At 42.9% G+C, this 72,089-nt stretch overlaps 1 protein-coding gene across 2 annotated transcripts; it reads right to left on the reverse strand.

Moving 5' to 3' along the window:
* Positions 1-2,846: 2,846 nt before the first annotated feature.
* Positions 2,847-35,461, reverse strand: SRSF12 (serine and arginine rich splicing factor 12). 2 transcript variants are annotated; one of them, XM_063443562.1, is made up of 5 exons: positions 35,114-35,461; positions 27,122-27,216; positions 22,268-22,381; positions 14,219-14,360; positions 2,847-3,659 (listed from the first exon to the last, which is right to left on the reverse strand). In XM_063443562.1, the coding sequence occupies exons 1-5, from the start codon at positions 35,179-35,181 to the stop codon at positions 3,317-3,319; spliced, it is 762 nt and encodes a 253-aa protein (XP_063299632.1). In that variant the 5' UTR covers positions 35,182-35,461; the 3' UTR covers positions 2,847-3,316. The 2 variants fall into 2 exon arrangements, with proteins under 2 accessions (XP_063299632.1, XP_063299633.1); XM_063443563.1 differs by having other exon boundaries at positions 35,287-35,460.
* Between the last annotated feature and the right edge of the window lie 36,628 nt (positions 35,462-72,089).

Consider the following 72,089-nt stretch of genomic DNA (forward strand, 5'->3'; position numbering starts at 1 on the left):
AAATGTAGTTCATGACTATACTGTTAAGTACATGTTTGTATTCCTAACACTATAGTAGTGTTCCTTTAAATCACATTGCAGGTCAACAGACTCCCTCCTTTCTCACTGTATAAAAAGTGCAGATTTCAAAAGGAAATCAACACTTTAATAATGTTATAAAGCTTTTGCCTTTTACCGTCTCTTGCTGTTAGACCGTAAGGAGGGTGCTCTTTCTCACTCACTTTGTGCCCTAGCACATAACAAATGTTTCTCATAATTAGATATGTAGATAATGGATGGCCCTTTGCAAGACCTGCATCCCAGTTCTTATTTATGTATTTTTTTTTAAAAGGCATCTTGAACCAAAAACAATCCTTTTTCATTGTGTCCTGACTGCAAAATGTATCAGTACTCATTAACGATTATGACAAAACATCAAAGCAGCTCAGTCACATTTAAAGGGGGAATATGTCCCCTGAGGTGGCTCATGGGTACAAAAGAGGATAGATACTATATATGTACCTGAAGCTGGTTCCCACCAATTTTGTACTTTCATGCATACACATGAGTAGGGTATTGATGTACAGCAAGCATGTCAAACCCATGGCCCGCAATGGACATCTTTGTGGCCCCGCAAGCCACGAGTACATGCTTGCTGTTCCAAGCAGAGTAGGAGCCTACTCTACTATCATTTACTCTGCCAGGGAGGAGAGGAAGGTGGATGCAGCGAGGGAGCTCAGCCTTCCTGCTCCTCACTACTCCCTCGCGTGCGCAGTCTGTAGTGATGCCGTGCCCCGGAATATGACGTTATATAGATAGAAGATCCCCATTGGACCCCAGGGATAAATACAATGATATGAGTGTGTGCAAGAATGTGTAAATATGTGTGTCGGTCAGTGTTGCAATGGCCGCGGCTTGACAGTGGAGGACCTGGAGGTGCACGGAGGCACCCAACTCCACGTCACATTCCAACGTGACGTCGACGTGCTCCACCTTCATAGGCTTTCATGAAGTAACAGGAGGATCCGCTTTGGCACAGGGTGCGGACGGCGCTATTTGGGGTATACCAGAGGTCGGACTCCAGAGTCGTATACTGGCAGCGGCAATGTGAGTAGAGTCTGCTTGTTGGCTAGAGGGGGTTGGACTGGGATTTAGTAGAGGTGGGTGCTGTGGTTTAGAAGAGGGGGATGCTGTTTTTTTTTTTATATACTGTACTTTTCAAAATAAACCTACCGTATAAGACAAGTTTTTCAGCACATTTTTTGTGCTGAAAAACCCCCACTCGCTTCTACTCGAGTGAGTGTCTGTATTATGGCAACTTACATTGCCATAATACAGACAAGGGGTTGTTGGGGGCTGGCAGAGAGCGTTTACTTACCTTTCCTGCAGCTCCTGTCAGCTCCCTTCTCTCACCTCCTGTCCGGTCAGCTCCCTCTGCAAGTCTCGCGGGGTCAGAGCTCCGCGCGGCACTGACCTCGCGGCTCTCGCGAGACTTGCAGAGGGAGCTGACCGGACCGGAGGTGAGAGAAGGGAGCTGACAGGAGCTGCAGGAAAGGTAAGTAAACGCTCTCTGCCAGCCCCCCTCCCCTGACCTGCCAATGCCACTGGACCACCAGGAAATGAGAGACCCCCTCCCTGGCCAGCTAACAAGCAGGGAGGGGGGACAAAAAATATATAAATACAAATTTAAATATTAAAATAATAATAATAAAATAATATTAAAAAAATAATAATGCTATGGACAAAAAATTAAATAAAAATGCCCACCCCCCACCAAGGCTCTGCATCACACACACACACACACACTGCACTCATACACACACACACACACACACACACACTGCATTCATTATATACACACATTGTAAATAAATATTCAATTAATATAATTTTTTGGGGATCTAATTTTATTTAGAAATTTACCAGTAGCTGCTGCATTTCCCACCCTAGTCTTATACTCGAGTCAATAAGTTTTCCCAGTTTTTTGGGGGTAAAATTAGGGGTCTCAACTTATACTCTAGTATATACGGTACGTTTTTATGAACATGTAAAAACATTTTTTTTTAGTTTTTGCCCCACATAAACTTAAACCTTGTTTATTTAGCCCTTGCGCTAGACTGAGTTTGACATGCATGATGTACAGTATATGGAGGGTTCTTACGCCCGAAAGAATGTCTCGCAATGTATGAGCAGCCTGAATCCCACAGCTTGACAAAATGTGAAGGCATAGAGAATGTAATTTTTATTTATTTTTCTTCTTAAAGTTGTCAACTTCAGGCTTTGTCATGAGATAGAGTAAGCCTTTGACAGTACTGGAATTTCTATGAATTAGTCTGCTGTCAGAGGAATTTGTTAGCAGATCCTTTTTGAATAGACAGAATATAAACTTTAGAACAATTGCTTTGAAGGAGGGGGAGAGGGAAGTAGTGAGTGTTTTAAATGCATATATTTGCTGCCCATTTATACACTCATGAGAGTGATGTGATTTTTGGTTTTTTTGTGTGCAAGTTTATTATAGTAATATACAGGAGGGAAAACAAAAAGTTTGTTATTAAATGTTATGCATAAGTTTCCTCTGTCTTGAAATTAAACACTTTCAGCTTTATTTAAAGTTTATTAAAATGGTTAAGACAAAATATGTAACTATGTTGAACACTGTTTTCCAAAACCAATACTAGGATATATAAATAGCAATAATAATAATAGGATATAAAGTCTAAAGCACACTTTAGACATTATACTGCTGCATCTAAAACATACAGAACTATGTAGTGATTTGCTAAACACAGCAAACTAAAGTAATACAAATTACTTCATGCATTTAATCTTCCTTTGGAGAAAAAAAAAAGACGAAAAAAAAAGGGGGGTCGGGGGAGGGACGACACCCTGCCCAATTTATGACAGAATTTTGATTTAAAAATATTTACAGACATTTTTATTTGGGCATCAAATTGCTTTTTAATAGGATATAAGCGCCATATCCTCTTTGACTGTACAAAACAAAATTCTGACTTTAATGTTCAATAGCTTAAACGCAGTATCAAAAGATTATACATTTTCCTCAGAGGGAATTGAAAAATAAATTAAAAAAAAACAACCTAATCTAGAGGCCTAAGGAATACTGATTGGTGATTTCACAAATTAGCACAACTGTGGTAAAGTATTACCCCCTTTAAAACCTTCAAAATATTTGACTTGACATTCTATTCATTGTATTCAGATTTTGTTTTAGGAAATCTAGCATATATGAATAACCGGACAAATTAAATATATGCAAATATTGTTTCAATTCTATGCGTTGCCCTACAAATTGTGTTTTAAATGTGGATACTAGAGATTAGTCTTCATCGGAGCCAGAATGTCGACTGTTTTTGCCTCTACACCGTGATCTAGATCTCGAGCGTGAACGAGAATGCCGAAATATCTCCTTTTGAGACACAGAGTTGGAGGGTCGGTGGCGGGGAGATTTTGAATGTGATCTTGTAGAACTAGATCGCCGCCGTCCATATCGAGACTTTGAACCAGAGCTGGAATGCTTTGGTGGTGAACCGGATGGTGACTTCTCAAGTGACCTGGAGCGACCCCTAGAGAAGGAATGTCTCTGTGGGGTTCTTGACCCTCTCAGTGGAGATTTTGATCGTGACTTGGAATGACTGTAGGAATGTCTTCGGTGTCGTGACCTGTAATAAAAAAAAAATTTCAAAAAATTTACAAATATAAGCTATCCGATAGGATATATATTATCAGCACAGGTAGGCAAATATTGTAGAACCAAGAAAATTAAGAGAAAACATACAGCTTTATGAGCTATAAATGGTTGTATTAAAGGCTTAAAAAAAAATAAAAAAAATCTACTTAAAATACATCCCAGGCTGGGAAAGTAAGATGTAAAGAAAAAAAATAAATAAATAGTAAGAGATGAAGAAATTAAATTCTGCAGACAAAAGTACATACGGGTATGTTTTAATCAATTTAAAGGATTACTCCAACTTTTTTTTTTATTCTATATGTTTAAGGCCGTAAGGCCTGTATTTGTGGGAGGAGTTAAGCGTTCCATATAAACGCTACTCCCCCCCCTTCCTACCTGCCGTACGCACGCTGTTCACCTCGCCTTCGTGACAGCCGAACTTCCGGGTTCACTGGTCCTCCTCGATGACCCCGCACTTCCGGTTTCCGGCCACACGTCCCGCCGGTTCAGAGTTCCCCCCTCCGTTCGGGGAAACTCTGCCGAAACGCTTCCAGCTGAAGTCCAGGTACCGGCGGGTATAGCCACGTTCGGGCTACTCCCGCCGTTCGCATTTTCAAAATTACCATACTTGCCAACGTACTATATCATTGCGTTTAAAGTGATAAAGTGATCATTATTGTGTAATTCTTAATAAATCAGTTTATCACCAGCTACCTTTAATAATTACTTAAATCCCAATGGTGGTAGGTGAAATTTACTTTGTCAACCATAATTATTACTTTATTTAGGTTTGCATTTTATTAATAATCAATTGTATAAATCTGACAGGCTGTTAGAGGAATGTATAATTGTGAAATACCCTTACATGACACTGAAGCTCCATCTATACACTCAATAAACAAACTGTTTACAAACCCATCAGGATTTTAGGAGAGTGTGGGCTCAGGATGCTCACAGAGCACCTTTCATGCAAATTCAATTTGGGGGTTACTGCCTAAACAGTGACTTTATCAGACTTAAAAAATTCAGGCTAAAATAGTCAATCTCTGGCTACAGCTGAGATTTCTATCAGATCGGCAATATCTGTAACAAGATCTAACCAGGTCATTTGTTACCATTAGACGGTCACTATTATCGCCTATTTCTATCAGGTGCAATTTTGTTTCGTCCACACTTCAAACAACTGCCTCGACAAGGCCACGTTGTTACACGATGGGGTATCGAACCGACAATCACAATTACTATTAGTTTCATTTTGTCATCTGCTTGCAGTAGACAATTACTGGTTCGCTATTGCCGCCTGTTTCTATCTGGTATAAATGTGTTTTCGTTCACATTTCCTACAATTGTTACACAATTGTCCTTTGTTAAACGATTATCACCTGTTTCTATCAGGTTTGGTTTCGTTGTGTTTCCAAACAACTGCCTCTACTAGGCCACGTTGTTACATGTTTGGGGTACGGGGGCTTGATTCCTGCCTTGCCTCGTCAGGCCACGGCTCCACTCCACAACTCTTCATTCGTACTCACTACCCGTAACAATCGTTTTGTTACTCACTACCTTGCTAATTTCACCCTCCTCTCTCCGTCGGCTGCTACGGCGTTTTCTTGGCACAACGCCTTCATTCATCTCCTTTCAGGTTTATATAGTAACCATCACGAGAATCTTCAGCACCCTCAGGGTCTATCGATACTGCACTATCAGCTATATCTCCATAGTACTTCGCTATACTGCACATTATTTTCCTTCCCTCGACTTCAGTTCCTTCTTCTTTCTTCCTCCTTTCTCTCCCTTCTTTTCCTCTGTCTCTATCTGGGAATATCCGAGGTACCTATCATTTACTACAACTTGGGTTTCCAAGCACGTTACGTTACCCCCTTATCAAGCCCCCGTCTAGGGTCAGAGAACTGGCTATCTAGGGTTAGGAGCTGGCCTTAGCTGTACAACGTAGCTGGTCCCGCGAGGCCAACTCCCCAATCTCAACACGGAGATTTTCGCCCCTCGGCCCACATCATAGTTAGTGCCTCACATTCACCCACCTATCGGGTTTATAGTTAGGGCCTCACCTGACATGGCCACACGTTTTTGGATCTTTACTGTCACCGAGAGGCCACCACCCCGCCACCACGCTAGTGGCTCGAGCCCCACGCCCAAATCATAGGTAGAGCCTCTCACCAGCCGCTTGGCTACTAGCAGGGCCTCACTTGTCACGGGGTAGTGAGCTTTTCGCTTCGGCACTAGTTAGCCAGCCAGTTCTATTTTGCTTAACCGTATTGTTGTTGTTTGAGTTCATTGTTGTGGTCATGTTCTTTTTCAGGATGTCCTACGAACGCAACGTCAGACGAGGGATTGCAGCATTTTCGTGTCTATTAGGGCCGACTATCCATGAGTCGCTCAGTCTCGTACCTCACCCAACTCACATCTCTCAGGCATAATCCGCATTTTGGCATCCCCTTCCGGTCACTCGGCTGTTGGGGCTCAACACAAGTTTTCATCTAGTACATTATTCGCTTGCTCTAAGATACATATAACAGAATCGTGACATTCTTCCAAGAATCAGTGGAGCATGACTTCCACTGGCATTCTGATCACCCTGTAGTCTTTTCTACATTTTTGCCACCTTTTATTCAAACCTTCATACGTACATGATCGCACTATTCCGAACTGACGTACACGTTTCTGACAAGCCTTTCAAACCATACCCCATTTTTACACAAGATATCAAAGATAATTGGTTTATCGCTCCAACAGTAACGTACGTACACAGGTGGGAATACCGGGCAGTATCAGACTCCCAAAAACAGCATTCGCGCCACACAACCAGGTCTTAAATCTATGTGCCTGCAACCATACAAGGGTTCGTGAACCCTACAACTCCACGATCACAACTAATCAGACAGGTAAGTCATGTCTCCCCAAAGAAATTTAAGAAGGTACAAACACTACTCCGCGTCACGTCAACGTTCGAACCAGACAATCGAGACACTTAACCTACTAATCATTCCCTAACTACTTCTAAATACGATTCTACATTCACACTCCTGTCATTAGAGTAAGTAGGACCACTGGCTCCTATATTTCACATCCATTCTACAAGCACGACATCCAGTACGCCGGAACAACAATTAGAGGCACTAGGAATCGGCTATATTATACAGGAACATTCCCAACGCATGAGTAGTAAGACAACGGATTTTATATAGTGCTATAAGTGTGTTTTTTCTGGCATTTCCTTTTGCCCTCTTTTTCAGGCCTACCCTCTACGTCGGTTCCGGCACACCACACCGACTTAATTCCAATCACAAGGTATTTCACTATACGATATTAACCGACCACAAATATATATATATATATATATATATATATATATACATACACACACATATACACACACATACATATATACACACACATCATTCTGCAGGCTGAAAAAAGTCGGTAAATATGTTTTGGATCCCCCCCTTCTCCTTTCACTAGGAATGCTGGAAAAGTGCATTGGGAAATATCTTCATCTTGCAACATCCTGACCGATGGATAAGTCGGAAGTCTGATCAATCCTAACCCTTAACCAATGGGAACAGTCCACATATCAATAACCACCCATGTGACCTTAACTCTCCCTCTTGCTTTGCTGCTGCCTCAGCTAAGCATTACCCAGTTTTAGCTCTCTCTACTTTCAGGGGAGCTTCTGTTTGAATTTACTGTATTTATGTATATTTATTTATGTATATTTATTTTATACTGGTTTGTCTATGTGTTTTGCTTTAAATGGTGATCATGTGTGTTTAACATTTTCTTCCCGTTGTTTCCCGCCCTACCCAGCGGCAAACCCCTCCCTCACCTCTTCGGGTAGTTTATTACCCGCTCACCTCCCTGCAACCCGGTCCCCCTTCCCTGGGACACCCCGCTGGGGCTGTTTGCCCCGGCGCGGGTATTCTACATACGAGTACCGCTCGTGCATACGCAGTTGCGGCTGCATAGCGCGGCGGCCATTACCATTGCCTGCGCTGACAGGAATTTTGCCGCGCATTTCCCTGCGCCCCGAGGGGCAGGCGCGACCAGATTGGTTGCAGGTTGTGACTTGCAGCTTACCAGTGTTCCCTTGCGGCCATTCCGGAGGGAACACTCGGTAAGCTGACAGCCATTTTGCTTGAGGACGATACCACCATTCTAGACCCGCAAGGTAAACCCCTATTTAACCCGGACGACCTACAACACCCTAGGTCTACCGAATGGTTCCCGGCTGACCATGTGGCCCAATACATAGCGGCCAGGATTAGAAAACCCCTGGATAAAACCACCAGGAATAAACTTAGGGCAGAATGCCCACGCCCGGCTGTCCCCCACCGGAGGTAGACCCAAAAATTGCCCAGTTCCTCAGAAAAGCTTTCTGGAAAGCCAAGAAAGGGCTAGATTACTCCCTGCGCCACTGCCACGACAAGGTGCTTGACTTCTTGGGCCCTAGCGCAAACATTTTCGACATGGTCAAAGCTGCACTCTCCGATGGCACACCAGTGGACCTCTTGGCGATCCGTGAGTGGGCCCAGCGCTCTATTTGCCTCATCGGTAACTCTAACGCTGCGTTAAGTACAGAGAGGCGTAAATCGATCCTCATACAGATCAACCCAAAACTGGTCAATATGGCCATATCTGAGCCTGGGCCACAGGCAAAAGGCCTCCTTTTCGGAGACAATTTCGTAAAGGAGTTGGGCACATATGTGAGCACATTTACAGCTCTGGACAAGGCGCAAACAAATTTAAAGTGTTCTCTCCTAAGGTTTTTTTGGGGGGCTGGCAGACACCGGGGCAGCCGTCCATCACGGGGCTCCAACTGGGGCTACCGAGGCCCCACTACATCGAGGTTCCCACAGACTGAGACCAGAAACCCCTCACCCTTCTTTCCAGTCAGGGGCAGATCATGGCAACCCAGAGGACACAGGGGCGCCACGTACGTCTGACGGCCTTATGGTAAGTGCTCTTCCTTTTCCCTCTTCATGTACATCATAGGTGGGGGGCAGACTATCCCAATTTATCAGGGCATGGCACAGGCTCACATCCGATGCCTGTATTCTCAACACAGCTTTAGGGTACCACATAGAGTTTGTGCAAACCCCAATTCAATCCGCAGTGCCACGGCGGATGGTGTTTACCCCACAGGACAGGGAACTCGTGTAGAGGGAAATAAGAGCATTAATGGAGAAAGGCGCAATCTACCAAGTCGCACCTCACTCCCCTGGTTTCCTGAGCAACCTTTTCCTGGTTCCCAAAAAGGGCGGGGGAGTAAGGCCGGTGATCAACCTACGCCCACTCAATGCATATATGCGATATCACCACTTCAAAATGGAAGGGATTCATTGCCTTCAAGACCTTCTCAGGCTGGGGGATTGGTGGTCAAACTAGACCTACAAGACGCCTATCTCACCATCCCCATCGTGAAGGAGTGTCATCACCTTCTCCAATTTCAATGGAACACAAGGACGTGGAGGTTTCAGTGTCTGCCATTTGGCCTATCAGCAGCACCATGGTGCTTTACAAAACTGTTGAAACCAGTGGTGGCACTTATGTGCAGCAGGGGGGTTCGCATGATCATATATTTGGACGATATGTTGATCATGGCACAAGATGCCCTCTTACTTCAACAACACCTATCTTGGGCGATATCTCTCCTACACAACCTGGGATTCCTAATCAACTGGGAGAAGTCGGTGCTAACCCCCTCCCAGTCCATAGAATTCTTAGGATTCAATATAGAGGCAGTCCAAGGGACCCTAAGGTTACCGCTCACAAAGATCAAAACCATCAAGAAGGAGATTCGCAGAACGTTGGCTCGCCCAACGCTCACCTTGAGACAACTGGCCAGGATAATTGGACTCCTCTCGGCCCCCATACAAGCGATCTTCCCGGGACCTCTGCATTACAGGGCCCTACAGAGACTAAAAGCCGCTCAGCTACACTCGGGTCACTCCTACTCAGACTCTGTTCCACTCGATCATACAGCCAAGGAAGAACTCAGTTGGTGGCTGCACCACATGGAAGCGTGAAACGGCAGAGCAATCTTCGGCACCGCCCCAGATTGCATAATAGAATCCGATGCCAGCACACAAGGTTGGGGAGCGCGTTGTGGTCCTACCTCCACAGGCGGAAGATGGTCCCAATCAGAAAGGGAACTACACATCAACAGCCTGGAACTCATTGCGGGATCATTCGCTCTGAAAGGCCTCTTAGGTCCCACGACACATTGCTCCATCATCTTGAGGATGGACAACATATCGGCGGTACGCTACATCAACTGCCTCGGCGGCACCAGATCCAAAATATTGGCAGATTTAGCAACAGAATTCTGGCAATTTTGCTTGGAGCGCAACATATCAGTATGAGCCGAATACATCCCGGGGCTCTCGAATACCGTAGCGTATTGGAGCTCCAGACACCTGCGGGATGCCAGCGACTCGCGAGGCGTTCCTACGGCTACAAACGCTTTGGGGCCCGACGTACATAGACCTGTTTGCGTCTCGATTGAATACGCAACTCCCAGAGTTCTTCAGCTGGAGACCAGATCCGGAGGCTTTAGCTATGGACGCATTTCTACAACAATGGCCACTACTGTACAACCATAGCAAGACTACTGTATGCATTCCTCCCTTTCGCTCTGCTGGCCCGGACCTTGGTACACCTCAACCGTTCGTGGACATCCCTGGTTCTCATAACGCCATTCTGGACAGCGCAGCCTTAGTTCCCTTTTACTCATGGAGATGTCTATAGAGTTTTGGTCGATCCAGGGGTGAACCGGGATCACCCCCGCCGGTCCAGAGAGGGGGGGGGGGGGGGGGTCGTGTGGGGTCATGTGTTGCTGTTTGTTGTGATTTAGAGGTGCCATTTTAGCCGTTTTTACAAGGGTTTGTGTGGAGCTTCAGTTAGGCACCTCTTCCCTCCATGACAGTCAGGCCCCGCCCCCTCAATGTATTTGATTTAAGTATTTTAAAGCGATACCTACATTTTTATTGCATTATAGAATACAGTTCCATATACTGTATTTCTATCTCATAAAGTACTACAAAGTACAACATCTGGTATATACTCCACTTTCTCTGTCTAACAGATTTAAAAAGACATATACACCATATAATTGTGATACCATATACCATCTATTTCACTATGCTATAGAAAACAGTTCCTTGTACTGTCTTTCTATACCGTTTATGTGGGTTATATCTTTTTGCACAAAGTATAGCATTTGGCGTGTATTAAATTGACTCGGTCTCTAGCAGATTTAAAGACATACACCCCATATATATAAGTGCTGCAATTTATCCTGGATTACTTGATTTATCTTCATCTGAATATATAAATAGCCTTTCCTAGTGAACCAGCTCCTGGATCCATTGCACTTGACTCAAGGTGTTAATTAAACTACTTTATCTTTTTAGACAGATTTTTGGTGAAATTTCTGCCTGTATCCAGTTTTGAGCTATTCACTGTAAGTCAGACTCCCTCATTCCTGTGTGTTGCAGTAGGCATACCAGATAAACTTAGTTGTACTAAATCAACGATCTCATCAGTCTCATACCCAGCATTCCCTCACAATGCAAACCTATGTCCAGTGGCCTGTCTCAAAGAATACGAGAAACGTACACAGGCATTTCAAAACCCTAGGCATCATGAATTGTTTCTGGCCATTAACACGCCACACCAGTCAGTATCTACGGTAACAATAGCCCGATGGGTGAGATGGATAATGACCTCTGCGAATATAGATACCTCCATATATGGAGGCACACTCATCTAGAGTAGCCATGGTGTCTAAGGCTTTTACTTTGGGATACAGACTAGAAGACCTTTTGAGGACGGCAGACTGGTCCCGCGAATCCACCTTCAAGGAATTTTATTTTCATCCTACAGACCATGTATCAGAGACGGTTATTGCACAGCTTTAAACTAACATAATATGCCTCCGTGTCCTTTAATAAAATTACCAGATTTAACTAATTACATGATTTTATAAAGGACACGGAGGCGAATATTAGCCCACCCGGTAAGCATCTAATTTATTACCAATTTAAAAAAAAAGAATTTAATTCCCACCCTGGTAAGTCTTAGAATTGAGAGTCATCGTTGGGTTTTGTCTAGATTCAATTCGGTTATGTAGGACGTAAATATATTGCATACAGTAGCAACTACAGCACGTAATTTAGTCTGTAGACAGTAACATGTATAGTACGAATTATTCAGTATCACCTTGACAAATAGTCGCTAGACCACATTTTACCATTTCCTTTCTCTATCCCATTTCAGCTTGATGGGCACTAGTCGACGTCTTGGATGACCAGTTATCCTCACAGTTTCAGATAAGTTCACCAGATCCGTTCATATGGAGGAGTTCGACACAACGACGACCGGATATGTTGTTCCAGTTTTGTTCTACTCAAGTTTAATAGTTGATTAAGCTTCGGCATGACCAAAGAAAGAGGGAGAGTTAAGGTCACATGGGTGGTTATTGATATGTGGACTGTTCCCATTGGTTAAGGGTTAGGATGCTTTGTTAACCCTTTGAGTACTTGTTTCTAGTTATTTTCTATGAATGTGTTATACCTTCTCTTTGCTGCTGAGGTATAATGAAGGAGATAAGCATAATATTCGCCTCCATGTCCTTTATAAAATCATGACTTTACGTCATGTAATTAGTAAAATCTGGTAATTGTCAGCCAACTTAAAAAGGCCAAAAATCCAGTTCGACCTTGAAATGTAGAAGATTTTGTTACCACTATATATAAATATCTTATTTCTCTTGAACATAATGTGCATTCATTGAACCAACTCACAAAAATCAGGAAATAAGATGAAGCTGGTATTATATGGAGACTCTTAGTGCTGAATGCTCAGATATATGCATTTCTTAATGGAGGATTGGCAAACTATTCAGATGATGCGCTAAATTATATTTTAACACACTCTCCAGTGTGGAAAAACTGTATGAATTCATGAATTGTATGCAATGCTAGATGTTTACTACAGAATTATGGGTTAACGTGCATTTTAAGGCATTGGTATGAGCAAAAATAAAGCTTACGTCACAATAGCCATGTATGTAAATGATTTAGTGGATTTAGTTGTCGTTCTCCAGCCTCTGATATTTGAGCAAGGCATACTCCATTAGTCTTTACCAACTGTTTTGCAACATCCTTCTGTAAGACAGAGTTCTTTGTTTTCAAACACTACTGGACCCTTCTTATGGAATAAAGTTATTTTTTCAATGCATAGAAAAAAATATTGCAAAACTCCTTAAGTTCATTCTGAAAACTGGATTATTAAATATACTGCTTAAATATAAAAAAAAAAAAAAAAATATATATATATATATATATATATATATATATATATATACTTAAGCAGTATATTTAATAATACACACACACACACTGCCCAGCAGCACCCCATTTATGCATGTTCAGGTGAGTGCAGCCCCCTGGTTACACACACACACACACACGTGTTCAGGTGAGTGCACTGATCTTCAGAAAGATATTTACGACCCTCTGCAAGAATGTTGTCTATTTTCTATCAAACCTGTGTCTTATCTGCACTCATGATGCTTTACAGCCTGTATCACAACTCAACTTTGAATTCTATGTGTCGTCTTGCTCAGAAATGCTTCAGACTTGAGAAAGGGAGATTCTCCTGAAAGCTCGTCATTAAAAAATTATTTTAGTCCAATAAAAAAGGTATTACAAGATACAATTGTTATCTGTTTTTACACACACACACACACACACACAAATAAATAAAACAAGGGGCTGCACTCACCTGAACATATATGTATGTATTTATTTTATCACATGCTGATAGCCTATAGTACACTAACTTTTGTATAAGAACTGCCAAACTCAGGCCTCCAAGACTAGAAACAAACCAGGTTTTCAGAAAAAATATTTGGTACATTAGTAGATCCACTCAGTTAAAAAGGGCACTCTAAACACCATAACAACTACAGATCAGTGGTGCCAGTAGCCTATGACCGCAATCCTATTATTTGTTGCAAAACTGTTTTGGAGCAGTTTGGCAAAAATAATGACTCCAGCATAACTACAGGGGCAGGAACACAAACATTTATTCCTGACCCTATAGTGCTAAACCCACCATTTAGATGGCTTGCCCCCCATAAGTCCCCTATAAAAGTACACTAACTTTTGTAACTAGGTTTCCCATGATGCCCAGAAGGAACCAAGCAAAGAATATTCATCAAAGCTCTATTATATTCTTGCACATACTGTATTTCACACTCATTTGCACCATGGCTGTTTTTAGGATGCTAACCCATTAACCCAACATGATTAATTATTAAACTATTTTATAGCCTTACATACAAAGTAGCCAGAAACCATTTTTGAAAACATTGAGATCATACAAAAATGTTCTCATGTCTCACAAAAGGTACACTCTGCAGAAGACTCTGGCACCTGCAACTCCTGCAAAAAGATCTTTTTAAAGGGCAATCCACTGACAAGGCACAGAAAACAAACAAACAGAAAAAAATTAAAAATAAACCACACTTACGCTTTCAAACTGCCTGACCTTCTCCTACCATGATCCCAAGAGGTACTTCGGCTGCGTGTTCTTCTCCTGCTGTGGCTCCTGGACCTCCGACGATCAACTGGCGAGCAGGCACGCCGTTCCTTGGTTTTCATTTGCCCAGGAGCTACAATACAAGATGATCACAATACAGGCGTTAATAATTTACTTCTGTTACAGCTCTCTATTTACTATAGGAGGTTTACATTTTGCAATGTCATTAACCCCTTAACACCGTTACGGCATTCTACCCCTGAAGGTCCGCAGTACTTACCTCCGCCGCGATCCTCTTCGGGAGGACTGCCTGACAGCCCTCCCACGGCAAATCAGGCCCCCTATAGCTGGCTGTGGATCTGTCAGCAGGGAGACTGTCTAGGCTGTCAGTCCCCCTACTGGTGGGAAGTATAAAAAAAAAATAAATTATAATAATATTATTATTATTATTATTAATATTATTAATATATATACACACATATATACACACACACACACACTATATATATATGTAACGTCATACGCAACATATATTAATGTTAATATAAGTACATATATTAGTATTAAAATACACTTAGAATTAAGTTACATCTATAAAAGATATATTATATAGATATATATGTATAATTACAAAGAAAATTCTAATAAATTATATATACATATGTAATTTTATTCATTCATTAACAAAATACACTTAGAATGAAACATATATATATAAAAAACATGGGGGATGGTTGCACTCACCTGAACATGCTTAAAGGGGGTGCTGCTGGGGGCCATATTATACAATAAACAATACACAAGATCCAGCGCACTCTCCTATATAGGAGAGTGCGCTGGATCTTGTGTATTGTTTAATATAAATATATATATACCGTATATACTCGAGTATAAGCCGACCCGAATATAAGCCGAGGCCCCTAATTTTACCCCAAAAAACTGGGAAAACTTATTGACTCGAGTATAAGACTAGGGTGGAAAATGCAGCAGCTACTGGTAAATTTCTAAATAAAATTAGATCCTAAAAAATTATATTAATTTAATATTTATTTACAGTGTGTGTATATAATGAATGCAGTGTGTGTGTGTATGAATGCAATGTGTATATGAATGCTGTGTGTGTATGAATGCAGTGTGTATATAATGAATGGAGTGCAGTGTGTGTATGTGTGTATGTATGAATGCAGTGTGTATGCAGTGTGTGTATATAATGAATGCAGTGCAGTGTGTGTATGAGTGCAGTGTGTGTATGTATGAATGCAGTGTGTATGCAGTGTGTGTATGAATGCAGTGCAGTGTGTGTGAGTGCAGTGTGTGTGTGTGTGAGTGCAGAGCATTGGTGGGGGTGGGCATTTTATTATTATTATTTAATTATTATTGTAATATATATTTTTTTTAATGTTGTTATTATTTTTTTTATTATTATTATTATTATTTTTTATTATTATTTTTAAAAAAAAAAAATTCGTCCCCCCTCCCTGCTTGTTAGCTGGCCAGGGAGGGGGGCTCTCACTCCCTGGTGGTCCAGTGGATGGGCTGTAGGAGGGGGGCTGTCAGGAAGCTGTAACTTCCCTTCACCGCAGCTCCTGTCAGCTCCCTTCTCTCTCCTCCGTCCGTGCAGCTCCCAGGTCAGCTTCCTCTGCAACTCTCGCGGCCGCGCGGAGCGTTGCCACGGGCTCTGACCCCGCGGCTCTCGAGAATGCTTTCCTATGGACTGGCTGAATTGCGCGCGTGGCTCTTACCGCGCATGCGCATTCAGCCGATGACGACCGAAGGAGGAGGTGAGACCCCAGTGCCGAGGGAGCCCGGCGCTGGCGAAAGGTGAGTGTTTAACCCCCTTCCTCCCCCTTCAGCCCGGCGGGTTTGTTTTCCTGGCACTATAGTGGTCCTTTAATATTAAAGAGGTGAATTACGGTTGAACAGACATATAGCGCAAATTCCAGTTTTTGTTTAGATCAGAACGTGTACTATTGACTCCGTCCTGAAGTGGTTTAACCCCTTAAGGACACATGACGTGTGTGACACGTCATGATTCCCTTTTATTCCAGAAGTTTGGTCCTTAAGGGGTTAAAGAAAAAGAAAAAATAATTCCACTGAGCATTTTTTTTTTATAGTGCTGACAATATGGCAGAAAATGAATACAAGTGTGATTTACTTTTTATGTACTATTCACACCCCCCAAATTCTGATGACGTTTTAGGTAACATGGAACTAAATAGTACTCATTGGTTTGATAGGATATGATAGGATAAGTGGTGTGTTACACAATTTTATAACAGGACAGGAGGCTTCATATTTTGCATAATCTTTCTTTACTAAAACTCCAGCAGCACAGGTTTAACAATAAAGTTTAGTGAAAAAAACATTGCCATAGGGTATAAAAGGCCCTTCCTCTTGCATCATTTCCTCTTTCTTTGCTGCTCCAGTCAGACAGGTCAGAGTATTTTATTCTCTGCTATTGAATTTACATTTACTCTGTCAGAGTGTCCTTTCTCTGCTCATACTTACTATGGAATTTACATTTACACTGTCAGAGCTTCTTTTCTCTGCTCATACATACTACTGAATTTACATTTACACTGTCAGAGCTTCCTTTCTCTGCTCATACATACTACTGAATTTACATTTACACTGTCAGAGCTTCCATTCTCTGCTCATTCTTACTATGGAATTTACATTTACTCTGTCAGAGCTTCCTTTCTCTGCTTATTCTTACTATGGAATTTACATTTACTGTCAGAATCTTGTATTCTCTGCCCATTCTTACTATGGTTTTACATTCACACTGGGTTTGATGGATTGTCTCTATATTTGATTATCACTATTTATTTTCTTAAACTTTTCCCTTTCTCCCCCTATATCCCCACCTGTACTACCTTTGCTTCCCTCTCACTTTCTCCCTGTCATTCATTTTGCGATCGCTGCAAATTACCACGATCGCGCTTATCAAACCAGGGACTGGGGCATTGGTTAGGGTCAGCGGGAGGGGGGAGTGTGGGAATCCGCGTTACCGGCATTAAGATTTGCACGCGAACGGCGGCCATTTTGGGTATCGCAGACCGCGAGATCCAGGGCGGCCAGCCACCTTCCCAGACCGTGATTCACACGGTCTGGAATGCTCTCATTTCTCCTACAGGAGAAATGAAGTAGATAAAATCGGAATCACCTATTCGGGTAACCAGTGAATGTGTTCACAATCTTATATCTTGTGATCTATTAATTTCTGTGTATTTTTCGTATCCACGCCGGCGGGCCGCAACTGCTAGCCGCGCTGTCATTTTAGCGCGAACAGCGGCCATCTTAGATCTCGCACCTGCGAGACCCACGACTGCCATTTGCGCCCCTAGCGGTTATGACTCACACGTTGAATATGTATAGTTAAGTATTTCCATTAAACAATAATTTACTGTGGAACATTGCTGATAACAAACTGCACTGTACATTAACCACTACATTGCTGCAGAGTGTCTATACAGAGGTGACCCCTCTCAGTTGGGGGTGAACCCCACTCACGCTCCTGCCAATACCATAACAGGAGTGACCCCCTATGCTGGGTGACCCCCAAGCGGAGCCATACAGCACTCGGTGCAGGATTTATTCAGGGGTGACCCCCTTTCAGATGGGGTGACCCCCCACTGGCTCAAAGAGACACAGTGCACGCAGGTTCAACATCCTGCCATACACTAACAAGATGACTCTATGCAGTGAATATCGGACACCCACACTACAACTGGGGTGATCCACGCACCTCCTTACCAAGGAGTGAGGAAATTGCAAATGTACAGGCTCCACAATTCATATATTGTTGGGTGAACCCCAAACCAAACAGGCCCTCCACCCTTGACGGGTGCGGCCCACTTATACGACCGCTCATCCCGGTCGCACAGAGGGTGACCCCCTCTTCAGGCCACTCAACCCCTCGCGACCTGAGGGTCTCGGGTCAGATAACACTGGGTGACCCCCAGTCATTAGTGGAAGCCGACTGTACTACTACTCACGTACTTCCGTACCTGACATTCTCCTGTCTTTCACAGAGGGGAATACTCCACTACTTCATGTTGAGTGACTCACCACAATCACCACCATCTGACTTCCAGTCAATGATAAATTCGGCGGTGGCTGCCTCAGTGGAGAAGGCTATTGCCACTGGTGCAGATCCCGAAAACAGATACCGACACCGCAACGGCCACTGAAACGGAAGACACTGACTTCCTTAGAGAAGTCCCCAGAATAAAACTATCCAAACGTTATTTTCTGTGCACTTTATTATTGGGGCGACCCCCCTTACTACTGGGGTGACCCCCACACTCAAAGATGTGCATTCACCAATGGATTACTGTGCACTTTTTTATTGGGGTGATCCCTTTATAGGAGGCGACCCCCACGGGCTCAAGTGTCACAGTGCAAGCAGGCTTATCCCCTTCTATACAATTAAGAGTCACAGTACAAGCAGGCTCATCCCCTGCTATATCATTAAGAGTCACAGTGCAAGCAGGCTCATCCCCTGCTACATCATTAAGAGTCACAGTGCAAGCAGGCTCATCCCCTGCTATACAATTAAGAGTCACTGTACAAGCAGGCTCATCCCCTGCTATATCATTAAGAGTCACAGTGCAAGCAGGCTCATCCCCTACTATATCATTAAGAGTCACAGTGCAAGCAGGCTCATCCCCTGCTATATCATTAAGAGTCGCAGTGCACGCAGGCTCACCCCCTGCTATATCATATGTATATATGACTCTATGCATGGTACCCACAATACGACTAGGGTGATCCACATACTCCTCACTGAGGAAGGGGAAACATTTTGCAGTAATCAGGCTCCAACACTCGACTGCGGACTTCTGTGCACTTTATTATTGGGATGAACCCCTTTACTACTGGGGTTATTCCCCCACTCGCAGATGCGCATTCCACATGGAACTATGGCCGGAGGTGCTCTAGGTGTCCTAACACATGTACCTAGTCCATATATATATAGATATATATACTCAACAGACGGAAAGGTCAACAGACGACCTCTCACTCAAGACTTTCAGCCTAGGTTAATTGCAGTGGCAACCTCAATGCAGACAACAATCCCCAATAGGCTGGGTCAGGGTCTTGCAGAGACTGTGAACCATGGTACCCCATCTGCCTATGAATTCATGAGCTACTAGGCCCGGGGCCAAGCCCCCATATACAAAGGACAAGTGCAAGTATTCCATCACGGACCCTCCAAATAATTACATCAAGCCTGGGAACAGAACCTCGATGTGCTGGGAAGTTATCCAAACAACATATTAAGGAAATCTCCGGAGACTCCACGGATTTGACCGCTGCACGGTCAGTCAACACACAGAGATCGATGAAATGGGGGTTGCCAGGCCTTCATCCACGATCCATACAATTGTAGCCACAAAACCAAGGACAAGGAGACTGTGTGTTCAACTCCGGGTCGCACGCCCTCACTCACTTCACCCCAACAACGGAATATTACTGAGAAACAGCTATACTCTTACATTTCTCCGGTTTCAACGCTCTCATGGTGTAACCATGGGCAGCGGTCTACCTTGCTATGAAATAAGGAAGCTACCTTTACTCGAGTAGGGAGGCTAGATTACTCCGGATGGCCGAAGGATAGGACATAGGATTCCTCTATACTCCTGGGCTGAACGACCCAGTAGGGTAACTTAGCTCCATGAACTAATGCTTTATCTGGATACCTGGTCGACCATTGGGGGTCGAAGTCCACATCTTCCAGTACCACCCCTCTACGGGTACTGGAGGACCACAAATCTCACATATGAGGAAACCTACTTATTTCCAAGAAGCGCTGGGCATTCGCTCCAGACGTCACTGATTAACTCGGGGATAATTTTATGCTCACAGTAGTTGGGAGACTACCATTCTGGCACCATCCTACAGCTTCCCCACACCTAGGTGGGTTCAATCATTAGGATTGGACGGACACATACCCGTCCAGGATAGTCACACCAGCGACCCATTTGTCCATTTTGTTTTTTCATCGACGGGACCAAACGAATCAATTCACATGTCTATCATTAAGGTACGACCCATGGTACCCAAGAAACTTTTATAACCGGTCATGGCGCCCTTTGCCACAAGGGAATCCACTACCTCACCTATCTAGACTAGGTGAGGTTACTTACTACACACGTAATCGACAATCAGTCTCTGGGCTGGAAGGCTCGCTGCACATACCCCTACCAGAGAACCATGATCTGGAGAAGAGACGGCCGGCGTCGAGATTACCGACAACCTACAGCTAGCCTGGGACAGATCCGATAGTTGTATTCTCCTACATTTGGACAATATTTCGGCAACCGACTACACAAAACACCTGGACGGAGTCTGGTATCGGACTCTAATAATATCGGAGGACATTTACCATTTCTAAATACGGGTTTGTCCGATGGATTTGGATACTCACTCCAACTAACCCTCGAGGAATCTCACAATCGAGACAGCCTCTCGCTCTCCCTTTGTATACTATACCTTTCACACCAGTTATGGCCACCACCTTACCAAGTGGGCACGTTGACCATTGCTCATATGGTTGCGGTGATCGATTGGTTATCGGTCATTTGGGTCATGGATGCATCTTAGACATTCACGACACATCTTCCTTCGCCGATGTTCATTGGCCGGGTCACGAGAAGAGAATTTCATCGTGTTCTACTTCCTCGGACTCTTCACACATCCTGTGTTGTTCCAAAGCGTTAAAAATGCAAAATATGAAGCCTCCTGTCCTGTTATAAAATTGTAGATTATGCTAGCGCAGTGTACCTATAATCTTAATTTTATTAAGGACAGGTGGCGAGTATTTTCCCACCCTGCTTTTTCCCTCCCTAATTATCATTCCTTGGGTTGTACTTCAATAAAAGATTTGAATTCAGGGGGTGTGGTTATCTCTTTATTACGTGGTTTATTTCATATCACATCTTGAAATTACGACTGCTATCTGTTATGATTTCCTAATACATACATTTTGACTATATTAATGTCTATATCATAGCTACCTATTTCGGTTAAAATATTCTTGTCTCATCTGATAAATTCCTTTTACGTAAAGTACTACGGAATAAACTGGCGTTTTATAAACAGTAATATTGATAATGCTAATAATAATAATAATAATGAGGACAAACAGTTCATTTCCAAATCCCTTTCACGTCTTGTTTCTTTTCAGTTTGATTCTTCTTCATGGATCAATACATGGGATCGTCTTCACACACTAAGACAATCTTCCAGTCGGGATTTGGATCATTTACAGTCTGATTCTTCGTCGTTATCATTATTTATTGTAATAGCAGGATATGTTTATGATTATCTCGCACCAAAGAAAGAGGAAATGATGCAAGAGGAAGGGCCTTTTATACCCTATGGCAATGTTTTTTTCACTAAACTTTATTGTTAAACCTGTGCTGCTGGAGTTTTAGTAAAGAAAGATTATGCAAAATACTCGCCTCCTGTCCTTAATAAAATTAAAATTATAGGTACACTGCGCTAGCATAATCTACAATTTGAATATAATGCTTCAGCCAGCCCTCAACAATTTTGCACTATAAAGATAGTCTTTTAATTGCATTGAGAAATTGGACTTGCCTTGTCTTCTGCAATATTATTAACTTCTACAATTGATTACTAAACATGACATTTTAAAATAAAATAAGAAAATTGTAAAGCACTCTCCAAAACAAATGTAGTGTCATTTGATTTAGTGCATAGCAGGAAGCGCACAATCGCAAATATTTTGGATCAGATAGAAGCTTTTTTTTTTTTTTTTTTTTTTTTTTAAACATGACATTTGCAAATGTTACTACAGTTCCATAGAGATCACAAACCTCCCTGCAAGCTTCAATACCTGGGTCTTGTCCCAACACTATGGACTAATGCTAAATAAAGGAAATATACCCGCTTAGAATAGGCTGACTGATAATGTGTATTTATGAGTTCTCATATGAGCCAGGGTAGCTTTCTCTGGTAAATAAGTGTGATCATAAAACTTGTTTACATTTGTAATTCCAAAGTACTTACTTTTCCGATCACCTTGAGCGAACTGGATCTCAATTTGACGGCCACAAACCCATTTTCTGTTAAGATTATAAAGGGCATCTTCAGCATCGCGAACGTCTTCAAACCTGACTTTCCGTTAAGGAGTTTTTTAATTATGCTATACAAGGTGTATATGAACCAGATGTTTAAAACATATGTAGGTTCATATTAATATCTTCTTTGTGTAAAATTAGAGGAGCCAATTTAAAGCAGCAATATCAGCTACAAATTTTTGTATGCAGTCCTTACTATATAAAATCAATAAGCATACACACTTTACTCATACATCATCATTTTGTGGGTAACCTATAGACATGGCCAAGGGATAAATAAGTTAGTTACCCTGCAATTTGGTTCAGCCCTTTGATACTACTACAACTATAATAAACATTAATATTAGAAAATGTTTTTGGTAAACTGGTAATAAGCTATTTATTCCAAAAAAGAAATTTGCTCGTATGTTATCAAAAATAAAACGAGTAATACAGGATGTACACGAAGGGGTGCAACATATCATTAGAAAAATGTGTATCACATTTTTACTAAACAAAATTATCAATATAACAGGAATTGGAAATAAAAAAAGGCAACAAACTATTAGCTATTAAACAAAAGCAGACAACACACGCTTATGTTGTACCCAGTCAAAGTATATCATACAAAGACATGCAAATACATTAAACATAAAAATAAGTGAATATATCACTTTGCATAGAAAAATTTAATATTTGTGCAGAACTAACATGATGGAAGCAATTAGGATACTTTTTTTTAGCATATCACTTAAGGAGCTTGATTGTATGTTTTATTCTGTGTAGTCTATTTGAACAATGAGACTTCTTATATCACTCTAGAATCGGTACTGTCACTCCTTTGAAAATTACAACACTGAACATGACATTTAAAATAACCTAAAACATGTGGTAACTTTTTTCACATGGGATTCTCTATTTTCTTTTACATTTATATTAAAAGTTTAGCAAAGGAATCACAATCCATTTAAGTCCAGGTTAAAAGGGACACAGAATGTAATAAAGAGAACAGACACATATTTGTTTGTCCTCTTGCAAGAACAATGTTTAATGGCAGAAAAGGGCAACATTTTAATGATGGTAAACGAGGAGAGAGGTAGATTGCGCCAAAACAACTATATACTTATAGATTATAAAATTTTTGAAACGTAATAAATGAATAATGAATAATTTTAAATTCACAAAAGATAGATCTTGTTGAATGGTGAGTCATTGAATGGTGAGTCATTGAACAAGGGGCCGTCTGCTGGCTCAAAATGTATTTGCTTAAAGCAATATAGTCTCTTGTTGTAGCATATTAGTAGATAGGCTCAAACAGGATCTATATTGGAACCTCGATATATCTTGTGGGATTTTCCACCATGCGCATCATATATAAAATACAAAAGAAAAAATGGGACCCAATAGTGCAATTCGGTTAAAATTATCTTGGTGTATGTATAAAAGCAGATAAAATACCCTCACAAACAAGGAGCTTCCAATTCAGCTTTTGGTAAAGGCTTAGAGTGGTATGATCCCCGCTCACGGATATAGCTATAAAGGGGTATTCCTCCGTATTTTTCAACGGCTATATAAAAATAAGAGAAATAGTGCTCTCTGTTTGGAATGTGAAATACACTCAGTAAATAAAAAAATAAAAAAAAAGTACATTTAGGGCAGCATATATATGCTCACTGGTAACAGCTTGGGTGCTACAATCCCCACCTGGGATATGTGAGTAAAAATTATGCAGTAGGTATTCTTAATTGAGGTAGGATGATAAAGGTTAAAACCAATATACCATAGAATAAAATAAAATAAAATAAAATAAAAATAATATTTTAATTTCTAATTAAATTTAATTTTACTATTCAATTTATTATTTTATTTTTTTAGGTCCTGCTTTGGATTTTATTTTATTCTCTGGTATATTGGTTTTAACCTCTATCATCCTACCTCAATTAAGAATACCTACTGCCACTACTGCATCATATTTACTCACACATCCCAGGTGGAGATTGTACCACCCAAGCTGTTACCAATGAGCATATATATGCTCCCCTAAATGAGTAAATTTTATTTTTACTTATTGAGTGTATTTCACATTTCAAACAGAGAGCACTATTTGTCTTATTTTTATATATCCGTTGAAAAATACGGAGGAATATCCCTTTCAAGCAATATCAGTGAGCGGGGATCATACCACTCTAAGCCATTACTAAGAGCTGAATTGGAAGCTCCTTGTTTGTAAGTGTATTTTAACCCGCTTTTATACATACACCAAGATTATTTCAACCGAATTATTTCAACCGAATTACACTATTGGGTCTATTTTCTTTTGTATTCATATATGATGCGCATGGTTTAAAAAACCCACAAAACATATCGAGGTTCCAATATAGATCCTGTTTGAGCCTATCTACAATACCCTTTAAGCAAATACATCTTGAGCCAGCAGACGGCCCCCTTGTTCAACGATTCACCTTTCAATAAGAACTATTTTTTGTGAATTTAAAATTATTCATTTATTAAAGTATCAAAAATTGTATAATCTATAAGTATTATAAGTATTTAGTAGTTTTGGTGCAATTTGCCTCTCTCCTCGTTTACCTTCTATACGCTGTTGGATTGTTAGGGTATCCTTCTAGCAGGTTTGCTGCCACCTTTTGCGTTAGTGCTGTATCTAAATCCTTTTTTTTTTTGCTTTCTTCAACATTCTAATGATGAATGACCAGCTAGCCAAGATGGAGGCAATCAATCCATTGAAAAATTAGTGGATATGTACATTTCATTTCATTTTTCAGACGTCACAAAAACAGTAAATGCTAAATATAAGGAATAAGTAAACAAAATATTGAAAATCCTTGGAGGTGACAGTTCCCATTAAATAACATTCTTAAAGGGACACTCAAAGCATCTGAAATACATAATGCCAAGTTACATGCAGGGTCATTTAAAACTATGAACTGTGGTTGTGAGCCAGGGAACAGAAGCCATTTGTCACCCATGGCTCTGAATTATTATCACGCAATTGGGAAGCTATGTACAGCTACATTGCACATGCAAATAAGCCCCATTTACTTTGATGAGAGTATATTTATAATAAAAAAATAAAAAAATAAAAAAGTTAATGCACATACATAATGTACAATCATGGCTGTTCCCAGCAGCCATTGTTCATGATGCGTGAATTTCTACTCAGTATCCTGGAGTCGTGCAAAAAATTTCAAATACCTATTTTGCACTCTTGCTCATTTGAATAGTACAACAGTGGCAAGGACAATTGGACGATGAAGTGCCATGAGCTAAAGACAGACCCCAAAGATGGCAGAGCTTTCATCAACTAGGCACATGAGGTTCAACAGTCTTTGCAAAGCAAGCAAAGATCCCAGAAGAGAGACATTTTAAAATCAACTAAAAGTATCTGTTTAATCAAGGTTGTCCTAAAAAAGGTGTCTAAAGCAATATCTATTTCAACTTTAGCTTTCAATAAAACCCTGATAGAATCATGAAATTAAAGGACCACTATAGTGCCAGGAAAACAAACTAATTTTCCTGGCACCATAGGGTCTTTAGGTCCCCCCCTCCACCCTCATGGCCCCCCTCCCGCTGGGCTGAAGGGGTTAAACACTTGCCTTTCTCCAGCGCCAGGCTCCCTCGGCGCTGGGGAACTCTCCCCCCTCTCCCGACGTCAGCTTTGAATGCGCATGTGCGGCAAGAGTCACACGCACATTCAGACAGTCTTTAGGAAAGCATTTCTCAATGCTTTCCTATGAACGTCCAGCGTCTTCCCACTGTGATTTTCACAGTGAGAAGCGCGGAAGCACCTCTAGCGGCTGTCAGTGAGACAGCCACTAGAGGCTGGATTAACCCTCAGTGAAACATGGCAGTTTCTCTGAAACTGCTATGTTTTCAGCTGCAGGGTTAAAATTAGATGGACCTGGCACCCAGACCACTTCATTGAGCTGAAGTGGTCTGGGTGCCTATAGTGGTCCTTTAAGAAGTGCTAGAGCAAGACATGAAGTAACTGTCTTATTTCTACATCTATATGTACTATAAATTACATTTATATTGGAGATACATGAGATTACATTTTCTGTACCTTTATAATATGTACTGGAATAATGAGAAATAAAGAAATGGATCCTGTAAATACATGCCCAATACTCTTTGTGAAGGGGGCTGGGGAGGGGATCAAAACAGATGAAAATTATAAAATGTCCTTGTTAACCAGGCAGAAAGTTAGAGGTAACATGTCATAATTAAAACATGCAAAGCCAAAAGATATATACTGCTTTAAATACGCCCTTTAAAAAAATTAAAATACAGAAAAAAAGTTACACTTTCCATGAGCACATGTTTAACAGTAAATAAATTTGAATAGTAGGATACAAACAGAAATCTCTGCAGTTACCTCATTTGACTTGATCTTGAACCTTGACCTTTACTCTTTGGGGCTTGAAAGGTGAACTTGATCAGTGATCAACCAAAAATCGAGCTTGGCTTTGGATTAAAATGTAGGAAATTTGAACCCTCAGCATGGTGGAGGCTTTGTCTTTAGTGCGTGGCAAGAACTTCCCCTCTTCCAGCTTTCTTATCTGTTTCCACCCTCCCTCTTTATTCCTTGAAGCTGCCACTTCAAAGGGGTCTGTGGGCTTTACGCTTGGTCCTATCTAACAGGCTCATTCAAACTTTGGGGTGCTTGCCAGCTACTGTGGACTGCTTTACATTTTCTGAGACAGAGAAATAAACACACATTCAGTTAGGGTGCAGACACTTCCATGCTGATTATCAACACAAGCAAATAAAGGATATTGGATATAAGCAAATCCTCTTGGCCGACGATTGTAGAAGTCAAGTGGAATGTAAACGTCAACTATTGGGCCGTATCGACCAAACTCACGGCGCAAATCCTCCGGCCTGAAGTGTGTAAGGCAGAGAGACAAGGTTGGCAGTTTGGACTTTATTTATGGCTGAGCAACAATTGCACTATTTTGTCTGCACACTTATTGTTAAATCGTCTAGCTAGGAAGCCACCGAAACAATAACAAATATTGCTTAAAAGTAAAAATAAAGCTTTCCCTTCTGGCTCTTCATATACCAATACTTACCCAAGTCTACCAATACTGTCACATCAGAGTAACTTACAGTTTCACTACAACAATCATTTTAAAAAAAGTGCAGAGGTTATAAGGGAAAAATTTGTTGGGTGCAGCATATTGAAAAAAAATAGCTTGATTTTTCTCCCAGCTGAAGAAGCTTTAAAGAGGAACGGCACTCTATTACTGATTATTTCTCATTCTTTCACCCCCACTAAGGACTAATGAAGTTCATACTGAAGTGAGGAGTGCAAGCAGTTCTGAGAACTGATGAGGACATCTTTTTCAGAATACACCATGCTTGCTCTTTTAGGTATCTGCTTACAACGTGCAAAGGCATTCCTTTCACAGAGCCTGCTCAGCAGCATGGGAATCAAAAAAAAAAATTACATTGGATATAAGGGCACAATAGCAACATACAACTTGGTTACACATTTCTGATAGCAGAACATTTTCAGAAAGTGGAAGGTCAGGGGGCCAGAGCAGAACGGCACAGAAGTACAGACTTTTGGGCTAAAGCATTTGTAAACGAATTATACTCTAAAAGGTAAGCCAGCGCCAGGGTTGTGATGTGATGTGATGTGCACTGGAGCACAAAAGGATGTGCATATCATATTTAAGCAAGAAAGATAGTTCTACAATTTGGTTAGAATGTTATAAGAGAAAAAAAAAATTCAAAATGAAAGAAAAACATAGGGTTAATGCACAACATACAGATTTGGAGTGAATTGAAATAATTTGGCAAATGGAGATTTGGAAACATTCTCCAACACTGCTACAGTGACAGCTTTGCTATTTTAGTCAACATTTTGCAATTCAGTGTTTTGTGAACAAATCCCTCACAAGTGTATTTACTTAAAAGGATCACTGTAGGGTCAAAAACACAAACATGTATTCCTGACCCTATAGTGTCGTCATCCCCCAAATATAGTAGAATATTACCATTATTCCAGTCTGCTGCTGCTGCCTCGGCCCCTGATCTGCTTCCTTGGTTAACACCATCAGAAGCATAGGAAAGCATTAGATTGGCTGAAATTCTCAAGGAGGCAGATCAAGGGCAGAACCAGCACAAGCCAAATACAGCCCTGGCCAATCAGCAACTCCTATTGGAGATGCATGAATTCAATGCATCTCTATGAGGAAAGGTCAGTGTCTCCATGCAAAGAGTGGAGACACTGAATGTCAGGAAGCTAGACAGGGTTTTTTCACACTATAGGGTCACTGACCCTATAGTGTTCCTATACTATAAAATGTTTTATTTACAGCTTAGTTGCATTCAGACTGGCTGAAATATATTGAACATTTGAGAAAACATGAAGCCTGTATTGTACCCTTCAGAGATTGATAAACACTGATCAATGTCCATATTTTGTCACCTAAATGCATGGATACGTTTTCTTAAACGTACACTATAGTGTCAGGAATACAAGCCTGTATTCCTAACACGGTAGTGCTGGGATAGATAATTAGGGATGAGGGTGCAGTGCTGCCCCAGGAAGCACCTCCAGTAGCCATATAAAGAGTGAAACGCTGCGCATACTGACTCCAGGCACCATGACCACTTTAAACCACTGAAGTGGTCATCATGCTTGGAGTAACCCTTTAAAATTTTGGTATGTTCCACTAAAAGCAGCCTCCTATTTTATATATAAAACTTTATGACCAAAAGGCAAGTATATAAAATCTTACCATACACAGACAGCTGTGTAGCTATTCTGTGTCTTCCAAGATGAAACAAAACATTTTCGTCTTAGAATAGATTTGCAAAAAAGACATACAGTCAAAATGAGCTTGTACTGCATGGCAGGACTTGGCTCAGAAGTGCCAATAGAAGCTCCATGCTGGAGCTCAGATTTGTATTCTCAATGGATGATGTAACTAACACCAGACGGACCACAGGTAAGTTGCAGTCGTAAATCGTTAGCCAACGGCTTGACTGCTTACATTGGGCACAGCACGGCTGTACTGACAACATAAACTCTACAGTATACTGTAGTATCGATGGTGCTTGGAATTTTCTTTTATGTATTTTTTTCACCTGATCTGGGTTTTAATTATTTTGTTCCGGGTTACCAGACCTGCTTGGCGTTTATTTTGGTTAGCGTCACCCATATATGTGTGCTTAGTATTTATTTGGTTTGGGTCACCCAGATATGGGTGCTGGATATTTATGAAGTTAGGGTTGCCTAGATATAGATGCTGGATATTTATTACGTTAGGGTTGCCTAGATATGGGAGCTGGGTATGTATTTGGATAGGGTCACCCAGATATAAGTGCTGGATATTTATTTGGTTTGGGTCACCCAGATGGGTGCTTGGTATGCATTTGGTGAGATTCAACCAGATATGGGTGCCTGCTGTGTAATTGGTTGAAGTTTACCCAATGGGTACTGAGATGGGGACTGGGTATGTATTTGGTTTTGTTCACCCATATATATAGCTGCATGGTAAGTATTTGGTTAGAGTCACTGAGATCTGGGTGCTGTGTATGTATTTGGTTAGAGTCACTCAGATCTGGGTGCTGTGTATGTATTTGGTTAGAGTCACTCAGATCTGGGTGCTGTGTATGTATTTGGTTAGAGTCACTGAGATCTGGGTGCTGTGTATGTATTTGGTTAGAGTCACTGAGATCTGGGTGCTGGGTATGTATTTGGTTAGAGTCACTCAGATCTGGGTGCTGGGTATGTATTTGGTTAGAGTCACTCAGATCTGGGTGCTGGGTATGTATTTGGTTAGGGTCACTCAGATCTGGGTGCTGGGTATGTATTTGGTTAGGGTCACTGAGATCTGGGTGCGGTGTATGCATTTGGTTAGAGTCACTCAGATCTGGGTGCTGGGTATGTATTTGGTTAGAGAGTCACTCAGATCTGGGTGCGGAGTATGTATTTGGTTAGGGTCACTCAGATCTGGGTGCTGGGTATGTATTTGGTTAGGGTCAATCAGATATGGGTGCTGGGTATGTATTTGGTTAGGGTCACTCAGATCTGGGTGCTGGGTATGTATTTGGTTAGAGTCACTCAGATGTGGCCGCTGGGTATGTATTTGGTTAGGGTCACTCAGATCTGGGTGTTGGGTATGTATTAGGTTAGAGTCACTCAGATGTGGGTGCTGGGTATGTATTTGGTTAGAGTCACTCAGATGTGGGTGCTGGGTATGTATTTGGTTAGAGTCACTCAGATCTGGGTGCTGGGTATGTATTTGGTTAGGGTATCTCAGATCTGGGTGCTGTGTATGTATTTGGTTAGGGTCACTGAGATCTGGGTATGTATTTGGTTAGAGTCACTCAGATCTGGGTGCTGGGTATGTATTTGGTTAGGGTCACTGAGATCTGGGTGCTGAGTATGTATTTGGTTAGGGTCACTGAGATCTGGGTGCTGGCTATGTATTTGGTTAGGGTCACTGAGATCTGGGTGCTGGGTATGTATTTGATTAGGGTCACTGAGATCTGGGTGCTGGGTATGTATTTGGTTAGGGTCACTGAGATCTGGGTGCTGGGTATGTATTTGGTTAGGGTCACTCAGATCTGGGTGCTGGGTATGTATTTGGTTAGGGTCACTGAGATCTGGGTGCGGTGTATGCATTTGGTTAGAGTCACTCAGATCTGGGTGCTGGGTATGTATTTGGTTAGAGAGTCACTCAGATCTGGGTGCGGAGTATGTATTTGGTTAGGGTCACTCAGATCTGGGTGCTGGGTATGTATTTGGTTAGGGTCAATCAGATATGGGTGCTGGGTATGTATTTGGTTAGGGTCACTCAGATCTGGGTGCTGGGTATGTATTTGGTTAGAGTCACTCAGATGTGGCCGCTGGGTATGTATTTGGTTAGGGTCACTCAGATCTGGGTGTTGGGTATGTATTAGGTTAGAGTCACTCAGATGTGGGTGCTGGGTATGTATTTGGTTAGAGTCACTCAGATGTGGGTGCTGGGTATGTATTTGGTTAGAGTCACTCAGATCTGGGTGCTGGGTATGTATTTGGTTAGGGTATCTCAGATCTGGGTGCTGTGTATGTATTTGGTTAGGGTCACTGAGATCTGGGTATGTATTTGGTTAGAGTCACTCAGATCTGGGTGCTGGGTATGTATTTGGTTAGGGTCACTGAGATCTGGGTGCTGAGTATGTATTTGGTTAGGGTCACTGAGATCTGGGTGCTGGCTATGTATTTGGTTAGGGTCACTGAGATCTGGGTGCTGGGTATGTATTTGATTAGGGTCACTGAGATCTGGGTGCTGGGTATGTATTTGGTTAGGGTCACTGAGATCTGGGTGCTGGGTATGTATTTGGTTAGGGTCACTCAGATCTGGGTGCTGGGTATGTATTTGGTTAGGGTCACTCAGATCTGGGTGCTGGCTATGTATTTGATTAGGGTCACTGAGATCTGGGTGCTGGCTATGTATTTGGTTAGGGTCACTGAGATCTGGGTGCTGGCTATGTATTTGGTTAGGGTCACTGAGATCTGGGTGCTGGGTATGTATTTGATTAGGGTCACAGATCTGGGTGCTGGGTATGTATTTGGTTAGGGTCACTCAGATCTGGGTGCTGGGTATGTATTTGATTAGGGTCACTGAGATCTGGGTGCTGGGTATGTATTTGGTTAGGGTCACTGAGATCTGGGTGTGGTGTATGCATTTGGTTAGTGTCACTCAGATCTGGGTGCTGGGTATGTATTTGGTTAGGGTCACTGAGATCTGGGTGCTGAGTATGTATTTGGTTAGGGTCACTGAGATCTGGGTGCTGGCTATGTATTTGGTTAGGGTCACTGAGATCTGGGTGCTGGGTATGTATTTGATTAGGGTCACTGAGATCTGGGTGCTGGGTATGTATTTGGTTAGGGTCACTGAGATCTGGGTGCTGGGTATGTATTTGGTTAGGGTCACTCAGATCTGGGTGCTGGGTATGTATTTAGTTAGGGTCACTCAGATCTGGGTGCTGGGTATGTATTTGGTTAGGGTCACTCAGATCTGGGTGCTGGCTATGTATTTGATTAGGGTCACTGAGATCTGGGTGCTGGCTATGTATTTGGTTAGGGTCACTGAGATCTGGGTGCTGGCTATGTATTTGATTAGGATCACAGATCTGGGTGCTGGGTATGTATTTGGTTAGGGTCACTCAGATCTGGGTGCTGGGTATGTATTTGATTAGGGTCACTGAGATCTGGGTGCTGGGTATGTATTTGGTTAGGGTCACTGAGATCTGGGTGTGGTGTATGTATTTGGTTAGAGTCACTCAGATCTGGGTGCGGAGTATTAATTTGGTTAGGGTCACTCAGATCTGGGTGCTGGGTATGTATTTGGTTAGGGTCAATCAGATCTGGGTGCTGGGTATGTATTTGGTTAGGGTCACTCAGATCTGGGTGCTGGGTATGTATTTGGTTAGAGTCACTCAGATGTGGGTGCTGGGTATGAATTTGGTTAGGGTCACTCAGATCTGGGTGTTGGGTATGTATTAGGTTAGAGTCACTCAGATCTGGGTGCTGGGTATGTATTTGGTTAGGGTATCTCAGATCTGGGTGCTGTGTATGTATTTGGTTAGGGTCACTCAGATCTGGGTATGTATTTGGTTAGAGTCACTCAGATCTGGGTGCTGGCTATGTATTTGGTTAGGGTCTCTGAGATCTGGGTGCTGGGTATGTATTTGATTAGGGTCACTGAGATCTGGGTGCTGGGTATGTATTTGATTAGGGTCACTGAGATCTGGGTGCTGGGTATGTATTTGGTTAGGGTCACTCGGATCTGGGTGCTGGGTATGTATTTAGTTAGGGTCACTCAGATCTGGGTGCTGGGTATGTATTTGGCTAGGGTCACTCAGATCTGGGTGCTGGCTATGTATTTGATTAGGGTCACTGAGATCTGGGTGCTGGCTATGTATTTGGTTAGGGTCACTGAGATCTGGGTGCTGGCTATGTATTTGGTTAGGGTCACTGAGATCTGGGTGCTGGGTATGTATTTGATTAGGGTCACAGATCTGGGTGCTGGGTATGTATTTGGTTAGGGTCACTCAGATGTGGGTGCTGGGTATGTATTTGATTAGGGTCACTGATCTGGGTGTTGGGTATGTATTTGGTTAGAGTCACTCAGATGTGGGTGCTGGGTATGTATTTGGTTAGTCACTCAGATCTGGGTGCTGGGTATGTATTTGGTTAGTCACTCAGATCTGGGTGCTGGGTATGTATTTGGTTAGTCACTCAGATCTGGGTATGTATTTGGTTAGGGTCACTCAGATCTGGGTATGTATTTGGTTAGGGTCACTCAGATCTGGGTATGTATTTGGTTAGGGTCACTCAGATCTGGGTATGTATTTGGTTAGGGTCACTCAGATCTGGGTATGTATTTGGTTAGGGTCACTCAGATCTGGGTATGTATTTGGTTAGGGTCACTCAGATCTGGGTATGTATTTGGTTAGAGTCACTCAGATCTGGGTGCTGAGTATGTATTTGGTTAGGGTCACTGAGATCTGGGTGCTGGCTATGTATTTGGTTAGGGTCACTGAGATCTGGGTGCTGGCTATGTATTTGGTTAGGGTCACTGAGATCTGGGTGCTGGCTATGTATTTGATTAGGGTCACTGAGATCTGGGTGCTGGCTATGTATTTGGTTAGGGTCACTCAGATCTGGGTATGTATTTGGTTAGAGTCACTCGGATCTGGGTGCTGGGTATGTATTTAGTTAGGGTCACTCAGATCTGGGTGCTGGGTATGTATTTGGCTAGGGTCACTCAGATCTGGGTGCTGGCTATGTATTTGATTAGGGTCACTGAGATCTGGGTGCTGGCTATGTATTTGGTTAGGGTCACTGAGATCTGGGTGCTGGCTATGTATTTGGTTAGGGTCACTGAGATCTGGGTGCTGGGTATGTATTTGATTAGGGTCACAGATCTGGGTGCTGGGTATGTATTTGGTTAGGGTCACTCAGATGTGGGTGCTGGGTATGTATTTGATTAGGGTCACTGATCTGGGTGTTGGGTATGTATTTGGTTAGAGTCACTCAGATGTGGGTGCTGGGTATGTATTTGGTTAGTCACTCAGATCTGGGTGCTGGGTATGTATTTGGTTAGTCACTCAGATCTGGGTGCTGGGTATGTATTTGGTTAGTCACTCAGATCTGGGTATGTATTTGGTTAGGGTCACTCAGATCTGGGTATGTATTTGGTTAGGGTCACTCAGATCTGGGTATGTATTTGGTTAGGGTCACTCAGATCTGGGTATGTATTTGGTTAGGGTCACTCAGATCTGGGTATGTATTTGGTTAGGGTCACTCAGATCTGGGTATGTATTTGGTTAGGGTCACTCAGATCTGGGTATGTATTTGGTTAGAGTCACTCAGATCTGGGTGCTGAGTATGTATTTGGTTAGGGTCACTGAGATCTGGGTGCTGGCTATGTATTTGGTTAGGGTCACTGAGATCTGGGTGCTGGCTATGTATTTGGTTAGGGTCACTGAGATCTGGGTGCTGGGTATGTATTTGATTAGGGTCACTGAGATCTGGGTGCTGGGTATGTATTTAGTTAGGGTCACTGAGATCTGGGTGCTGGGTATGTATTTGGTTAGGGTCACTCAGATCTGGGTATGTATTTGATTAGGGTCACTCAGATCTGGGTGCTGGGTATGTATTTGGTTAGAGTCACCCAGTGGAGAAAGCACAGGTGATGTTGAAGAGCTGACATTGTTGAAGAGAGTTGCTGTTGCTGCCATTGATAAGTTAGGGGCTCCAGGCCAGGCTCACCTTGGAGCTAGCAGGCTTTGTACATGGAAGGCTGCCCCCATCACCGAGCCATGGATGGGGAAGGTCATATTAGGTTGTCTGCCTTCTGGGCTCCACAGCCATTCGTGAGCTCGAGGCGCCCTCGTCCTGCCGACCCTCCTGTATGACAGCTAGCGGCCAGGCCGTACACCTACCTGGTGGCATCGGCCACATTCCTCACAAAGAGGGAAGTGTTGGGCGGCCGCGAGTAGCGGGACATGGCGGGCGGGCGGGCGGTGACGTCACGGTGAACCTCGCGATCCCCGAAGTCTGTGAGCCCCGAGTACTCGTATACTGTCCGCGTAGTCGTAGACTATCTCTGTCTCCGGGGGGGGAGTGAGGGGGTAAGGGCTGCTCGCTCCTTGTGACTATGGGATATAAGGGAGGGTGAAGGAGTCCGCGGCGGCCATCTTTGTTTCTCCACACATGCCAGTCTACCCGAGTAATGGGCGATGGTTGTCAATAGTGCTGCTGTAGGCTCAGCTCTGTTTATTATCAGCCTGGTATTCTGGCTGAGTGTTCCCACAGGGCAGCCCCACTAGTATATCAGTGACAGACAAGGTTATTTACTAAACTCCAAATATAGTGCAGATTTAAATAATGCAAAATTCACACTAGAAGAAAAAGTGAGATTCTCCAAACCAGTTATTTCACAGCTTTAGTAAACAAGCTATCAACAAAAACAACATGGTATGGTTTCTCAAAAGTGAATGAAGCTGCTGCAAAACAAAAAAAAGTCATAAAACCTAATTTATATTCCAATCATAAAGTATCTAAAAAATGCCAAAATAAGTATCGTAAACACCTTAGTAAAAAAAGAAAATGAAAAAGAAATACCCCAAGCAAAGGCGGTTTGTTTGGAGTCTTTTTGGCAAATTATGTATTGCTGAAGAGGCATCCTTGGGCACCTTGTGAGCTGCTGTCATCGCCTCTGGAAGAAGGCCTGGGAGTCTACTGTTGCGGTTTATTGGGTCTTCAGGGGTGAACTCTGGGTGGCCAGCAAATATTTTGTCCAAGTGAGTGTAAAACAAAATCGTGCCCATTAAAGCTGGCTCCTTCGTAGCTGTAGTGTAGGGCAAGAAAAATGACTGTCATATACAAAGTGAGCGGTACAATTTACATTAACTTCAAAGTTAAGATTTTTATTTTTAATTTGTTTTAATTTTGTTATTTATTTTTACTTTTCAAATGTTTTATTGAAAGTTTTAAATATGATAATAAACCAAACGATAATAATGATAATAATAACATCAAACAAACAAGGAAAAGGGGTAAACATATAAGTACTATTAATCATCCAATACTATTTAAAAATGAAAAATAAATAATTTAAAGAAATCAACACCCTATATCAGGTGTGCATAATTATTAGGCAACTTCCTTTCCTTTGGCAAAATGGGTCAAAAGAAGGACTTGACAGGCTCAGAAAAGTCAAAAATAGTGAGATATCTTGCAGAGGGATGCAGCACTCTTAAAATTGCAAAGCTTCTGAAGCGTGATCATCGAACAATCAAGCGTTTTCATTCAATAGTCAACAGGGTCGCAAGAAGCGTCTGGAAAAACCAAGGCGCAAAATAACTGCCCATGAACTGAGAAAAGTCAAGCGTGCAGCTGCCAAGATGCCACTTGCCACCAGTTTGGCCATATTTCAGAGCTGCAACATCACTGGAGTGCCCAAAAGCACAAGGTGTGCAATACTCAGAGACATGGCCAAGGTAAGAAAGGCTGAAAGACGACCACCACTGAACAAGACACACAAGCTGAAACGTCAAGACTGGGCCAAGAAATATCTCAAGACTGATTTTTCTAAGGTTTTATGGACTATTGAAATGAGAGTGAGTCTTGATGGGCCAGATGGATGGGCCCGTGGCTGGATTGGTAAAGGGCAGAGAGCTCCATTCCGACTCAGACGCCAGCAAGGTGGAGGTGGAGTACTGGTTTGGGCTGGTATCATCAAAGATGAGCTTGTGGGGCCTTTTCGGGTTGAGGATGGAGTCAAGCTCAACTCCTAGTCCTACTGCCAGTTTCTGGAAGACACCTTCTTCAAGCAGTGGTACAGGAAGAAGTCTGGATCCTTCAAGAAAAACATGATTTTCATGCAGGACAATGCTCCATCACACGCGTCCAAGTACTCCACAGCGTGGCTGGCAAGAAAGGGTATAAAAGAAGAAAATCTAATGACATGGCCTCCTTGTTCACCTGATCTGAACCCCATTGAGAACCTGTGGTCCATCATCAAATGTGAGATTTACAAGGAGGGAAAACAGTACAACTCTCTGAACAGTGTCTGGGAGGCTGTGGTTGCTTCTGCACGCAATGTTGATGGTGAACAGATCAAAACACTGACAGAATCCATGGATGGCAGGCTTTTGAGTGTCCTTGCAAAGAAAGGTGGCTATATTGGTCACTGATTTGTTTTTGTTTTGTTTTTGAATGTCAGAAATGTATATTTGTGAATGTTGAGATGTTATATTGGTTTCACTGGTAAAAATAAATAATTGAAATGGGTATATATTTGTTTTTTGTTAAGTTGCCTAATAATTATGCACAGTAATAGTCACCTGCACACACAGATATCCCCCTAAAATAGCTAAAACTAAAAACAAACTAAAAACTACTTCCAAAAATATTCAGCTTTGATATTAATGAGTTTTTTGGGTTCATTGAGAACATGGTTGTTGTTCAATAATAAAATTAATCCTCAAAAATACAACTTGCCTAATAATTCTGCACTCCCTGTACTTAACCTAACCATAGAACAGTAAAGTGCACAAATTGTCATGTTAGAATGTTCCTAACGAATGTAACTAACAAATGGACCTGGCATGGCAGGTCTGTAAAACGTTTGTCTGTTTGTTCGCATAAATATTGAAATATGTATTGAAAGATGTGTCCGAACGGCGGGAATAGCCCAAACCCAGCTATTCTCGCCGATTACCTGATCGATCGTTTGTTTGGTGGTTCGTCTGGAATTGCACGAACGGAGGATGCTAACTGGCGGGAAAAATGGAAAGGAGGCCGGAACTGCAAGTGGAGAGGAGAGGCAAACAAACCCAGAGTGAACAGCGTACGTCAAGGCGAAGGTAAGAAGGGGGAGTAGCGTTTTTATAGGAACACTAACTCATCCCACAAATACATATATATATATATATATATATATATATAAATTACTGTATACAAAACTGTTTGTAATTTTCAATTAGTGAACTCTTCATTTAAAGTTAAGTCAACGTTGTTCTATCTAATATAGACCTCAAGATATTAAACGGGTAGAACATCTTAAGAAACTGTGATTTGGTAAAATGCCTTTGCAAACGCGCCCTTAAATAATATGTATAAATAAAATGTATACACCAAAATGTTAGCAGGACATAAAAAACACAACATACAAACGAGGTCACCAGGCCAGGTGTGAGAAGATTCCAGGGGGAAGCCAGGTTCATAGTCAGTTTATTCATGACTTCTTTCAAGGTATGTGGTTGTAAGGTGTACTGAAATGTGAATTTGAGCGATTAAAATTTATATGTGGAAATATGTCAAAGACCCGCCAAATATTACATGGGTAGAACAACTCTCCTTAAGAAAATATGATGTTGTACAAAGCCTTTGAAACTCACACCCTAATAATATATATGTGTTTGCCAAATTTCATTTATACAAGAAGTGAAGGACACAACATGCAAAACTATTTTATTTCTTTATGCTTTTTAATAGCTTTTTTGAATGCACCAAAATATATTATTATTATTATTATTATTTATATAGTGCAGAGAAAATACAGTGTTAACATTGATTGATAGGAATACCTCCAGTGGCCGTCACTCAGACGGCCACTAGAGGGACTTCCTATCACGCAGGGCCCTAAAAAGGCCCTGTACACGTCAGACGTATTAAAATACGTCTGACGTGTTCAGGAGAGAGAAGGCACTGTGTGCGCGCCTTCTCTATCCAGCCTGTCAGCGGAGGAGGGGGCGGGCAAAGACCGTGAGCTGAGCTGTCACTCAGCTCAGCTCGCGGCCGCGCACACCGCGCGCATGCACAGTAGTGCGCTCAGCACTTCAGAGGGCGGCATGAATGCCACCCTCTGAAGTATGTGTGGCGAAGCCACGCATGCGCACAAGGGAGCAATGAGGCTTCCAAATGAAAGCGTCTGATTGCTCCCTGCTCGCGCCCGCCTATTTCGTCATTTTGACGAAATAGAGGGCGCGGCTTCACGAGGCTCCCGGCGCTGGAACGAGGTGAGTAAAATCTCCTCCCTGGAGAGTCCCTTTAAAACAGCAATGTGAATTGTTACCGTAGGTTTTTTCTTTATGTGGCAGGTGAACTTACACTTGAATTGCCTTTGAGTGATACTAGCAAAATCTCCAGTTATTTAAATGTACAAACGGCTTTGGGATAAAAGGTGGCTTCAAATTTCAGTTTCAGGAAGCATTGAAGGCGGCTGATTGACTGAGAGCTGTTACACCGTGTAATTAACAGTAAAAATCACCTGCCATCTATAATATGAATAGGACCCTGGGCAAAGAATTTTGTTGGGCCCCCTCGGCCCTGCGACCCTCTCAATCCACCAACCCCCCAATTACGCCCAACCCCCAATCACTGACATATTGACACATACACACACAGACAGACATATTAAAACATTCACAGATACATACTGACACACACATACACTGACACACAAATATATACTGGCCGACATATTGACACACATTCAGACATACTGACACACACACAGACGCACATACATACACACACAGAGACATACACTGACAGATATACTGACACACATACAGACACACACACAGACAGAAATACTGACACACACACACAGACAGAAATACTGACACACACACACAGACATACACACACAAACATACTAACATACATTTAGCCACCCTCCAACCACCCTTACCTTTTCTGGAGGGTGGTTTCCCTGGAGTCCAGTGGCAGGCTGAGGCAGTTGGGAGTTCCACTCTGAAACTCCCCTCCTCCCTGCCTTTCTCCTCCTGTGCGGCTCTAATCTCCGGTGGGAGGAAGTGACGAGTGGCACTCACTTCCTCCCATCCGGCTGCCGAACAGGAAGGGGCCCGGTCGCGCTGTTTAAGCGTAACAGCGCCCGACTGGGCCCCTGCTGGCACATGCCCACCGGGTGGCCCTTTGTGCATGGGCCACCCGGGGGCCCTCTTTAGCATGCGGGATGGTGCGGCTCTGTGCAGCCGCACTGCCGGGTCCAAGGGTGGCTGCGCAAATCGCGGGGCCCACGGAGCAGCTGCTCTGGGGCCCTCCAGGAGCAACTGGGTCCGGGGCAGCTGCCGCGTTTGCCCCGCGCTAAAGACGGCCCTGGCCATTTAAATAATAATTAACCTATTTACAGATATGGTTAATGTTCAATGCATGTTTTACTGCATTTGTATTGTTCAACATATTGAGGTTTATGAAGCCGTACAGTAAAATCTTTAAGTATATCTCATTGGCCGATGTCTATACATTAGACCATGGAGATTTATAAGGACATAGTATTATGATAGAATTTATAGGTAATGTTAGATTCAATATTTATATTTTGTCCAGCTCCTCTTAACTCTTTATGTAACTCTGTTTTTTTGTATTGCTGTTCTTTAAATCACGTGACATTAGAGACAGGGTAGACACTGGGATCTTGTTATAAGAATAATCCTGCATGTTTATATTAGCAGCCTCCAGAACTATTTTATATCTTTCAAATTTACCTGGGGATAGCGTTACACACAGATATTTTTTTTTTTTTGGTGTTTCAGTGTTTCTAAGGGTCCGGAACTATTAATATTTTCTATGTATTCGGTAGGATACAATGTGGTGTAACACATATTCAGGGATCACGCTTCAATTGTATATTTCCATCACTTCTGTGGATCCAGTTTCGGCTTTCACGGGGGTGGTAAACAAGTGAATAGAGTAAGTAATCTAGATTCACTAATTCCTAGGCCTCTGTGCCTTTTAATATAGCCGCTGGATTCACTTATTCTTAGGCCTCTGTGCCTTTTAATATAGCCGCTGGATTCACTTATTCCTAGGCCTCTGTGCCTTTTAATATAGCCGCTGGATTCACTTATTCGTAGACCTCTGTGCCTTTTAATATAGCTGCTGGATTCACTTATTCGTAGACCTCTGTGCCTTTTAATATAGCTGCTGGATTCACTTATTCCTAGGCCTCTGTGCCTTTTAATATAGCCGCTGGATTCACTTATTCGTAGACCTCTGTGCCTTTTAATATAGCCGCTGGATTCACTTATTCCTAGGCCTCTGTGCCTTTTAATATAACTGCTGGATTCACTTATTCGTAGACCTGTGCCTTTTAATATAGCTGCTGGATTTGTGGTGGAATCTCGGTAAAAATAAATTTAGTAGGCCGAGATTACCACGTGGCATGTGTACGTGCATATGCTGACGTATCGATCAGTAGTGTACGGAGCATGTGCAAGAATACAGGATGTAGTATTCCCCTCCTCCATTGTGCTGGACAGGCCATGCGGTCAAGCAGGAAGTTAATTCTTATTTGTATTGATTGGTCAAGAGAATGTGCGGGTGGAGCTTAATATGGGAGGAGTTATGTGCCTATATAAGGAGCCTGCACTATTGTCCGAGGCTCAGAACTTGTTGTATTTTGGTGACATTAGTCCCTCTGAGTCCCGATCGGTGAACCGAATAAAGAATCTCTTCCTTCCTGAAGAAACCTGTGTCCATCTCTCTGTGCTTGGCTTCCGTCAGTTTCTCCGGTATCATTTGGTGCATTGGCCGGGAAGCTCATCGTTCAACGGTAGCTGAGAGGCAGAGGCGTGAGACGGTCTATCTTTGCCCATGTTCTCTACGGCTGCACCCCTGAACTTCTGCGTGGACCTCCCTTCGTCTCGGCGCCACTGGTCTGTTGTCCAGGAGATCATCGGCCTCTACGTAAGAAGTGCTGGGGTGTCCCCGTCGATGAGTGTGAACTCAGGTTCAGGAACGAGGAGGTAAGACGACTGCTGTTTTAGACGGCGGACCCACTAGGGGTATACCGATTGTGCGGTAGGCCCATAAGGGGTTTAAATCTGTGTATGGAATCTGCCCCCTCTGTCGGAGGGAAGGAGCGAAGGCGCACCGCTCAATCGAACGCTCTTTAGTAAGACCGTTTGATTTGGTTTGGAGTCAGGCGGGGTTCTGTGTAAATAGCCCTAGCCGGACACCGGTGTGTTGTCTAGACTAGCGTTCTAGGGTGTACAATTTGTTCGCTAGGTCGGAGGGACCGGGAGACTAAGCAGACTCTGATGTACATTATCGTTTGCTAGATCTCAACCTATCTTGGCTAAGTGGGAAGGCGTGTAAATTTGGAACCCACTAGACTATTGATAGAGTAGAAAGACTAAAAGGGTTCTGTTGTAAATTCCGCCCTCTAGCTCGCTATATGTGGTGCTTGGGCAGTGTGGCTAACCAAAACGGATGTAGATAGTTTTAGGTAGTCCATCAAGGTACTGGCCAATAGTTTAGTTGGGATTGTATATGTGTTAAAGATTGTTAGTAAAGTGTATATCTTGTTAGATAGCGCGAGCTCAGCCGTCTAGCGAGAGTGTTAATAGTGTGTTGCTGTATTATAGTGCATGGTACCATAACCCTGTATATTTACTGACACTGTATATAAGTACTAATCATTGTCGTCTATTGCATGTTTAACACCATAACCACTAATAATTGTATTGTGACCTTAAATTGTGCTTTGACCTATGCTAACCATACTGTAACCGCTGTTTGTAAAAGACGATGTTACTGGGGTGTGTTATAGACGGGTAATTCATATATAGAGAATTATAGCGTGGATGACTGTATAGTTTCGCCAAAGGGCATAATATTGATTATTTAGTGACTGGTGTAACAGCTGTGCGTGTACGGGAATTCTCCTGTACGTTTGGTCACTTTGTGCACTAGGGAGTGGCCTACTTTGGTTGCGGCATGGCCGCCACGTGGCAGTTTGGATCCAACTCTGGTACAGCGTGTACACGTGGCTGTATCAGGTAGGCCTGAACTTTACGGACAGTTTCCATATATTGATTGTTGGAGACAGGCCGTAAACGACTTGCCAAGATGGATTCGGATATGCCACGAGGAGCAATGTCGCCTCATGGTGGCCAGGACTTGTTTGTCCACTAGGACTATGGTTAGGCCCATTTTGGACACGCCCTCTGAGTCCGAGATCCCTATGCCGCCCCCTTACTTCCCTGTAGAAGGAAGTGATACAAGTACAGGAAGTTCTACACCCCTTCTCCCATTGCCCCCATCCACTTCCGCTTCCTCCTCCAGTGCAGAATCCACCCCCCGTCGTACTAAACCTTCCCTTCCGGAACCAAACCCCGTTAGATCTGAATATCCTGATTTGGCGCCACTTCAAACTTCCGGTCAAGCTTCTTCTAGCTTGGCTCGGAACATTCTATTCACCGACCTTTCCCAAAATCAAGCTTCTACATCCTCATGCCTTACCACCCCCCGACCGGAACCTCTAACCGATGCCCTTCCACGTAGCCCTATACTAACCCGACAACTGACCGGTACCCAACGACCCAAACATTACCAGATGCCTCTTCGTCTGAATCCTGGGTCAGCCTATCTCGATGCCGCAGGTCAAATGGTATATGCTGACCCAGTCTTCGTATATGTCCCGTTCACGACTACCGATCTCTTGAATTGGAAGACCCACAATTCCTCGTACACTGAGAAACCACAAGCTATGACCGATCTGTTCACCTCGATAGTTCAGACACATAATCCGACATGGGCTGATTGCCAGCAGTTATTAATGACATTGTTCAATAATGAGGAAAGGACTAGGATTAACCAAGCGGCCATTAAAGCGCTAGAGGATGAAGCCCGTGCTTTAAATCAAGCTTATCCAGCAGCATGGGCCGCAACACATTATCCTAATACCGATCCCGACTGGAATGTTAATGGCGCAGATATGGTTCAACTAAAAGCCTATAGAGACGCTATAATTGCTGGCATGAAAGCCGGAGGGAAGAAAGCCATTAATATGTCGAAGACAGTTGAGGTGATTCAGAAAAGTGATGAAGCGCCCAGTGTCTTTTATGACCGATTATCGGAGGCATACCGCTTGTATACCCCCTTTAATCCGGAAGACGCTGATAATTCCCGAATGGTAAACTCCGCCTTTGTCAGCCAAGCTTACGGAGATATTAAGCGCAAGCTACAAAAGTTAGAAGGGTTTGCAGGTATGTCTATCACCCAACTAATGGAGGTAGCGAATAAGGTGTACATGAATAGGGAGTCAGAAAGTAAGAAAGAGGAAGAGCGCAAGATGCGTAAAAAGGCTAATATGCTAGCGGTAGCGATCGCAGGCGTAGATAGACGGGGCCCAGTTAGAGGCGATAGTAGGTGGAATAGGGAGCCCTTGAGTAGGAATCAGTGCGCGTATTGCAGGGAAGAAGGGCATTGGAGAAGCGAGTGTCCGCAAAGAGAGCAGTACGAGAGAGATCCACCCAGGGCAGGTTATGGAAACTTTAGAGGCAGAGCGAGAGGTAGAGGAGGCCCCGGAGGGAGCAATGGTAATAGAGGAAGTAATGGAAACAGAGGAAGTGTAAGAGAAGACAGGTACTATCCAGCAGCGCAAAGGTCCCGCGATAGAGAAGGTAGGGACTTTGTAGGATTGGCTGACACGGTCATGGAGGACTATTGATACCGACCGGGCTCCATCCCCGTTGGTCGAGCGGAGCCTATGGTCGATGTATCAATAGGGGGAAAAAGGAGTGCGTTCATGATCGACACTGGTGCTGAACATTCGGTGGTGACTAACCTAGTTGCTCCTCCATCTGGAAGAACTATTACCGTAATAGGAGCAACTGGAAGAAGTGCTGCAAAACCGGTTCTTAAAAGTCGACTCTGTACATTGGGAGGCCACGTAGTAAAACATCAATTCCTTTACATGCCTGAATGTCCAGTCCAATTGTTGGGACGTGATTTGCTTTCCAAATTACAAGCGCAGATTACGTTCCTACCAAACGGAACAACATCCTTAAAGTTTAATGGACCTTCAGGTATTATGACATTATCCGTACCAAAGGAAGAAGAGTGGCGACTTTATACAGCGTTGACTAGCCAAAACCCTAGGAGTGATGAATCCTTATTCAACATACCAGGAGTTTGGGCAGAGAACAACCCACCAGGACTGGCCCGCAATATTCCACCTATTAAGATCGAACTTAAACTTGGGGTTTATCCAGTGAGCCTACGGCAATATCACATCCCGCAGAAGGCTAAGAAGAACATTCAATCTTATCTGGATAAGTTCATACGGTATGGTATCCTAAAATTCTGTACTTCCCCCTGGAACACCCCATTGCTGCCTGTTCAAAAGCCCGGTACAGATGAGTATCGACCTGTGCAGGACTTGAGAGCAGTCAATGATGCGGTTGTTAGTATACATCCAGTTGTGCCCAATCCGTATAACCTGCTTGCTTTAATTCCGGGCGGGGCTACTTATTTTACAGTCTTAGACCTCAAAGATGCCTTCTTTTGCCTCCGAATTGCTGCAGAAAGCCAATGTATCTTCGCTTTCCAATGGGAAAACGCTGTGACGGGCTCAAAACGCCAAATGACCTGGACAAGACTGCCCCAAGGGTTTAAAAATTCACCTACCCTATTTGGTTCAGCTCTAAGTCAGGATCTACTGGACTTCGAGTCCATCCCAGGAGAGTGTGTATTGTTACAATATGTAGATGACTTGTTGATAGCAGCAGTTACAAAGGAAATATGTCAGCAAGCAACGCACGATCTACTACACATTCTCTGGAAGGCAGGATACAAGGTGTCTAGAAAGAAGGCTCAGTTGTGTTTGCCAACTGTCAAATATCTGGGATTCCATATCTCTGAAGGTCAAAGAATTATGGGGCCAGAGAGAAAAGAAGCTGTGTGCCAAATACCGATACCCAAGAATAGAAGACAAGTGCGAGAATTCTTGGGGGCAGCAGGCTTCTGTAGGATATGGATTCCCAGCTACGCGATACTGGCAAAACCTCTGTATGCAGCTATCAAAGGTACAGAGCACGACCCCTTCTTATGGACTCAAGAACAGCAAACGGCATTTGAAGATGTGAAGAAGGCTTTGATGAGTGCCCCAGCATTAGGTCTACCTGATCACACACGACCATTCTACCTGTATGTACATGAGCAAAGAAGAATGGCTGTGGGAGTATTGACACAGTACTTGGGATCATGGCAAAGACCTGTTGCCTACATGTCTAAGCAACTGGATGCAGTGGCCAGCGGACTTCCACCTTGTCTAAGAGCCGTAGCTGCAGCCGCCCTGCTAGTAGCTGAAGCCGATAAACTCACTCTGGGTCAAGAACTTTATGTACGAGTCCCACATGCAGTACAGACGTTGTTGGATTACAAAGGAAATCATTGGTTTAGTAACAGCCGTATGACTAAGTATCAAGCAATGTTGTGTGAAAACCCAAGAGTGCATTTAGAGACTGTAAATACCTTAAATCCAGCTACCCTTTTGCCACAACCTACTGAAAGTCAACATGATTGTTTGGAAGTGATGGATGAAGTATTTTCAAGTAGACCAGATCTTCATGATTTTCCCATCCAGAACCCCGATGTTCAATATTATACCGACGGCAGTAGTTATGTGAAAGAAGGGATCCGCTATGCAGGATATGCAGTAACAACGATAGACTAGGTGATAGAAGCTCGGCCACTGGCAAAAGGAACATCAGCACAAAAGGCAGAATTGATAGCACTGACACGAGCGTTACAATTGGCTGAAGGTTTAAGAGTGAACATCTACACGGACTCCAAGTATGCGTTTTTAACCACTCATGCCCACGGAGCTTTGTATAAAGAAAGAGGACTACTGAATTCAGAAGGCAAAGAAATCAAGTACGCAGCTGAAATCCTACAACTATTGGAAGCAGTGTGGGAGCCGAAAGAAGTCGGTATTATACATTGTCGAGCGCATCTGAGAGGAGATGGTGATGTAACCAAAGGAAATCGGATGGCAGATAATGCAGCTAAGCGTGCCGCTGAATCAGAAAGACAGGAATATGTGGAGCATATAGCTGCTCTTATACCAACTCCACTGTCTCAATGGACTCCAGTTTATACAGCTCAAGAAGAGGAGTGGTTAAAGACTGAACCTGGAAAGTATTTGGAGAACAAATGGTATCAGTTAGAAGATGGGAGAATAGTTATTCCAGCATCACTAGCGGTAGAAATTGTCCAAAACTATCACAACGGGACACATTCTGGGAGGGACAGCACAGAAGAATCTCTCAGAAAACATTTCTACATACCAAGATTGTCCAACTTGACTCAAGCCATTGTACGAAGATGTGTAACGTGTGCTAAAAATAATGCAAGGCAAGGACCAGTAAAGCCACCAGGAGTTCAGTTTATGGGGGGACTCCCCATGTCCGATCTACAAATTGACTATACAGTAATGCCTAAATCTGGTGGACATCGCTACCTACTGGTAGTTGTGTGCACCTATTCAGGCTGGGTAGAAGCATGTCCTACTCGTACGGAGAAAGCAGGAGAAGTTGTGAGATTCCTGCTACGAGAAATAATACCTTGATATGGACTACCCTGCTCTATAGGATCGGACAATGGTCCAGCTTTTGTTCATCAGTGCCTACAACAACTGACTCATATGCTTGGTATAAAGTGGAGGCTTCATACGGCATATAGACCCCAGAGTTCTGGTAAGGTAGAGAGAATGAATAGAACTATTAAGAATCAGTTGGCTAAAATGTGTCAGGAAACCCAACTTAAGTGGAACGTTCTCTTGCCCATAGCTCTATTGCGAATCCGCAGTACACCTACCAGAAGGATGGGCCTCTCTCCTTTTGAAATCATGTATGGGCGACCACCTCTCGTACTTGGTAACTTAAGGGGGGATTTGAGTCAGTTGGGAGAAGGAATTACCCGGCAGCAGGTTGTAGAGTTGGGTAAGACTATGGAGGAGGTACAGAAATGGGTACAAGATAGATTACCTGTGAATATTTATCCCCCAGTTCATAATTACCACCCAGGAGACCAAGTGTGGATTAAAGAGTGGAATAATGTACCGTTAGGGCCCAAGTGGAGAGGTCCTTATGTTGTTCTTTTGTCTACCCCTACAGCGATAAAAGTGGCCGAAGTGACTCCGTGGATACATCACTCCAGGGTTAAACCAGCAGCAGTCGATTCTTGGCAAGCTACAGCAGATCCAGAGAATCCCTGCAAGATCCGGTTAAAGCGCACGACTCAGTCGGAGTGACGAGGAACCTTGTGGATTACAAATTTTATTGTTTCAGAGATTGGTAAGTGAGTGAGAAGGCCATAATAAAGCCTGTCCGCTCACCGACGTATAGTGTATAAGTCAGGAAAAGTCTCAAAGGGACCCCTGTGAAGACGAGCAGAACTCCATTCCCTGCAGCCCTTACATCCTGGAAGCTGAGGTGCCATCGCACGGACGAAGACTGAGGATGACGACGAAAGATGTGTTTCTGATAATGTTTTTATATGTGTATTTTTATATTCAGGAAGGTAGAGGTACCGACACTCCTAGCTGTGAGGTATGCATTAAGACTACAAGAACAGGTAAACATATTTCCCAGACCCTAATTTGGCATTCGCAATACGAGTGTAAAGGAGATGTATCAAGATGTAGATACTTAAATATAGAATATAGTGTGTGCCATTTAGGAGTAGGAGAACCTAAGTGCTTCAGTCCAGAGTATCAACCCCGTACAATTTGGTTGACTCTCAGGAATGGATATCCTCAGGGGACCCTAATTAACAAAACGGTATTAGAATCCGTACATTCTTCGGGTGTTCTGCTATTTGATGCATGTAAGGCGATATCAAGTGGTAGAAAGCCGTGGAATGTATGTGGGGATCTTAGATGGGAGAGAACGTATGGGTCTAACGATAAATATATTTGTCCCAGCAGTAAAAATAAGTATGTGAGTCCTAGATGCCCAAATAGAGATTATAACTTTTGCCCATATTGGTCTTGTGTGGGGTGGGCAACTTGGGGACAGACAGCAGACAAGGACATGATTGTGACTAAGTTGCCTACCAATCCATACTGTAAGTCTATGGAATGCAATCCGGTCCATATTCTTATAAATAACCCCGACAAGTTCTTAGATAAATATGGTAATTTATTTGGGTTTCAAATATATGGGACGGGTTTAGACCCTGGGACAGTATTGTTTATAGGGATAGAGACTGATACGGTAACCTCCCAGACTCATCAGGTATACCATTCCTTCTATGAGGAAATGAGTATAGATAATAAGATCCCCCATAATGCTAAAAACCTGTTCATTGATTTAGCTGAAAGTATTGCCGGTAGTCTTAATGTTACCAACTGCTATGTGTGTGGAGGTACTAACACGGGAGACCAATGGCCTTGGGAAGCAAAGGAGGTAATGTCCGGTTCTGAGGCAGTTGACCAATTAATATCTTCACAAGCCGATTATCATATGAGTGTTAGAGGTAAATCTGAGTGGAGATTAAAGACCTCCATCATAGGTTATGTTTGCATAGCGAGGAAAGGAATGATGTATAATACTTCTGTAGGAGAATTAACTTGTCTAGGGCAAAAAGCTTATGATGATGATACAAAGAATACAACTTGGTGGTCGGCTTCAAATGTCTCAGAACCATCTAACCCGTTTGCAAGATACGCCAATTTAAAGGATGTGTGGTTTGATCTATCCATCACATCTAATTGGAGAGCCCCAGCAAATTTGTACTGGATCTGTGGTAAGAAAGCCTATTCGGAGTTGCCACAGGACTGGGAAGGGGCATGTTTGTTGGGTATGCTCAAACCATCCTTCTTCTTGTTACCTATCGAAACAGGTGAGACTTTAGGTGTTAAAGTCTATGATGTGAATCATAGGAAGAAAAGGGGACCCATAGAGATAGGCGCCTGGGAAGATGATGAATGGCCTCCCCAGCGTATTATAGATTACTATGGACCAGCCACGTGGGCAGAGGATGGTACCTTTGGTTATAGAACCCCAATTTATATGCTCAACCGTATTATAAGATTACAGGCAGTGGTTGAGATTATTACTAATGAGACCTCACAAGCGCTCAATCTTCTAGCGAAGCATAATACCAGGATGAGGACAGCAGTATACCAAAATAGATTAGCCTTGGATTACCTATTGGCAGTAGAGGGAGGTGTATGTGGGAAGTTTAACCTGAGCAATTGCTGTCTTCAAATAGATGACGAAGGGCAAGCAATAGCTGAGCTTACTAGCCATATGGTTAAACTAGCGCATGTGCCTACTCAGGTATGGAAAGGGTACAATCCAAGTAGTTGGTTTGGTAGCTGGTATGAGCAGTTTGGAGGGCTTAAGGCATTGGTAGGTGGAGTCCTACTGATTTTAATGTTGTGTTTACTCCTGCCATGTCTTATACCCTTAGTAGTTAGGTCTGTGCAAAGCCTGATAGAAAATATAGCAGAGAGGAAGGCTGCTGCACAGATAATGGCAATTTATAAATATAAGGCTCTAGATCAGGGAGAACCAATGCAGGAAGATGAGTGTTGAAGATTCACATCATGGATAAGTCTGGTCTGGTTCATGGTAACTTGCGGTGTATGCAAACCAAGGTTAAGTGATGCCTCAAGTAATTGTTTAATATCAAGAGGCATCAAAGGGGGGAATGTGGTGGAATCTCGGTAAAAATAAATTTAGTAGGCCGAGATTACCACGTGGCATGTGTACGTGCATATGCTGACGTATCGATCAGTAGTGTACGGAGCATGTGCAAGAATACAGGATGTAGTATTCCCCTCCTCCATTGTGCTGGACAGGCCATGCGGTCAAGCAGGAAGTTAATTCTTATTTGTATTGATTGGTCAAGAGAATGTGCGGGTGGAGCTTAATATGGGAGGAGTTATGTGCCTATATAAGGAGCCTGCACTATTGTCCGGGGCTCAGAACTTGTTGTATTTTGGTGACATTAGTCCCTCTGAGTCCCGATCGGTGAACCGAATAAAGAATCTCTTCCTTCCTGAAGAAACCTGTGTCCATCTCTCTGTGCTTGGCTTCCGTCAGTTTCTCCGGTATCAGATTCACTCATTCGTAGAGCTCTGTGCCTTTTAATATAGCCGCTGGATTCACTTATTCCTAGGCCTCTGTGCCTTTTAATATAGCCGCTGGATTCACTTATTCCTAGGCCTCTGTGCCTTTTAATATAGCCGCTGGATTCACTTATTCCTAGGCCTCTGTGCCTTTTAATATAGCCGCTGGATTCACTTATTCCTAGGCCTCTGTGCCTTTTAATATAGCCGCTGGATTCACTTATTCCTAGGCCTCTGTGCCTTTTAATATAGCTTCTGGATTCACTTATTCCTAGGCCTCTGTGCCTTTTAATATAGCCGCTGGATTCACTTATTCGGTGACCTGTGCCTTTTAATATAGCCGCTGGATTCACTTATTCGTAGACCTCTGTGCCTTTTAATATAGCCGCTGGATTAACTTATTCCTAGGCCTCTGTGCCTTTTAATATAGCCGCTGGATTCACTTATTCCTAGGCCTCTGTGCCTTTTAATATAGCCGCTGGATTCACTTATTCCTAGGCCTCTGTGCCTTTTAATATAGCCGCTGGATTCACTTATTCGTAGACCTCTGTGCCTTTTAATATAGCTTATTCCTTAAATATATAGATAGTGGGGCCTAAAAGTAGGTATACTGCTGAATCAATGAAATTCATCACAACATATTACATTATATGGGTACACATACACACTGACAAACAACACAGTGGCAGTTACATTTAAGGCATTAAAATATCAGTGTGGCAGTTGGAAACCATAGTGGAATGTTGGCAGTTAAATTTCAGGAATTTAAATATGAGTTGGCAATTGGAAAGAATAGTGAAATGTTGCAAAGTAGATGGAAGACATATAAAATAAACTATACTGTATACCTACTTTTGGCCCACCCTGTATATACAGCATTGAAAGCAAGTTATGTAACATTCTGTATTCGATACTGATTCTTGTTTTATACTAAATAATACTATACTAAATAATAATAATTCTACCCCCCCTCCCCCCCGTTCTTTTCCACTACCCAGATATATGTTACGCGCTTGCAATTAAATGTTCAGAACCAGCCATGTTGTTAATATTAAGATACTTTACTTCTTGTTATGTCTTCACCAGACATATGTGTTGTATCCTTCTTTTTGGATGATTGGCACTAGCAGTGTTATCTATAGATATCTTGGACAGCTGTTAGCTTTTGGATAAGGCTTAGTTCTATGTATGGCACTGTACTACTGTTTTACTAGATGCCGTTACCTTATGTTCAGCACAGGTTCCCTAGGAGGATATGCATAAATGTATACAGGTCCTTCTACCTGTTCATGCTTCTTAACTTAAAGGGCCACACATCTATCGAAGTGATAGCTCTAGCCAATGTGATTACCTTAGCCTGTTTGATGTGTAGGTATTCCTAATTGGTTTAGGTGATAAAAGTACTATAGTTAAATCCTTATCTGATTTTTTTTTTCATATTTGTCTCCATTTTTTTTTATTTTTTGTTATGCCTAGATTGTTTGATGCCTAATCTAGCTCCCCAGGAAGCTATCACCACATGTTTTTATGTACTTCTGTAGTGTTGCTATTTTTAACAATAAAAGTTATGTTTTAATATTTATCTGTGTTGGATATTTGTTTTCCATATTGGAAAAGGTCAAGTAGGAAGCTGGGTTCAAGGAATGTGGTCAGTCTATGTTGTTTAAGTGACTTAAATGTAAAAAGTTGCATGGTGATGAGATGGTATTGGACATTTGATTCAAGTGTAAGATATTTTTAAGATAAGTAGAAACTGATGGTAGGAGCATGTATACATTGGTTGTGAAGGATACCAAAAGAGAGATGTGCAGTGTAAAAAGATTGTATTGATACCGGAGAAACTGACGGAAGCCAAGCACAGAGAGATGGACACAGGTTTCTTCAGGAAGGAAGAGATTCTTTATTCGGTTCACCGATCGGGACTCAGAGGGACTAATGTCACCAAAATACAACAAGTTCTGAGCCCCGGACAATAGTGTAGGCTCCTTATATAAGCATGTAACTCCTCCCATAAGTAGCTCCACCCACACATTCTCTTACCCAATCAATCAGAAAAGAAGAAAATTTATTTATACCGAGATTCCACCACATTCCCCCCTTTGATGCCTCTGATATTTTCACAATTACGGAGGCATCACTTAACCTTAGTTTGCATATACCTCAGGTTGCCATGAACCAGACCAGACTTTGCGACTAATGACTTGAATCCCTCAACATTCTTCTTCCTGCACTGGTTCTCCCTGATCTAGAGCCTCATATCTATATATGGCCATTATTTGTGCAGCAGCCTTTCTCTTTGCTATGTTTTCTATAATGCCCTGCACAGACCTAACTACCAAAGGAACAAGACATGGTAGGAGAAGACACAGCATTAAGATTAGCATGACTCCACCTACCAATGCCTTAAGTCCTCCAAACTGCTCATACCAATTACCAAACCAACTACTTGGATTATACCCTTTCCATACCTGAGTAGGCACATGCGCTAGTTTAACCATATGGCTAGTAAGCTCAGCTATTGCTTGCCCTTCATCATCTATTTGAAGACAGCAATTGCTTAGGTTAAACTTCCCACATACACCTCCCTCTACTGCCAATAGATAATCCAAAGCTAATCTGTTCTGGTAAACGGCTGTCCTCATCCTAGTATTATGCTTCGCTAGGAGATTGAGCGCTTGTGATGTCTCATTGGTAATTATCTCAACCACTGCCTATAACCTTATAATGCGGTTGAGCATATATATTGGGGTTCTATATCCGAAAGTACCATCCTCTGCCCAAGTGGCTGGCCCATAATAATCTATGATACGCTGGGGAGGCCATTCATTATCTTCCCAGGTACCTATCTCTAGGGGTCCCCTTTTCTTCCTATGATTCACATCATATACTTTAACTCCCAAAGTCTCTCCTGTTTCAATAGGCAACAAGAAGAAGGATGGTTTGAGCATACCTAACACACATGCCCCTCCCCAGTCCTGTGGTAACTCCGAATAGGCCTTCTTACCACAGATCCAGTACAAATTTGCTGGGGCTTTCCAACTAGATGTGATAGATCAAACCACACGTCCTTTAAATTGGCATAACTTGCAAACGGGTTAGGTGGTTCCGAGACATTTGAAGCCGACCACCAGGTTGTATTCTTTGTATTATCATCATAAGCTTTTTGCCCTAGACAAGTTAGTTCTCCTACAGATGTGTTAAACATTATTCCTTTTCTTGCTATGCAAACATAACCTATGATGGAGGTCTTTAATCGCCACTCAGATTTACCTCTAACACTCATTTGATAATCGGCTTGAGAAGATATTATTTGTTCAATTGTCTCAGAACCGGACATTACCTCCTTTGCTTCCCAGGGCCATTGGTCTCCCATGTTAGTACCTCCACATACATAACAGTTGGTCACATTAAGACTACCAGCAATACTTTCAGCTAAATCTATAAACAGGTTTTTAGCATTATGGGGGATCTTATTTTCTACACTCATCTCTTCATAAAAAGAATGGAAAACCTGATGAGTTTGGGATGCTACGGTATCGGTCTCTATCCCTATAAATAATATTGTCCCAGGATCTAAACCCGTCCCATATATCTGGAACCCAAATAAGTTACCAAACCTATCTAAAAATTGTTCAGGATTATTAATAAGTATATGGACTGGGTTACACTCCATAGACTTACAATACGGTTTGGTAGGCAACTTAGTAACAATCATATCCTTATCTACTGTCTGTCCCCAAGTTGCCCACCCCACACAAGACCAATATGGGCAATAATTATAATCCCTATCTGGGCATTTTGGACTTACGTACTTATTTTTACTACTGGGACAAATATCCTTATCAAAACACCCATACGTTCTCTCCCATTTAAGTTCCCCACATACATTCCACGGCTTTCTACCACTTGATATCGCCTTACATGCATCAAATAGCAGAACACCCGAAGAATGTACAGTTTCTAATACTGTTTTATTTATTAGGGTCCCCTGTGGATCTCCATTCCGGAGGGTCAACCAAATTGTACGGGGTTGATACTCTGGATTGAAGCACTTAGGTTCTCCTACTCCTAAATGGCATACACTATATTCTATACCTAAGTATCTACACCTAGACACATATCCTTTACACTCATATTGTGAATGCCATATTAGGGTCTGGGAAATATGATTACCTGTTATAGTAGTCTTAATGCAAACCTCACAGCTAGGTGTGTCGGTACCTCTACCTTCCTGAATATTTAAAAACACAAAAATACACATTATCAAAAACATTTCTTTCGACGTCTTCATCCTCAGTCTTCGTCCGTGCGATGGCACCTCAGCTTCCAGGATGTAAGGGCTGCAAGGAATGGAGTTCTGCTCTTCTCTTCACAGAGGTCCCTTCAAGACACCCTGGCTATGACACGTGGGTAAGTGGTCAGGCTTTATTATGGCCGTCAAAACACTCACTTACTGATCTCTTTAAATACAATTGTAATCCCAATATCACCTCGTCACTCCGACTGAGTCGTGCGCTTTAACCGGATCTTGCAGGGATTCTCTGGATCTGGTGTAGCTTGCCAAGAATCTACTGCTGCTGGTTTAACCCTGGAGTGATGAATCCACGTAGTCACTTCAGCCACCTTTATTGCTGTAGGGGTAGACAAAAGAACAACATAAGGACCCCTCCACTTAGGCCCTAACGGTATACTGTTCCACTCTTTAATCCACACTTGATCTCCTGTATGATAGCTATGAACAGGGGGATAAATATTCACAGGTAATCTATCTTGTACCCATTTCTGTACCTCCTCCATAGTTTTACCCAACTCTACAACCTGCTGCCGGGTAATTCCTTCTCCCAACTGACTCAAATCCCCCCTTAAGTTACCAAGTACGGGAAGTGGACGCCCATACATGATTTCAAAAGGTGAGAGACCCATCCTTCTGGTAGGTGTACTACGAATACGTAACAGAGCTATAGGCAAAAGAACATTCCACTTAAGCTGAGTCTCTTGACACATCTTTGCCAACTGGTTCTTAATAGTTCTATTCATTCTTTCTACTTTACCAGAGCTCTGAGGTCTATATGCCGTATAAAGCTTCCACTTAATACCAAGCATATGAGTCAGTTGTTGTAGGCACTGATGAACAAAGGCTGGACCATTATCCGATCCTATAGAGCATGGTAGTCCATATCCGGTATTATTTCTCGTAACAGGAATCGTACAACTTCTCCTGCTTTCTCTGTACGAGTAGGACATGCTTCTACCCAGCCTGAATAGGTACACACAACTACTAGTAGGTAGCGATGTCCACCGGATTTAGGCATTACTGTATAGTCTATTTGAAGATCGGACATAGGGAGTCCCCCCATATACTGGACTCCCGGTGGTTTCACTGGTCCTTGCCTTGCGTTGTTCTTAGCACATATTACACATCTTCGTACAATGGCTTGAGTCAAGTTGGACAATCTTGGTATGTAGAAATGTTTTCGGAGAGATTCTTCCATACTATCTCTTCCAGAATGTGTCCCGTTGTGATAGTTCTGGACAATTTTTACAGCTAGTGATGCTGGAATGACTATTCTTCCATCTTCTAGCTGATACCATTTGTTCTCCAGGTACTTCCCAGCTTCAGTCTTTAACCACTCTTCTTCTTGAGCTGTATAAACTGGAGTCCATTGAGACAGTGGAGTCGGTATAAGTGCAGCTATATATTCCACATATTCCTGTATTCCTGATTCAGCGGCACGCTTAGCTGCATTATCTGCCATCCGATTTCCTTTGGTTACATCACCATCTCCTTTCAGATGCGCCCGACAATGTATAATACCAACTTCTTTTGGTTCCCACACGGCTTCCAGTAGTTGTAATATTTCAGCTGCGTACTTAATTTCTTTACCCTCTGAATTCAATAGTCCTCTTTCTTTATACAAAGCTCCGTGGGCATGAGTGGTTAAAAACGCATACTTGGAGTCCGTGTAGATGTTCACTCTTAAACCTTCAGCCAATTGTAACGCTCGTGTTAGTGCAATTAGTTCTGCCTTCTGTGCCGATGTTCCTTTTGACAATGGCCGTGCTTCTATCACCTTGTCTATGGTTGTTACTGCATAACCTGCATAGCGAATCCCTTCTTTCACATAACTACTGCCGTCCGTATAATACTGGACATCAGGGTTCTGGATGGGAAAGTCACGAAGATCTGGTCTACTTGAGAATACTTCATCCATCACCTCCAGGCAATCATGTTGACTTTCAGTAGGTTGTGGCAAAAGGGTAGCTGGATTTAAAGTGTTAACAGTCTCTAAATGCACTCTTGGGTTTTCACACAACATAGCTTGATACTTAGTCATGCGGCTGTTACTAAACCAATGATTGCCTTTATAGTCTAGCAACGTCTGTACTGCGTGCGGGACTCGCACATAGAGTTCTTGACCCAGAGTGAGTTTGTCGGCTTCAGCTACCATCAGGGCAGCGGCAGCTACGGCTCTTAGACAAGGTGGAAGACCACTGGCCACTGCATCCAGTTGTTTTGACATATATGCAACAGGTCTTTGCCATGATCCCAAGTACTGTGTCAATACTCCCACAGCCATTCTTCTTTGCTCGTGTACATATAAGTAGAATGGACGTGTATGATCAGGTAGCCCTAATGCTGGGGCACTCATCAAAGCCTTCTTCACATCTTCAAATGCCTTTTGCTGTTCAGGTGTCCACAGGAAGGGATTGTGTTCTGTACCTTTTATAGCTGCATAAAGAGGTTTCGCCAATATCGCATAACTGGGAATCCATATCCTACAGAAGCCTGCTGCCCCCAAGAATTCCCGCACTTGTCTTCTATTCTTGGGTATTGGTATTTGGCATACAGCTTCTTTTCTCCCTGGCCCCATTATTCTTTGACCTTCAGAGATATGGAATCCCAGATACTTGACAGTTGGCTGACACAACTGAGCTTTCTTCCTGGACACCTTGTATCCTGCCTTCCAGAGAATGTGTAGTAGATCATGTGTTGCTTGCTGACATATTTCTCTAGTAACTGCCGCTATCAACAAATCATCTACATATTGCAATAGTACACACTCTCCTGGGATGGACTTGAAATCCAGTAAGTCTTGACTTAAAGCTGATCCAAATAGGGTAGGTGAATTTTTAAACCCTTGGGGCAGTCTTGTCCAAGTCATCTGGCGTTTCGAGCCCGTTACAGCATTTTCCCATTGGAATGCGAAGATACACTGGCTTTCCGCAGCAATTCGAAGGCAAAAGAAGGCATCTTTGAGATCTAAGACAGTGAAATAGGTAGCCCCTGCCTGGAATTAAAGCAAGCAGGTTATATGGATTGGGCACAACTGGGTGTATACTTACGACCGCATCATTGACTGCTCTCAAGTCCTGCACAGGGTGATACTCATCTGTACCGGGCTTTTGAACAGGCAGCAATGGGGTGTTCCAGGGGGAAGTACAGAATTTTAGGATACCATACCTTATGAACTTATCCAAATATGATTGTATATTCTTCTTGGCCTTTTGTGGGATATGATATTGCCTTAAGCTCACTGGATAGACCCCAAGTTTCAGTTCGATTCGAATTGGTGGGATATTGCGAGCAAGTCCTGGTGGGTTGTTCTCTGCCCACACTCCTGGTATATTAAACAAGGATTCATCACTCTTAGGGTTTTGGCTAGTCAACGCTGTATAAAGTCGCCACTCTTCTTCCTTTGATACAGATTTTGTCATTATACCTGAAGGTCCCTTGAACTTTAAAGATGTTGTTCCATTTGGTAGAAAAATTATCTGCGCTTGTAGTTTTGACAACAAATCACGTCCTAGCAGTTGGACTGGACATTCAGGCATATAAGGGAATTGATGTTTTACTACGTGGCCTCCCAATGTACAGAGTCGACTTTTAAGAACCGGTTTAGCAGCACTCCTTCCAGTTGCTCCTATTACGGTGATGGTTCTTCCAGATGGAGGAGCAATTAGGTCAGTCACCACCGAATGTTCAGCACCAGTATCGATCATGAACGCACTCCTTTTTCCCCCTATTGATACATCGACCATAGGCTCCGCTCGGCCAAGGGGGATAGAGCCCGGTCGGTATCAATAGTCCTCCATGACCGTTTCAGCCAATCCTACAAAGTCCCTATCTTCTCTATCGCGGGATCTCTGCGCTGCTGGATAATACCTGTCTTCTCTAACACTTCTTCTATTGCTACCATTATTCCCTCCAGGACCTCCTCTACCTCTCGCTCTGCCTCTATAATTACCATATCCTGCCCTAGGTCTGTCTCTCTCATACTGTTCCCTTTGTGGACACTCACTTCTCCAATGCCCTTCTTCCCTACAGTAAGCGCACTGATTTCTACTCAGGGGTTCCCTATTCCACTTACTATCGCCTTTATCTGTTCCCCTATACACCTCTTTTTATCTTCTATCTACGCCTGCGATCGCTACCGCTAGCATATCACCCTTTCTACGCATCTTGCGCTCTTCCTCTTTCTTCATCTCTGTTTCCCTGTTCATATACACCTTATTCGCTACCTCCATTAGTTGGGTTATGGACATCCCTACGAACCCTTCTAACTTTTGTAGCTTGCGCTTTATATCTTATAGGGGGTATACAAGCGGTATGCCTCCAATAATCGGTCATAAAAGACACTGGGCGATTCATCACATTTCTGCAATACCTCAGCCGTCTTAGACATGTTAATCGCCTTCTTTCCTCCAGCTTTCATGCCAGCAATAATAGCGTCCCTATAAGCTTTTAAATGAACCAAGTCTGCGCCATTGACATTCCAATTTGGATCGGCATTTGGATAATGTGCTGTGGCCCATGCTGCTGGGTTGGCCTGATTTTGTGTACGGGCCTCTTCTTCCAGCGCTTTAATTGCCGCTTGATTTATCCTAGTCCTTTCCTCGTTATTAAACAATGTCATTAATAATTGCTGGCAATCAGCCCAAGTGGGATTATGTGTCTGGACTATTGAAGTAAACAGATCCGTCATGGCTTGAGGCTTTTCGGTGTAAGAGGAGTTATGGGTCTTCCAATTAAAGAGATCGGTCGTCGTAAAAGGGACATAAACGTAGACTGGATCAGAGTATTGTATCTGGCCGTCATCGTTAATGTGTGTCGGGCCAGGAGTCAATCGAAGTGGCATTTGATAATGTCGGGGTTGGAGAGTACCGGTCAGTTGTCGGGTTAATATGGGGCTTCGTAGAGATGCGTCAGTTAGGGGTTCCGGTCGAGGGGTAGTAAGACAAGGGGATGGGGAAGCTTTACTATGGGGAAGGTTGGTGAGTAAAATATTCCGGGCCGGGCTAGGGGGACCCTGACCGGAAGCTAGATATGGCGCCAAATCTGGGTATGTGGAGTTAACGGAAGCAGGTATCGGAAGGGGAGGGTTTGAAACAAGGGGCTGGGCTCTGAGCTAGAGGAGGAAGTAGGTGGGGACAACGGGGCAAGGGGAGGAGCGTTTCCAGCAGCACCTCCTCTTCCTCTTCCTGTGGAGGAGGAGTAAGGGGGCGGCATAGGGATCTCAGACTCAGGGGGCGTGTTCAAAATGGGCGTAATTACGGCCTTAGTGGACAAGCGAGTCCTGACCACCATGAGGCGACATTGTTCCTCGTGGCATACTCGGATCCATTTTGGCGAGTCATTTACGGCCTGCCTCCAACAATCAATATAGGGAAACTGGCCGTAAAGTTCAGGCCTACCTGATACAGCCACGTGTACACGCTGTACCAGATTAGGATCCAAACTGCCACGTGGTGGCCATGCGGCAACCAAAGTAGGCCATTCCCTACTACACAAAGTAATCAGGCGTGCTGGAGACATCTTTACCCCAAAATCACATGCTTTATATCCCTTTTTAAAATTCTTTATCATACATCCTAAGGGATCCAAAATCGTCGAATCTGACGCGCCCATACTTAACAATGGAGCGTCGTCTCCAACAGAAACTAAACACACACTCTTCCAACGGTCACACCCGTTCCCTCGGCAACAGCACCACGTGGTACAGTTACTAAGTGAAACGCACACAACAAAACACTCAGGGAATTCCCGTACACACACAGCTGTTACACCAGTCACTAAGTAACTAATACTGTGCCCTTTGGCGAAACTATACGGTCACCCACGCTATAATTTCCTATATTTGAATTACCCGTCTATAACATACCCCAGTAACATCATCTTTACAAACAGTAGTTACAGTACGGTTAGCATAGGTTAAAGTACAATTTAAAGTCACAGTACAATTAGTAGTGGTTATCGTGTTAAACATGCAACATAGACGACAATTATTAGTACTTATTTACAGTGTCAGTAATTATACATGGTTATGGTACCGTGCGCTATAATACAATTACACACTATTCACACTCTCGCTAGACAGCAGAGCTCACGCTATCTAGCAAGATATACACGCTACTACAACAATCTTTAACACATATACAATTCCCAACTAATCTATTGGCCAGTACCTTGATGGACTACCTAAAACTATCTACATACGTTTTGGTTAGCCACACTGCCCAAGCACCACATATAGCGAACTAGAGGGCGGAATTTACAACAGTACCCTCTTAGTCTATCTACTCTATCAATAGTCTAGTGGGTTCCAAATTTACACGCCTTCCCACTTAGCCAAGATAGGTTGAGATCTAGCAAACCGAATTTACACAGGCGCTGCTTAGTCTCTCGGTCCCTCCGACCTAGCGAACAAAATATACCCCCTAGAACGCTAGTCTAGACAAGACACCGGTGTCCGGCTAGGGCTATTTACACCAGAACCCCGCCTGACTCCAAACCAAAATTAAACGGTCTTACTAAAGGGCGTTTAATTGAGCGGTGCGCCTTCGCTCCTTCCCTCCACTGGAGGGGGCAGATTCCAAATAACCCCTTATGGGCCTACCGCACAATCGGTATCCAATACCCCTAGTGGGTCCGCCGTCTAAAACAGCGGTCGTCTTACCTCCTCGTTCCTGAACCTGAGTTCACACTCATCGACGGGGACACCCCAGCACTTACTACGTAGAGGCCGATGATCTCCTGGACAACAAACCAGTGGCGCCGAGATGAAGGGAGGTCCACGCAGAAGTTCAGGGGTGCAGCCGTAGAGAACGTGGGCAAAGATAGACCGTCTCACACCTCTGCTTCTCAGCTAACGTTGAACGATGAGCTTCCCGGCCAATGCACCAAATGATACCGGAGAAACTGACGGAAGCCAAGCACAGAGAGATGGACACAGGTTTCTTCAGGAAGGAAGAGATTCTTTATTCGGTTCACCGATCGGGACTCAGAGGGACTAATGTCACCAAAATACAACAAGTTCTGAGCCCCGGACAATAGTGTAGACTCCTTATATAAGCATGTAACTCCTCCCATAAGTAGCTCCACCCACACATTCTCTTACCCAATCAATCGAATAAGAACTAACTTCCTGTTTGACCGCATGGCTTGCCCAGCACAATGGAGGAGGGGAATACTACATCCGGTATTCTCGCACATGCTCCGTACACTACTGATTGTATCTTTGCCACGTGCAACCAACCGACCGATACACCAGTATATGCACGTACACATGCCACGTGGTAATCTCGGCCTACTAAATTTATTTATACCGAGATTCCACCACAGTATAAGAGAGAGAATCAAAGGGACATTTATTGAAGTAGAAGGACAGAATATGTATAAAAATATCCTCCTTGGTATTTGGAGCTTAACAACCATTGGACAGCACTACGGAATTGGCTGGCGCTATATAAATAATGAAATAATAATAAGAAAGAAAAAGAGACAGGGTGCTATTTTGGTTAAGCATGTGGGTGGGAGGCTAGTGAGTTTTCCTGGCTTATTTTGTCAATTGTTTTAACAAAGTAGAATGCAAAGTAATATTAATGATGAGAGAGGATAACAGGGGTAGGACTTAAAATGTTAAAGATAATGGTCTTTGAGAAGTGAAAAGGCATTTTGGAGACTATGCAGAGATTGGAGAGGATGGACTAGTAATGTGAATGGGATAGCTGTCCCATGAAACAGGAAACTAAAGGAGGAATGCATAGAGAGGAATGTGGAGGTATTGCAACAGGCTGGAGTGTTCATGGGAATGTTGAAATCACTGAGAATCATCATGCAATGCAACACTCTAAATTGGCAACACTTTCAAATCTTTAACACATTCACAGTTCACAGGCGTCCCAACAGTTCAAATTTTGTCTGGGTAGTCCATATTTTTGGAAACTTTACTGTCCCAGTTTTGTTCACTACTGTCCCCCCTCCTCATATACAATAACCCTAACTCTATTAATTAGCCACTAAGTTTAATACACAGATACATGCAAAATCTCAACTAAACTCAATTAGCTATTGTCACTCACATATACATATATAATTAAAGACACCCGCACATATATTGTTAATAATAGAAAGAGTTAAACACATAACCATGTGCATTATTTTGTCTTCTTTGCTTTTGTTTATTTATCATTGTTTTGTTTTTTTTCTGCTTGCTGAGTACATAGATATATCCTAGTATTTCTATGTTCTGGTCACTGTGAAGTCTAACATTTATTATTTTATTTTTTTATTTTTTTTAAATGGGATTGCCTATGGTACCAAGTTATACCAGAGTTCACCACTGGATGGCAACATAATGTCAACTTAAAGGTAACTAAATTCAAAAAACAAACAAACAACCTGTATTCCTAACACTATATGTCCCTCTGCCTCTGCAGTGTCCCCTACTGTCATGAAAGGGTTACATATAATTCACTTACCTAATTCTAGCACTGAGGTCCCTCAGTGCTGGATCGGGATCTATCTCCTGCGATGTCAGCGATGGGGGAACCTTACGAGAATGTGCATTAGTGCTTCCCCGTAGGAAAGGATTGAATCAGTGCTTTCCTATGATTTTTTATTTTTTTTTAAAGATGATGGACATCGTCATGCGAAGCGTGAGGACATCCAGCGTCAGTTCACGGAGTAATACTAAGTAAACCACTAGGAAGCACCGCTAGTGGCTGCCTTGAAGACAGCCAATGGAGGAGGAGTTAATCCTGCAATATAAATTATTGCAATTTCTCAGAAACTGCAATAACTAACTTTGCAGGGTTAAGGGGACAGAGGCATTAAAGACACACCATTTCAATGAGATGAAGTGGTATGGGTGCTTATAGTGTCCCTTTAGGATACTATTTTATTGATTACACAATAAATCCCTGACAGCCCTGTTTTACAAACCCCTGATATTCTAAGGAATGTATTAATATATGCTTTGATTCAGATGTTTAGTTGTTATTTTAACATATACAATTATTGCATGAGATAACCAGCACTACGCAATTTGATGGCACTATATAAATAATAATAATTGTATGATTAGGATATTGTGTGTGCAGCAGTGAGAGCCCCGGCGTTGGAAAAAGGATAGTTATTAAGGGTTTTTAACACTTTTGTTACTGAACGGGGGTTGCCTAATACTACTAAGGACAGGGACACTATAACGTTAGGAAAACATTTATATTCATAATGTTAAAGTGTTCCTAAAACTGGGGATGGATTGTTAATTATTCCATTGAGCTATGGCGTTTGAAAGATAGTAAGTACTAGCAGGCTAATGGAGATCTCCATGGAGAATCCAGTACACAGCTGCATTGTATTACATGTGAAAAGTCCCAGAATGTGATAAAATGTTTAAAACCTGCTATTTTCCCACACTGAGCCCCAGATCCTCAGTGGAATCATTTTGTTCTAGGGACACTGTTCTGCTCTGTGACAATAAGGGTAGGAACAGAAGCAGCATTGATACCGGAGAAACTGACGGAAGCCAAGCACAGAGAGATGGACACAGGTTTCTTCAGGAAGGAAGAGATTCTTTATTGGATCACCGATCGGGACTCAGAGGGACTAATGTCACCAAAATACAGCAAGTTCTGAGCCCCGGACAATAGTGCAGGCTCCCTATATAGGCACATAACTCCTCCCATATTAAGCTCCACCCGCACATTCTCTTGACCAATCAATACAAATAAGAATTAACTTCCTGCTTGACCGCATGGCCTGTCCAGCACAATGGAGGAGGGGAATACTACATCCTGTATTCTTGCACATGCTCCGTACACTACTGATCGTATCTTGCCACGTGCAACCGACTGATCGATACGTCAGCATATGCACGTACACATGCCACGTGGTAATCTCGGCCTACTAAATTTATTTTTACCGAGATTCCACCACATTCCCCCCTTTGATGCCTCTTGATATTTCACAATTACTTGAGGCATCACTTAACCTTGGTTTGCATACACCGCAAGTTACCTTGAACCAGACCAGACTTATCTTATGATGTGAATCTTCAACACTCATCTTCCTGCATTGGTTCTCCCTGATCTAGAGCCTTATATTTATAAATTGCCATTATCTGTGCAGCAGCCTTCCTCTCTGCTATATTTTCTATCAGGCTTTGCACAGACCTAACTACTAAGGGTATAAGACACGGCAGGAGTAGACACAACATTAAAATCAGTAGGACTCCACCTACCACTGCCTTAAGCCCTCCAAACCACTCATACCAGCTACCAAACCAACTGCTTGGATTGTACCCTTTCCATACCTGAGTAGGCACATGCGCTAGTTTAACCATATGGCTAGTAAGCTCAGCTATTGCTTGCCCTTCGTCATCTATTTGAAGACAGCAATTGCTCAGGTTAAACTTCCCACATACACCTCCCTCTACTGCCAAAAGGTAATCCAAGGCTAATCTATTTTGGTATACTGCTGTCCTCATCCTGGTATTATGCTTCGCTAGAAGATTGAGCGCTTGTGATGTCTCGTTAGTAATGATCTCAACCACCGCCTGTAATCTTATAATACGGTTGAGCATATAAATAGGGGTTCTATAACCAAAGGTACCGTCCTCTGCCCACGTGGCTGGCCCATAGTAATCTATAATACGCTGGGGAGGCCATTCATTATCTTCCCAGGCGCCTATCTCTATGGGTCCCCTTTTCTTCCTATGATTCACATCATACACTTTAACACCTAAAGTCTCACCTGTTTCAATAGGTAACAAGAAGAAGGATGGCTTGAGCATACCCAACACACATGCCCCTTCCCAGTCCTGTGGCAACTCCGAATAGGCTTTCTTACCACAGATCCAGTACAAATTTGCTGGGGCTCTCCAATTAGATGTGATGGATAGATCAAACCACACATCCTTTAAATTGGCGTATCTAGCAAACGGGTTAGATGGTTCTGAGACATTTGAAGCCGACCACCAAGTTGTATTCTTTGTATCATCATCATAAGCTTTTTGCCCTAGACAAGTTAATTCTCCTACAGAAGTATTATACATCATTCCTTTCCTTGCTATGCAAACATAACCTATGATGGAGGTCTTTAATCTCCACTCAGATTTACCTCTAACACTCATATGATAATCGGCTTGTGTAGATATTAATTGGTCAACTGCCTCAGAACCGGACATTACCTCCTTTGCTTCCCAAGGCCATTGGTCTCCCATGTTAGTACCTCCACACACATAGCAGTTGGTAACATTAAGACTACTGGCAATACTCTCGGCTAAATCAATAAACAGGTTTTTAGCATTATGGGGGATCTTATTATCTATGCTCATCTCTTCATAAAAGGAATGGTATACTTGATGAGTTTGGGAGGATACCGTATCAGTCTCTATCCCTATAAACAATACTGTCCCAGGATCTAAACCCGTCCCATATATTTGAAACCCAAATAAATTACCATATTTATCTAAGAACTTGTCGGGGTTATTTATAAGTATATGGACTGGATTGGATTCCATAGACTTACAATATGGGCTGGTAGGCAACTTAGTCACAATCATGTCCTTGTCTACTGTCTGTCCCCAAGTCGCCCACCCCACACAAAACCAATATGGGCAAAAGTTATAATCTCTATTTGGGCATCTAGGACTCACATATTTATTTTTACTACTGGGACAAATATATTTATCGTTAGACCCATACGTCCTCTCCCATCTAAGATCCCCACATACATTCCACGGCTTTCTACCACTTGATATTGCCTTACACGCATCAAATAGCAGAACACCCGAAGAATGTACGGATTCTAATACTGTCTTGTTAATTAGGGTCCCCTGAGGATATCCATTCCTGAGAGTCAACCAAATTGTACGGGGTTGATACTCTGGACTGAAGCACTTAGGTTCTCCTACTCCTAAATGGCACACACTATATTCTATATTTAAGTATCTACATCTTGATACATCTCCTTTACACTCGTATTGCGAATGCCAAATTAGGGTCTGGGAAATATGTTTACCTGTTCTTGTAGTCTTAATGCATACCTCACAGCTAGGAGTGTCGGTACCTCTACCTTCCTGAATATAAAAATACACATATAAAAACATTATTAAGAACACAACTTTCGTCGTCATCCTCAGTCTTCGTCCGTGCGAAGGCACCTCAGCTTCCAGGATGTAAGGGCTGCAGGGAATGGAGTTCTGCTCGTCTTCACAGGAGTCCCTTCGAGACTTTTCCTGGCTTATATACTATACGTCGGTGAGCGGACAGGCTTTATTATGGCCCTCTCACTCACTTACCAAATCTCTGAAACAATAAAATTTTGTAATCCACAAAGTTCCTCGTCACTCCGACTGAGTCGTGCGCTTTAAGCGGATCTTGCAGGGATTCTCTGGATCTGCTGTAACTTGCCAAGAATCGACTGCTGCTGGTTTAACCCTGGAGTGATGTATCCACGGAGTCACTTCGGCTACTTTTATCGCTGTAGGGGTAGACAAAAGAACAACATAAGGACCTCTCCACTTGGGCCCTAACGGTACATTATTCCACTCTTTAATCCACACTTGGTCTCCTGGGTGGTAACTATGAACTGGGGGATAAATATTCACAGGGAATCTATCTTGTACCCATTTCTGTACCTCCTCCATAGTCTTACCCAACTCTACAACCTGCTGCCGGGTAATTCCTTCTCCCAACTGACTCAAATCCCCCCTTAAGTTACCAAGTACGGGAGGTGGTCGCCCATACATGATTTCAAAAGGAGAGAGGCCCATCCTTCTGGTAGGTGTACTGCGGATTCGCAATAGAGCTATGGGTAAGAGAACGTTCCACTTAAGTTGGGTTTCCTGACACATTTTAGCCAACTGATTCTTAATAGTTCTATTCATTCTCTCTACCTTACCAGAACTCTGGGGTCTATATGCCGTATGAAGCCTCCACTTTATACCAAGCATATGAGTCAGTTGTTGTAGGCACTGATGAACAAAAGCTGGACCATTGTCCGATACTATAGAGCAGGGTAGTCCATATCGGGGTATTATTTCTCATAACAGGAATCTCACAACTTCTCCTGCTTTCTCTGTACGAGTAGGACATGCTTCTACCCAGCCTGAATAGGTACACACAATTACCAGCAGGTAACGATGTCCACCCGATTTAGGCATCACTGTATAGTCAATTTGTAAATCGGACATGGGGAGTCCCCCCATAAACTGGACTCCTGGTGGCTTTACTGGTCCTTGCCTTGCATTATTTTTAGCACACGTTACACATCTTCGTACAATGGCCTGAGTCAAGTTGGACAATCTTGGTATGTAGAAATGTTTTCTGAGAGATTCTTCTGTGCTGTCTCTCCCAGAATGTGTCCCGTTGTGATAGTTTTGGACAATTTCTACCGCTAGTGATGCTGGAATGACTATTCTTCCGTCTTCTAACTGATACCATTTGTTCTCCAAATACTTTCCAGGTTCAGTCTTTAACCACTCCTCTTCTTGAGCTGTATAAACTGGAGTCCATTGAGACAGTGGAGTTGGTATAAGAGCAGCTATATGCCCCACATACTCCTGTCTTCCCGATTCAGCGGCACGCTTAGCTGCACTATCTGCCATCCGATTTCCTTTGGTTACATCACCATCTCCTCTCAGATGCGCTCGACAATGAATAATACCGACTTCTCTCGGCTCCCACACTGCTTCCAATAGTTGTAGGATTTCAGCTGCGTACTTGATTTCTTTGCCTTCTGAATTCAATAGTCCTCTTTCTTTATACAAAGCTCCGTGGGCATGAGTGGTTAAAAACGCATACTTGGAGTCCGTGTAGATGTTCACTCTTAAACCTTCAGCCAATTGTAACGCTCGTGTCAGTGCTATCAATTCTGCCTTTTGTGCTGATGTTCCTTTTGCCAGTGGCCGAGCTTCTATCACCTTGTCTATTGTTGTTACTGCATATCCTGCATAGCGGATCCCTTCTTTCACATAACTACTGCCGTCGGTGTAATATTGAACATCGGGGTTCTGGATGGGAAAATCACGAAGATCGGGTCTACTTGAAAATACTTCATCCATTACTTCCAAACAATCATGTTGACTTTCAGTAGGTTGTGGCAAAAGGGTAGCTGGATTTAAGGTATTTACAGTCTCTAAATGCACTCTTGGGTTTTCACACAACATTGCTTGATACTTGGTCATACGGCTATTACTAAACCAATGATTTCCTTTGTAATCCAACAACGTCTGTACTGCATGTGGGACTCGTACATAAAGTTCTTGACCCAGAGTGAGTTTATCGGCTTCAGCTACTAGCAGGGCGACTGCAGCTACGGCTCTTAGACAAGGTGGAAGTCCCCGCTGGCCACTGCATCCAGTTGCTTAGACATGTAGGCAACAGGTCTTTGCCATGATCCCAAGTACTGTGTCAATACTCCCACAGCCATTCTTCTTTGCTCATGAACATACAGGTAGAATGGTCGTGTGTGATCAGGTAGACCTAATGCTGGGGCACTCATCAAAGCCTTCTTCACATCTTCAAATGCCGTTTGCTGTTCTTGAGTCCATAAGAAGGGGTCGTGCTCTGTACCTTTGATAGCTGCATACAGAGGTTTTGCCAGTATCGCGTAGCTGGAAATCCATATCCTACAGAAGCCTGCTGCCCCCAAGAATTCTCGCACTTGTCTTCTATTCTTGGGTATCGGTATTTGGCACACAGCTTCTTTTCTCTCTGGCCCCATAATTCTTTGACCTTCAGAGATATGGAATCCCAGATATTTGACAGTTGGCAAAATCAACTGAGCCTTCTTTCTAGACACCTTGTATCCTGCCTTCCAGAGAATGTGTAGTAGATCGTGCGTTGCTTGCTGACATATTTCCTTTGTAACTGCTGCTATCAACAAGTCATCTACATATTGTAACAATGCACACTCTCCTGGGATGGACTCGAAATCCAATAAATCCTGACTTAGAGCTGAACCAAATAGGGTAGGTGAATTTTTAAACCCTTGGGGCAGTCTTGTCCAGGTCATTTGGCGTTTTGAGCCCGTCACAGCGTTTTCCCATTGGAAAGCGAAGATACATTGACTTTCTGCGGCAATTCGGAGGCAAAAGAAGGCATCTTTGAGGTCTAAGACTGTAAAATAAGTAGCCCCGCCCGGAATTAAAGCAAGCAGGTTATATGGATTGGGCACAACTGGATGTATACTAACAACCGCATCATTGACTGCTCTCAAGTCCTGCACAGGTCGATACTCATCTGTACCGGGCTTTTGAACAGGCAGCAATGGGGTGTTCCAGGGGGAAGTACAGAATTTTAGGATACCATACCGTATGAACTTATCCAGATAAGATTGGATGTTCTTCTTAGCCTTCTGCGGGATGTGATATTGTCTTAGGCTCACTGGATAAACCCCAAGTTTTAGTTCGATTTTAATAGGTGGAATATTGCGGGCCAGTCCTGGTGGGTTGTTCTCTGCCCAAACTCCTGGTATGTTGAATAAGGACTCATCACTCCTAGGGTTTTGGCTAGTCAACGCTGTATAAAGTCGCCACTCTTCTTCCTTTGGTACGGATAATGTCATAATACCTGAAGGTCCATTAAACTTTAAGGATGTTGTTCCATTTGGTAGGAACGTAATCTGCGCTTGTAATTTAGATAGCATATCACGTCCCAGCAATTGGACTGGACATTCAGGCATATAAAGGAATTGATGTTTTACTACGTGGCCTCCCAATGTACAGAGTCGACTTTTAAGAACCGGTTTTTCAGCACTTCTTCCAGTTGCTCCTATTACAGTAATAGTCCTTCCAGATGGAGGAGCAACTAGGTCAGTCACCACCGAATGTTCAGCACCAGTGTCGATCATGAACGCACTCCTTTTTCCCCCTATTGATACATCGACCATAGGCTCCGCTCGACCAAGGGGGATAGAGCCCGGTCGGTATCAATAGTCCTCCATGACCGTGTCAGCCAATCCTACAAAGTCCCTACCTTCTCTATCGCGGGACCTTTGCGCTGCTGGAAAATACCTATCTTCCCTAACACTTCCTCTGTTACCATTGCTCCCTCTATTACCATTGCTCCCTCCGGGGCCTCCTCTACCTCTCGCTCTGCCTCTAAAGTTTCCATAACCTGTCCTAGGTCTGTCTCTCTCATACTGTTCTCTTTGCGGACACTCATTTCTCCAATGCCCTTCTTCCCTACAGTATGTGCACTGATTTCTACTCAGAGGTTCCTCATTCCACTTACTATCGCCTCTATCTGGGCCCCGTCTATCTACGCCTGCGATCGCTACCGCTAGCATATCAGCCTTTTTACGCATCTTGCGCTCTTCCTCTTTCTTACTTTCTGTTTCCCTATTCATATACACTTTATTCGCTACCTCCATTAGTTGGGTGATAGACATACCTGCAAACCCTTCTAACTTCTGTAGCTTGCGCTTAATATCTCCGTAAGCTTGGCTGAAAAAGGCGGAGTTCACCATTCGGGAATTATCTGCGTCTTCCGGATTAAAGGGGGTATACAAGCGGTATGCCTCCAATAATCGGTCATAAAAGACACTGGGCGCTTCATCAC

The sequence above is a fragment of the Pelobates fuscus genome, chromosome 2 (assembly GCF_036172605.1).
Source record: "Pelobates fuscus isolate aPelFus1 chromosome 2, aPelFus1.pri, whole genome shotgun sequence".
Classification (NCBI taxonomy): domain Eukaryota; kingdom Metazoa; phylum Chordata; class Amphibia; order Anura; family Pelobatidae; genus Pelobates; species Pelobates fuscus.

Excerpts from the sequence above, each read along its gene's own strand:
- SRSF12 (XM_063443562.1), bottom strand. The coding sequence starts at position 35,181 with ATGACCTTCCCCATCCATGGCTCGGTGATGGGGGCAGCCTTCCATGTA. Across the intron at positions 22,382-27,121 it reads TCGTCGGCCAAGAGGATTTG|GGAAAGTCAGGTTTGAAGAC; the intron begins CTTATATCCAAT and ends AAACTCCTTAAC. Across the intron at positions 14,361-22,267 it reads CGCTCAAGGTGATCGGAAAA|CTCCTGGGCAAATGAAAACC; the intron begins GTAAGTACTTTG and ends CTTGTATTGTAG.